Raw genomic sequence first — 72,089 nt, 5'->3', positions numbered from 1 at the left:
TTGCGAGACCTCAAGACCAAGACTAATTTTGATCATCACTACCTGGCATGATTTTGTTGGAGGCACATTCCGCCAGGGGGCCAGTGCCCATTCGGTCCCTCCCGTAAATATGCCTTTGAATATAGCTATAGCCACTTTCGACCCCTCCCCCACCAAAAAAAAACTGGATGCGCCACTGGGGGGCAAGGGGGGGGGGAGCACTTTTTTGGAGGGGTTTGAGCCCCCCCCCCCCCTTGGCACCGTACCTGAAAGATACAATAATACATTGGGAGCAATACTAATATAGCCATCGATGCATTAATTAATTCATTAAATGATATAAAATTTAAAATTTTGGTTGTCATAAGGTATATCTTATACTTTTTGTTGAACTACCTATAAATTTGTAAAAAAAAAAAAATTGTTTCGTTAAATCTATGAAGTATGGATATAAAATCTCAAACCTAAAGTATGCGAATTCCGAATATTCATTTGCATATGAATATTTTTTTTATGTCTTTATAGTGAATATTTTGTTACATAGTTCACATGAAAAAGCCATTTTATAAAATAAATAAAAGGTATATTTCTACTTTACGGGACACCCAACATTTTTTCTTACGTCAACTTATATATTTTTTAACGCTGAAAACGATAGTGCAAACGAAAATTGGCGCAAACGATTAGGTGTTTTGGAAGTAACAGCCTATTGAAGTTTGATAGTTTTGATTAAATAATCTATTTTTTCCAATTTTACTTCTGTGATGTCATGGTGCAATTGGTAACGCGAGACCACCATTAAAGTGAGGGATATGGTGAGTTCAATAATACCGTGGTGGGGGAAATATTATTTATTGCATTTTTTTCCACTTTTTTTTTGTAATCGGTATAACAATTATTTTATGAGGTTATATCAGTACCTATAGTCCGTTTCACAGCACTAGATATTCGATGCGCAAGAAAAAATACAAAAAAAGTACAAATGACGATTCAGAGTTTTACTCGCGGAGTGAGGTTTTAGGTTCACATGCAGAGCATAATCCCATTTACAACAGTATCAAGGTTTCTACAAAAACTAGGTTAGATTTAGATTAAAAGTCCTCTTTGGGCGAAGCCCCATCCCCCCCGAACAGTGCCGTGCAGTGGCACTCGAGTTTGTGAGTGGAGCCGGCAGGCGTAACGAGCGAAGTCCTAAAATTTTTAAAATTAAAGTTCCAATTTTTTGAAAAAAAAAAAATGCAAACAATATTCATGACGATAAGAGATCAAATCAAATACAAAACTATCGTTCAAAAAAAAAAGTGAAAAATTTTATTTAACCTATGCGGGGATCGAACTCGGCTATGTGGATACATCAACGATGCTGCTACCATCAAAAACCCTTCAACAAATATTGTTTATGTGTAAATTTATTGAGGACAATTTTTTGTAAATACGGGCCTGACTATATTTCATTTTGTTTAATAGTCATGGCATTTTTGTAGGTAATAACTTAAAAGTAACCTGTTTGATATCAAATTGCTTAAAATTTAAATTTACCGCTTAAAATATTAATAAATCTTTATCATTTATATCCAGGGCATACGCACAATCAGTGGTGTATTCCTGTATTTATTTGTTTATTTCTGTATAATTTGTAGATTACAATTTCTCATTTTTGATTGAAAAATTATTATGTATTAATTTCTTTTATATTTATTAATCCTATTATAAAATATTGCATATTTTGCATATTTATTTTAGTAAGTCTTTGGGAATGAAGCGTCGAAGAATGTCAACTGAGTATGAAATGGATCATTCATATGCTATGCCTAATGTTGTAAGTTATCTTCATATTCTTAAGAAAAAAAAAAAAGTGTATATTTTGATAATGTTTAGAATGACAATTCTAATGCTCTTCTGAAAAAAATCCAAAATGTGTATGTCAACAGACTATTAACTGATATTACTCTTGTGGTGGGAGGAGTGTCATATCCTGCACATCGCTTTATGTTGTGTATATCTAGCGATGTATTTGAGGTGATTTTAATAGATTTTTTTTTTTTAAATAATTTAATTTAATTAAATAATTTAATTTATTTATAGTCCATGTTGATGAATTCTAAAAGGAGTGATTCACACCAAAATGTCATTGAATTACAAGAAGTTCCACTATGTATTGAAGTATTTCCACTTTTTCTTCAATATTTTTATACAGGTGAAATAACACTTGAACATAATAATATTATGCCAATGTTGGTGTTAGCTGATAAATATAATGTCAAGGTAAATAATATTTCATAAAATGTATTAAATATAAAAACAATAATTTGTCTTATATATTTATTCTAGGATCTTACCGTACTCTGTGTTGAATACATGTGTGAGCATATAGCTGATGCTGCTAATCAGGGTCAATTAGTAACTTGGTTTCAATATGTACTGTCAATAAATCAACCGATGATGGTTAATGTAAGTATAATTTTCCTTGATTGAAATTATTATGTAAATATTAAATATAATATTATGAAGTCTTAGATTTTCCAATTTGTGGCTAAGTCACTTGGTTGAAGCTTACAGGATTTTTCTTTAAAATATAAAGAATAAAATAATATGGAAAACATAAAACATTGAGGTATTTGTCTAAGTTTGTAAAAAAAGTGTATTAAATTAAAAATAAAAAGATTTAATTAAGAAAAACCTGCATATAATTTCAAAATAAATATGAATAAAATAAATTATGATTCAAATATTGATATTAGCAAATAAGGTATCAAATAAGATTATCAGTTACCACCCAATGAATTATTTTCATCTATCATATGCTTGTTACTTATAAATAAGTCCTTGAAAAAACTATACTTAATATATAATGTACATTTTCACGTAAAAAAAAAAGAAAATAATCTCAAATCAAAATTAAAAATAAATCATAAGATAAAAGAATAAACAATATCAAAAATAAATCACAAACCAGGTTATTTGGTTATCAAATTAGAAATGTCATAGTTCAGAGTTGTTCTATCTTAATTCATGATTTCACGAATGTATATTATGAAGATAGAATTGCATAATAGGGTTCTTGCTTAGTGATAAAATAAAAATTGGTTGGTGCAAAATTTAATATTTAGCATTGTAATGGGTTCTTGTGACTACTTTTCGTATAATAATAATAGTAATACAATAATTTTGACACCTCACAATAATAAAGTTAGAATATATTAAATATTCCAATAAATTCAATTTCAATGTTAGTAGTTCAATACTTCCAAATTCCAAAAAAAAAATATATAAGAGGTTAGCATAAATTATTTTGTTGGGCATGAATCAATATAAGGTTAAATAAAATAATATGTAATATTTAATATTAAATTAAATTAAATGTATGTAATTTTGTATTAATTTATGTTTGAATACATATTTATTCACAATTTTAATGTAATGAATTAATATATTCATTGTTTTAAATTTTTTATTTTAACAGCTTTTACCAAAAAAATTTTTTAGTTTAGGTTTTTTAGTTTTTTTCCTATAAATAACGGAGACAAGCTTTGGGTTGAACTAAAAACTAAAATAATTCTAGTTCGTGAACTGGATATATTTTATATTAAGCTGTAGAAAAACTTGAACTGAAGGCTTATTTTACAGTTGTTGAAAAGAGTGTAATTTCCACTACATTTGATACAGTGTAAACTAATGTAAATAGTTTTTAGTGTTCAAGGAAGTTTGACAGTTGGTTCATTGAAGAAAATAATATTTTAGTGTATTATATTATTTTAAGTTAGCTCAAAATAAAAGCAATTTTATTTTTTGTTATAAAATTATTTAATATTTCTTTAATGATACATACTAAAACAAAACATCATTTAATTTTTTCCAATATCACGATTTATTATAATTTATATTTTCTAGCTTTGTATTAATTTAACTAAAAAAAATGGTCATAATTGTTTAATTGTTACAGGCCGCATATTTTTGTAAAATTTGGCAAGATACTGAATGTATAAAAGTCAAGCCACTATGGAATAAATTATTTAAAGTAAGAATATTATTTATTTATTTTAAGAAATATAATGGGTTACTTAAAGTCTGCTCCTACCCTTGCAATTTAAGTAGAATCTAACTGCACGTCTTTCAATATTAGGTGTAAATGGTTAGGTTAGCCAGATAGCAAAATTCTCATAGAGTCATTAGTTTAGTTAAACCATCTTTTATTTTATATTACTTATATTACACTATTCCTTACTTGGAAGTATGTTCCCTAATCTACACCTATTCCATCAATTATAGTGAATTCTCTATTAAATATAAATATTTATTGAATAACAAAAAAGGCTATTAAAAAAAAAAAAAAAGTTTAAGTTATTGAAAAATCATAACATTTTGGTCAAAATAAAATATTTTTTTTTTTTTTAATTAAATAATTTAAGAAATATTAACTATATGGTATTTACAAATTTTATGAATCTAGTTTTTTTTTAAAAAAATTTTAAATTATATTGATGCAATGTTGATAATATTTCATACTATTGAAATTTAATTCTCATAATCAAATATCTCTCATAATAAACAAATTTAATTTTGTTAATTTAATACAGAGATGTCAAGTGTTAGCAGGGCCGGTCCAAGCAAAAATAGTACACTAGGCAAAATGAAATTTTGCCATTTCTAAAAAAAAAAATTAAGCTCTTATTTTAACTTATCCTCTCCCCCTATTTTTTATGTGACATATCTACTTAACATTTTTTTAAATTTTTTATTTTATGAATAAAATTATATGTAAAAAGACTTAAAAATGATTTCTATTACTATTACTCAAAACTTTTCACTACCGCGACTATCGGATATGTGGTTATTTATATTTTTTGAATAATTGAAAACGCCCAGTGTAGGCCGTAATATAAAGTAATATAATAACATTAGACAATATTATTTTATTATATAGGTAAGTGATTTTCACGAATAAATTCATTTAAATATTTTTTTTATAAAACACCAATAGAACTAAAAAAATTGTCAAGTCAATTTTGAAAATGCCACCCCTACTAAAGTGCAGCTCTAGGCAGGTGCCTAGCTCCTAGTTCGCCTATTCCTCGAGCCGGCCCTGAGTGTTAGTAAACTTATAGGTATACTGTTGTAGCTTTTAATATTAATTATATTTATAAATCATTAATGTATACTAATTTATATAGCACTTTTAATGATTATTTTATTATTATAGGCTTGCAGAAATTTTATAAAATGGAATATTGACACATGTGTAGATTGTTTCAATACATTTCAATGTGATGTTCTTGTTGGACTATTAAAACAGTCTGATCTCGTTGTGCTTGATGAAATACAATTATTTAAGTAAATATCTTAATTAATGTTCAATATAGATTTATAAAACTTAAATAATATTTTATTTATAGATATGTAGTTTCTTGGTTAAATTACCAGACTGCAAAAAAATTGACTGAGTGTAACGATTCTGATACAGTAGAAGAGTACAGGATATCCTTAACAGAACATGTTATGTCTTATATTAGATATCCAATGATCCCTCCTCGAATAATAGCTCAATTGTTAGTAGAACCTGTTCTTAAACAGAATATGAATTTTTTTGTTGAAAAAATGGCTGCAGCAATGGAATATAATATGATAAAAAAAGGTATGGTATTTGACATTATATTATTAACTTTTATATATTGTATTATTATCTTTTAATTTCTTTCTTTCTAGAAGAAAAACAATCAAATGCTAAAAATTTATTAGAATGTACTCCAAGATTGTACACTTGTCCCCGGTGGGGAGACGAATTTAGTATATGTCAAAAATCAATTAAAGACTTTCTATCAGTTAAAAAAGAAATTACTACTAACAGCGATTTGTTTGAACGAGACCAAGAAAAACCTGATAGGACACATTGGGTAAGTAAAATTGAATACAATTTATTAATTTCAACTTAAAATCTTTTGTGTTAAATAGAATGTAGAATTGTTCTTGAAAGGATTATGGTTTGGTAAAGCATTATGGATTTCTTGGAGTGATTCTCTTGTATTACCAGAGATGATAGTCAAAATGGTGCGTGCAACAATTGAGCTGAAATTAAAAAAAGATGAAAAAATGAGAACATTTTCATATTTAGTTCGTGTTGCTATTCTAGTGTATGCTCTCCAGAATAAAATTACTCATGTTGTGTCAGTTGTACAGAAAGTTGTGTTGTTTAACAACGAACAAGTTAAAATAACCATTGATGATTTTATGGTTTATGATGCAATTAATCGACCAAAAACTAACATAAATGACACAAATGTTTCATACATTATCTATGAATCATTAAAGTTCCATGTTATAATTACTCCTATTGTACCTGGATTAACTGATACTCATATTGGTACCAGAATACAACATGTGCACTTTTAAATAGTTTAATATAAGCATTGTAATTTAAGATTTTATTTATATGTTTTGATTTTCTTTCTAAATATCTCTGTAATCACTTTCCAATATCATTAATTATGTTGATTATTATATATTGTTAATCTTATTATACGTTTGTTTGAATAATAATTAAGTGTTTTAAAGTAGAATATGATGAATGATGAATTAACCATGTACAATAGGACAAGTTTTTAAATTCATTGACATTTATCAATGTTTTATGAATTATATTATTTATATTTAATTGAATAATTTAGATCAAATAATTAATATAAATAAATCATAATGTATATATATTATAAGATAATATGGTTCCATTTTTTTGTTTAATATTATCTTAGAAAAAAATAATAATTTTATTAGTCATGTGTTCTATAATTTATTTATTACTTATTAGATCATTGATTTAAAATTAAGTAATAAAAAGTATACTTGGTAGATTTTGATTTATTCTATTGAAATATTTCATTTATTGTAGTAATTTTAATTAATATGCTTTTAAAAATGAAATAATTAAAATAATAGTAAAAAACCATAATTTTTAAAATTTGTACTTCACTTTCTCTCAGAATTTTACTTAATAACTCTATGCATTAATTAATTTTTTTTTTTTATATATCTAATTATATCTTTTAATGATAGTTTAATAAGGTAAGAACTTTAAATTCTTATTTTTCTTGGACTGAGTTATGTTTAAAATGTATAAGTTTATAAGTTCAACTGAGATTAATTATATTTAATTTTTACACTTTTGATTGGCAAATTACAAAATAGTTTAATTTAATATGAGGTATAACTAAACAAAAATAAGACAATACAGTACTACTGGACTCAATGTTTACTTTAAAGAGGTTAATTATGATTATTTTATTTAAAAAAAATTTGCTATCATTACACAAAGATGTTTAAAAGTTATACCAAGTTAGTGAGTTTACTATACCAACCAATTACTGGCTGAATCAATGTAACACAGGGGCTCCCAACCTTTTTAGTTGTGCTGACCATCAATTTTCGTAAAATACCTTCAAGTCTTTTGAAAATATAATAAAACCAATAAATATGTTGAATCAAGGAATTCTAGTTAGGTACGTATTTAGTTATTTGTGCCTATATCATAAATATGCTATATATAAAATTGTATTGAAAAATAAATGATTATGTACATGATAAGTGAAATTTGAGTGATGCACCTTTTTTTTTTTTTTTACTTATCAAAACAGCCTATTGGGGCTTTTTTTTCTAAATCACAGCCTGAGCTTTTTCGACTCAGTCCGACACTGGTGCCCATGTCACGGCTTCATTTAAATTTTAGATTACGAATTTCAAAATTTGATCTCATACATGCAAGTCAACTAATTAAATTAATTATGTATTTTATATTCAGATAAAAGATCGAGTTATATATTTTATACTATGTTAAAATCAATATAAAATATGTTCATAAGCCCCTGAAAGTTGACGAATTCCTTCAAAACCAATAATATTTCACAAATTAACTTTTAGAAGTCGCAAATCACTTCCAACTATCCAATAAACATTTTTCGACTAGGGAGATGGATGATTAAATTTATATAACTAGACACTAATGACGGACAAATTTATGAACTTGAAAATCACCAGATTATATGTCAGATAGGTGATCAAATTTTGTAAAGGAAGGGAAGACAGTCTTGGGTTTGTATTATAGTACTAACAGGCAAGGGTGCCCATAGAAAAATTCTTAAGGAGGGGAATTTTTAATTTATTAATTTATTCATAAATAGGAATGACCCATGATATAGGAAGGAGTTTACAATTTTACATTATACTATTACATTATATATATCAAATTGGAAGATTATAAATTAATAATTATTTAACCAATTTACCATAAAAGTAATTTATTCAAATTTTATTTAATTAATAATATAAATTGGACACTTAAAACATTAGTTATATTTATTAAAATATTAATTTATAAATATTATGGTGGTGTACACACACATATATACAAACCATATTTCAGGAAATACACAATATTTTAAGAATTGATAATTATCCATAGAATATAAACGAAAAAGCGTATTGTTATTTATAGTTGATAACCTGATTTTCCAAATTAAATAAATAGATTTTTCATAAATAAATTATAAATTTTCATATATTAAATTAAATTTTTAAATAAATATATTCTGAACATAGCAAACAATTTTCCAAGATTTTTAACATTTTCCAGGGGGGACATGTCCCTCCCTTGCCTCCCATATGGGCGCCCTTGCAAACAGGTAAAAAAATGTACTTGAAATTCTTCACTTTTTTTGTTCCTCTCCATGACAATGAAATATATCTTACTGTTTAACATTTTTAAAAATAAAATATATTTTGGTGATATTTTTATTACGGTTTATTGTAACAAGAAATTTTTACAGAATAAAATAATTTATCTTGATAATTATGCACTTCACATTTTTTAAAATACATTTGTCAAGACGATAATATTTACATTTAATTAAGGCAACAAATACAAATTAAAAGTATATTAAATTAATTTCATTAAAATGAAAAGATATAAAAAGTTAATTAACTAGACTAAAAAAATAAAATGTTTCATTTAATGAGAGACAAACATCAATTTTGGTCATCAACAAAAAATAAGATAAAAGTTCAGTTCAGTATACATACAAATAAGCCATTAGAAATTTTATACAGAACACAAAAAAAATGTTTTAATATGATACTTAAGTCCGTTTTAAGTTATTTAATTTAATAACGGTATATTACCTAAAACAAAACATATTTATGAGTATATTCATTTTAAAACGTACTTTATAAATATTACTATAAATTGAGTAAAATTTTTTTTGCCATATAATAATAGATCTTATATAAGAATCCATAAAATAAAAATATAATTTATTCTCAATAAAATTAAATTCAAAGGCATATGTCATTTATACATCATAATTTATTATAAATAATAGTAGGTCAAAACATTTTTTTCTTTAAAAGATTTTTTAGAGAATTAGAGATTCTGAATATTATAATTGAGTTACATAAATATTTGATGTCAAAGAGAAATTTATTATTATAAACTATTATTATGATAAAATTGCTTTTATAATGTTATAAAAAAAATAATAAAATTAAATAGTTTATTTAATAATTGTATATTGTCTCATTTCTATAGTACTAAAATTGCCAATAAGAGGATCTTTCTTTTCAACAGGCGAGTGCACTTTGATTTGTCTCATATGTGTATCTCTTCCATTTTGATGATTGGTAATAACAGCAATTTGTAGCATATAAGTTTTCAACATTGAATCGTTGATATCTTTAGTCATTATTCTTACCCAACCATACGGTTCATTGAGTTCTACTACCTCAACTTCTTGTAAGTCATTAAAATTTGTGCCAGCTCGCACTGATATGCGGCCAGGTGTATAACTTTCATCAAGTCTATAATCAATGTATATGCATATATCACGTACCACTGTCTTACGTCTAAATTGAATATTAACTAAATGTGGAAGTTGACCATCTGATTGCCAGTAAGTTTCCATACAGTCATCTCTTATCTGGTCAACACCAAAACCTAAAATAAATAATGATTGAAGTGAAGTATTGTATAAAGTCTATTAACCTAAAAAGAAAGTTTTTTCCATTTAAATATGATAAAAGATTAATTACTTAAAAATTATAATATCAGAATTAAATTAAGCATAGGTTAATTTTATAATACCCAAAACTAGAGGGTAGGAGGATGTACGGGAGACTTTAGCATCCTGAAAGTTTTAACTTTCAGCTAAGATTTTTGAATGTTTTTAAAATTTAAATGTTTTTCTACAACTAATTATGATGTTTATAGTTCAATGGCTGAGCACAAATAATAATTTTATTTACAGTTTACATGATGATTATTTAAAACCGATAATATAAAAAAAAAAAAAATTGATAAAATGGAAGGTTATAAAAAATTATAATGAATCCAATATATAAAATGGTTAGGCTTAATTTTCTTTTTTAAAATTTTGTTTTTCATGAAGATTGATATAAAATCTATTTAATAAATATATTAATTAAATAGAAAATGAAAATAAGATTGGTATAGTGTGCTATTAAGTTTAATTTTTAGGCGATTAAATTTATACATTTTGAATAAGGCTGATTGGACTATTGTTCATAAGTTGATTAGGTACCTAGATTTATAGAATGGATAAAAACAAACCTTACCTGGTTTGCACGAAGAAAGACTCCATATTGCTTGACTTCCCACTTCACGTACTATTCCAGCACGCACGTCTTTCATGGGATCGATTTTCTCTTCGTCAGATGCATTATTGTTATCGGGATTTGCCATTACTACCAATAACGTAAAAAACAATTATACGAAATACGATAATCTGAAATTATATTTTAATATCGTTTTGTATTTGAACGATGTACAACTAAGGTAGATCAAGTTTGAATCATTGTGGTGTAACAATTCGAATTACAATTGATCACGTTTATTGACGTTAATCCAACAATAAAGCGTTCAATAATTAAAAATAAGGAAACTGAAACTAAACTCGGATATAATGTGGATACTTACGTTAGTTAAATTCGATTCTTGACTTTCAATTTACATCCACAGCGTTATCTCTATAATGCGGTTACTTACGTTCGTTAATTTCGATTCTCGAATTTCAATTTTCATCCATAGTGGACGATGGTTACATTAGAAATAATCCAATAGTAATTGATAAAAGGCACGAGAGAATCCGGAGCAAAATTCATCAACCAATCAGATCGCTCATAAATCGAACATATCTTATCACTGTCTTATCTCGCGCGCTTTTAGTATAAGCCACGATTATAGATATAATTAAAATTATAATAATTATATCTTTAATCATGGTATATTCTTACTCTATGGTATAAGCACAGAATAGCATTTAATCTATTTTGTGGTATAAGATCTATGGGTTTATCAGTGTTTTATTATGTTATCAGCCTAATTTACAATTACCCAACTAGACCCTAAATCCAGAAATAGAATTTGCGGCAATGATTGTGAATTGTTTTTTTATTTGTTTTATTATTGCTCTATTATTTTTAAATGCATACAATGCACATTGTGGTCAATTTTATAGTAATTTATTAAAGCTTTTTGGAACTGTAAATTTAGTCTTTAAACAGTTAAGGATTTCCAAAATAGGGTAGCGGTTAGTAAATACATTTATTATGTAAACAATGTCATGTTCAAAGGTTAGGGAAGAAGCCTCGAATCCGAGACTCCGGGAGGGCTCGTTATCCCGGTCTATATCATACAAAATAAATTTTATAATAATTCTTGGTACTTGTGCGTTATCGTGCCTACCTTGATTTCAAACGCATTAATGTACGCAACATATTTTTAATAGGTTTATTATAATACAAAACTACCCAAAGCTAAAAGTCAATGTAGTTGATAAGTTCCACAGATCCAGGGGCGGATCTAGGGGGGGGGGTTCAGGGAGTCAGCTGACCCACAGTTAATATTTGTTGAAAAAATTGGCCTCTTGGAAATTTTTTCTCTTTTTAGATCTTGATTTGGACTCTTGGACAGTTGGCCTATCGGAGTTACTTGAAAAATGAATGTCATATATATTCAAAATTTAAAATTTTTCAATTCATAATTTATATTTTAAATTATATTGTTTTAATAGAAAGTTAAGTAAATCATATTTTATTTCGTACGTTTGTTGCTCTGATAAAATTGGATAATATTTATTAATCGTAAATAAGTCATTATCAGTGGTATCATTAATTCTAAAATATAATATAAATATAGTTATACACTTTTATGAATATATTGTGTTTGTTTTTACAAGTAATTCATTTTTAATTCAGTTTTATCCCTAATAAATGGCCTCTTGAAATGGCTTGACCCACAGTTCCCCGACTCTGGGTCCGCTCCTGCACAGATCCATTGCCAAATAATCGTAACTGTACAACAAGTTATTACTACTACAACGTGGTTGTGACTAAATGTCTACAAAAGTCCTAAAAGTTACCCAGCCAGTCTATAAAATTGCGATAAGCACGATTGTAACGACACTGGATAAAATAGAATTAGAAATAGAATCGCGTATAAAACAGCGTGCTATATCCATAATATGAGGTAGTCGCGATAATGCATATGTGTCGCGCGGTAGGCACGATAACGCACAAGTACTTAATTCTTAATTTGCTATATTAAAATGAAATAATATTGTTTACGTTATATACGTTACTATAATTATATGCGTTAAAGTTATATATAATTATATAAAAATACCAATAACTAATTGGAAAAAAGAAAATAATTTATATAAATGGTACTGTGTCTGAAAAAGTTAAGTTATGCAGATGCATATAATTATTTTAATTATTAATTATTATGCATATAATTTTATTATACGGAATATATGAAAAATTAAGGGAATTTGAAAATATATTGAATTTGATTTGATTTAATGTGAGATGGATCAAATTCGGTGACGAATTACTATGACAATGGGACTTTACGGAGACGGCTGTGGAGGTGGCTTAATTAGTAAACATAAAGATTTGGACATAACGTAGTATTTTGTAATTACCAGTTCAACATACTGTTCATCGAGAAAAATTTCGCATTTCACCAACAATTCAACAATAATATAGTGTCAAGTGTGTATGTATGTATTTGTGTGTATTGTGTAGGTACTTAAAAACTATGAGACAAGAAAAATGGTAACTAAAATGAAATAAATCTAAAAATGGCGTATTTGTATAATTGTATGTATTGATGGTACAAATTGAATACAAAATTACAAAAATAGAAATATATCTGTATCAATCTGTATTTGGGCCTAAACAATATCTATCATATTAAAAATATTATTATTATTTATTACTAATTTTTTTATTTAATTAATTATTACAAATATAATTTTTTTAAATGCATATTTTAATAGCATATTTATTAATTATTTAGGGCATTAATACATGCATATTTTAATTTTTTTTAAGGGTATGAAATCCCTAGCCCTAGTTATTATGATGTAATACCTAATGCCCAGTTGGCTCAAAATTTAAAATGTTAGTACTGCAAGAATGATCCGATTGTCTGTAATAATGTCTAATAATAATGTAATAATTATGTATTGAACTAAGTATGAGACATGTTTCATGAGTATTAACTAAAATATCTAGATAAGAACTATTTTGATGTCGATATATTTTTCGGTGGATAATTTTCAATCCACCGACATTAATGAAGTTACCAATGTATAAATCTATTTATAGTCTGAAGTTCATTTTATGTCTTATTTTGTACTTAAACCTTAGCAATTTGACACTGCTTGTGTAATTGTTTATTAAAAGAACACCACTGTAAAACAAATAAATTACTATATCTTTGTTTCTATAATATTTACTCAAATATTTTATAATATTAAGATATTACATACAGTATGTAATTGTGTATAATTAGTTGTCTGAAACAATTAAAACACTTGTTTACCTGAAAAATAAAAGAAATCATACGATAAAAAAATATACAACAAATATTTATAATTTCCATTAAGCAATATTTATTTTTTTGTTATATATAATATTTTATTATATTGATTAATACTTTTCAATTCTATATTTTTATTTATTATTCAATATTGAAGTATCCAATATTTTATATTATAGTTTATATTTAAAATCTGTGAATAATAAGAAGTTACTAGTTAAGATTATATATTATATTTAATATATTTATTTTTTAAGTAATTTAAAAAATAAATATATCTGCCCTTTCCTGAACACCTTAGTGGATACCGTTAATGTATAGAATTTACCATTTATTTTCAATAACAAATATTGTTAAAATATATTTTTAGTATTATTATGTATTAAAAAAGGACGATTTATCAATTTATTTTGTAAAACTCATAACATAAGTAATAGTTCTCTAGCATCCCAAACACATGGTGTTCAAAATGAATATTTTCAATTCTTTCGGTATAGCCCACCCCACGTAAAACGAACATGGCCAATTTAAAAGTATTATATCACTGCCGATACTAAAATAGGGCGCTCTTTTTTAAATTGACTGCCAACTCTCAACGGGAGGGATGTTATCCCAGTTAAGATTAATGAATTGTTTCGAGACCAATTTCTTGGGGATCGTTATTTTTTCAAATATTTTTTTTCTTTTTACGACGGTTGTCGCCTTATTACTCCCAATCGCCATTTTTTAAAGATACCACATAATTTGGTACCAAAGAAGTATAAAAACCACCAATAAATATTTTTTTTGTACTTCAGCGAAATCCGTCAAACATTTTTCTGATTTTATAATCAATTTAATATTATAACCAATATATTAACTCTTTAATTATAAAAATATAGTTACTGTGGTAAAATTAATTAAAATTTTATATTGTACTTAATGTACTCAAATTAAATGTGTATTATAATATTTAAGTTCAAGTAGAAAATAGTATAGTATACTAAATCATATAAATGATTTATGAGATGAAATATGGAAGGTGTAAGAGTTTCAAACCCAACGATTTTTAAAGTATTATATATTACAATTTTTAAACGGCTTAATTTGTTTTTTTTTTTTTTGGTTCTACTTTTTATACAGAACAATAATAGTAATATTCAATTTAACTCAATTTTGTTGTTTTAATTTGTTCAAATAACTATAATAATGTTTTATTATTTTTATGGAACAGTTTATATTTAAAAAATATTCATATAACATTTAATTGGAAATTGGCCTTGTTATGTATATTCAAATTAAAATTTCAAGTTTTAAAAATTTTCCTGATTTTATAAAGTATAATATAATATGTATATTATATTATATATAATCAATATGAATAAAAACATTCTTAATTGAATTCAATTATATTATAATAATATACAAACGCTGAAATGTTGAATGTTGGACATTTGTATAATTTTGAAAAATATGTATAATTGATAAGCTAAATTAATTAGGTGTAGTAGGTGTAGATTTGTATAATTATAATTTAACTTTATAATTACTAACACATTTTTTTCATTATCAAAAATATTAAATGCTATGTGTGAACTAATACCAAAGTAGTAACCAATGATTATACTTATCTGTAAAATATTACAAGGAATTAAGTGGTCCATTAATTGTTAAAAACATCAACTCATTACTGTTTTTTCTAAAATTAAAAATTAAACACTTTGTTAACTTATTCATAAAATGTATATTTGCTAAAATGTTTCTTAAATTACATGTGTGACGTGTGAAGGGATTAATTATAGTTGTAGTAACTCTCATCTTAGATTTAAACCATACGTTTAATAAAAAATGTTATAAAAATAATACAACACATAATATATAACGTAATGAAAAAACAATAAGAGTATTAATTTGTGATTATCATTTCTTTTAAATGTATTATTATAAATATCCCGCAGAGTAAAAGAACAGTTCTACATTTCTATGTTTCAGTTGTATATAAAATATACATTTTATAATATTTTTTACAATCATTATATAATGACTGTACAGGATCATTACCAAAATCAAAGTTTTTAACATTATTACAGGAATTAAACATACTATTTATACAGCCATTTAATATATAATTTCATGCATTGAAGGTCTACAGAATGGTAATATAGATTTTCGTATTTAAGGGCGGGATTCTCTACTTATTTTTTTCTTATAATTCTACGCATACAACCATTCCATTTACGAGCCTAGATTTGAATCTTACATCCGTTATTGTATACCCATTTGCTAGTGGTTGCATTCCATATACAATACCCACTATACCGAAAGAACAATTTTAAATTACTTTTTAAATAAAAACTATGGTTTTTTTCAAGTTTTATTTAACATCAAACCAGTCTTTTATAAAAAGAGAAGTGATATAAGTTAAAGTACAATAATTTACATCGTATAACTAACATTTTATTCACTTTGAACCCACCAAGACATTGAGCCAAAACATTATATAAAACAATTAAAAATTTTCCTTCGAGGGTTTATCTTTATCTATCAAAGGAATATAGGGATAAAAAATATTATCAATAATCCTGATGAACCTATATGTTTTTAACTTAAAAACTCATATTATTTCACTAAATATTTGACTTTAAACTAGTTAAATTTTAATTATTATATTTCTATATTATACTATATTATTATAGTTAATTATATATATTTATTGTAAAGTATCTATATCTAAAATGAATGCAGTTTGAAAGATTATAACTAGGGCGTGGATTTCAATGCAAAATGCATTTTTTTTTCTAAATCCTTAGTTTGGCAAAATTTGTTTAAAATGGTTAGATTCATATAAATTAATTTTTATTTTGTATTTTTTTATATTTTTTGTCGTATTTACTTCTTTAATGCATTTTTGGTACTTTCACTACTTTCAAGGACATTTTTCATATTTTTTAAAAATTTAGCATTCTTGGAAAAAATTAAAAAATTTCAAGTATTCAATATTTTTCTTTAATCGAATTATTGACAATTACACTTTATCGTCTTATGTTATCATTATGTCATTAAGTTATAGTATAATAGTCGATGATTACAATAATACGGACTACGTACCTATGTGGAAAGCATTGATCAAATAAAATAAAAGAATTTCAATGCATTTTTGGTAGTTATATTTCACATTTTTAATACATTTTTTACGTCATTAGTTAATTTTTTTAGGTCATTGCATTTTTTCTGAGGCATTTTAAGTTAATTTATAGGGCATTAAAATCCACACCCTAGTTATAACTATTAAAATATGTAAAGATTGTTTCAACACAAGTCATTTGTTTTTATTTTTTAAAATGCAACATTTATTTTCAATAAAGTATTATTAAAAGTTTTCTTTAATCAGTAAATTTTCATTAATTTTTTTGTATGATTACCTGGTCATTATTATAAGTGAAGTTCTATCTCAAATAATTCTTCTTTTGAAACTAAAATTAATCTACTGTTGAAATGCTAATGTTAAATATTATACTTTAAAAATAGTTTCATCATTAATAATATTGTGCTAAAAACTGTTGTGGTAAATAATAATTGATGATAATAAATGTTTTTATAATTTATATATATCTAGAGGTTTTTATTTAAAAACCTAGATTGATTCAAAATATCCTATGTAAACTTTTGAATATTTTTTTTGTCAAATTAAATAGGTTAAAGTCAATGTCACCCACACAACAGCACCAGGGTGTGTCTTGCATTTTGCAAGTTAGTGACGCTATGCAGTAAAAATAAAAATAAAATAAACAGAAGAAAAAGGAATAGAAGTAAAAGGAAGAAAGTAGCGGTATGAAAGAGAAATAAATATATAGATATAGAATGAAAAAGAGAGAGTAAGAGAGGATAAAGAAGTACAGAGTAGATGGAGAAGAGTGAAGTGGGTGTTTGTGTTTTGTGCGTGTGTGTGCGATGTGCGTACGTGTAAGAGTCTAAGCGGGGAAGAATGAAAGACTTAGAGGGAATATTACTATTCAGGGGGTTTTCGGGGATACTTTTGGCTGGGGTGAAATATTTTGATTAATGATCCACCGGCAAGGAACTGCCTCGTCTTAAGTCAGTCGGCGGAGACAGCTAGTGCCAGGGACAGAGCACACAACGAATATCGAAAACCCCAGGAGGTCGGTTAATACCCCCTTTTTTAATTTTTTCACCGCCATTACCAGGTTGTTTTTGTTATAAACCATGGATTTTATTATTATGTTTTTGTAAATGTAATTTTAATAATAAGGTAGCATTTGTTTTCAAATACATTATACATTTTGTACATTATGAAAACACTAGTTTAAATATGTCAATATTAATTTTTGTTTGAAAACCAAAAACTATTTTAACTATTTTAATTTTGATTGAAAACTGATTTTAAAATAACAAATGTAAAATCACTATAAATGTTTATCAATTAGAGTCTGAAGATATTAATTGAAAACACATTTGAGAATATGACTAGGAATTAAAAATACCTATAACACGAAATACACTACGAATGTTAGTTTATGATAAAAAATACTCTAGAAACCTGATAAATTATACATAATTACAAGAAATCAATTAACTGCCTATTGAAGTGAATATTATTTCTCACCAGAACACAATCAATTAATTTTTTAATAAATGTAGTTTTTTGTGGGATTTTATTTCTATATTTTAGTTGAATCCATTTTTTACTAAACAAATTAATTTTAAATAATAAATCAATCGCACTAAATTTTACTTATCAAAGAATTTTGATTAATTACTAAATAATTAAAAAATAAATTCAAATACTAACGAAAAAATGGCAGAAAGATGTGATACAAAATTAATTTATATAGATTCATAATACCTACGTTATAGAAAAAATAAATACTGAAGAAAGTATTTAGAAAATTAATTGTAATAAAATATTTATACGGCATCAGTAGTGGTTATAACTTAACCATTACTTATTCATATGATGATGCAACTTTATTAATCTTTGTGATTATCAAGTGTTGTGCCATTGGGAACTTCTCCAGAGGGTCCCAATAGAATTCTGATGCCTCTCAAATAACTCTACTGATGCCATTTTGAGAAAATATAATACATTCTCTAATATAAAAATATGTTCTTAATTAAGAATTGAAAAATCGTATTTATTGTGGAAGGGAGGGCCAAATTCTTACATGAATCACATTCGGGGAATCAAAAGCAACTATAATATTTAAATCATTGTAAACGTTTGATTCTATGGTGTAAATTTAATCAATTTTATAAAAAAGTATAACGAATTTAATGTTTGTTTTTTCTTACCTTTTGTACGAAACATTAAACAAAAATTTACAAGAGACAAAAGTATTATTATGATACTTATTCAATGTATTTTTATCCTTGTACTGTTATAAGTTATATACTGTACTTTAGAATTAGGTACTGTTTACTTACAAAGCCTTTCTAACACTAATTTTAATATTTTCTATTAATACTCATCAATTTATCATATTGTATAGTAGCGCTTTCATTGAAGAGAGAGTAAAAATACAAGTTGTTCGATTGTTTTAGATGATACCAACATGGTATAACGTATACCGAATACCTATTTGTATATTTTATAGAAAATAGTACATATATTAATAATTTTTTAAACATGATGAGGTCGTTTTTAATACCCTAATTTTTAGTAGTTCATTATTAAAATATATTACGTAGTATGTCTTGATGTGTTAAATAATTTAAGTTATTTAGTACTTGTGAATTATTAAATATTGTGTTATATTATGTTAATGATACTTAAACTAATATAAAGTTACAGTGATAACGTTATAATTTATGTTGTTATTTACATACATACAGATGCTAATGAAACGTAAATATTTATGTAATTGATTTTCTTATACAGCAGAACGTAAATAATTTATGCCAGTGTATCTATATATAGTTAATAAATATACATTGAAATTTAGAAGCCAATAAATATCGTTCACCAAATACGAATGCCTTCGTTTGAGTTATCGTCGCAGACGCGCTATCAATAGTTAATACATATAATATGTACAAGCCAACCAGAAATTGGCCTTCCGTGTATCTTTCACCTTTCCGCGATGTTGATTTCCAGTCACACTAACTGGTTTCCAAGGAGTGTTGTAGGCACCGGGCATGCCAGGAAGCAACGTGGGAGCTCGTGCGTTCCATATGCGCTGGTTACCCGAACCGTGTCCGAACAATTAATCTGACAATGCGCATAAAGACGTTTAACACTGTCAAAGAGACTGGTGGTGTTCAGTCAATGGGAAAACGTTTTGAAAAAATACATATATATATATATATTACGTATACTTATTTATTTTGATTAATGAGCGAAAACCGCTCTCCAATGTTCATTAGGTCCGAAACAGTAGCCGGTCAAGAAAACATGATACCGTGTGGGGTCGCTAAAGAAAAGAACAGCTATACGGGGAAACGGACGCGTATATATATGTGTATAGTAAAATAGTCATATCATTTTCATAACAAAACCACGTGTGTTCTTTGGTCTTTTTGATTTCACCGAATGCGTTTTCATTATGCGCGGGAGAACGACGTAATAGTCGGAGATTTTCTCTCGACGATAAACTGCTGCTATAGCTAAATATATATATATATAAATATATAACAAAAACAAAAACAATTTAAATTTCTTTTTTCAGACTTTTTGAATTTTCTTCTGGAAAATAGGTCATACGTAATTAGCTATACTTTTTTATATGGCTTGAAATCGATAACGATTTTACATAGCGACAATAATGGAAGTATTATTATTATTATTAAGTAAGTAGTATTATGTGTAGATAGTATGCATATCGACAGTAGTGATTACCTATACAAGTATGTGCGGTTGTAAAGTTGTAGTGGACGCCGGAAAAGACTGATGATACAGTAAATATGGACTCGGTTAATAAATGATTCTGATAACAATTTCTGACGTAGTACATGTTTGATTCATACAAACTTGATGAATGGGATCTAATCAATTCCATGACCTAGGTATCAATAAATATAAAAATATAAAAAAAAGGGGGTAATGATAAAGAAATAATATTCAAAAGAATGCTAGACGATTTTATAAGTCCATATTGTCTTTTTATGTATGTAAAGTACACATATAAAAAGATTAAATTCTTAATGAATTTTAATAGTCTGTTTACATTATATCTCATTTAGAGATTTTATACAGATCCTGAAAAGGTTTTGTTCTAAAATGTTTTGCATTGATTGTTTGTGTTAAATTTATAATATAGTACTTTTTTTTTTACATTGAAAACATGATACAATTCTATTAATCTGAATACTAGATTGAATTAAAACTCAAAGTTTAAAAACTCAATGTTTGGTGATTGGCCAATAATAAAAGTCGAATTAAATTCTGAATAGCTTATGATTATAAATATGAATTAATTTTAATTGTGATTCTTTAACTGGACTGATTTGTAACTGATTTTAATTAGTTCATTGTACGCTCGTATACTGATTCGTATATGTATATTACTGTTTCGAAGTCCGTTAAATGTAAATATCCAATTAAGAATGTGTAAAAATTATAAAATGATGCTATTGTGTATGCAGTCACGAAAGCTGTACATGCTTATAATACTAGCTGGGCTTTGTTTAGCAATTGACTTTCGTGGTTCAAAAAATGTGCATAGAATATTGTATTTGACATTTTTTTTTCATTATAATAAAAATCCAAGATTTGATGAAAATTTGAAAAAAATGATTTGATCAAGTATAGATATTCAAACATTGGATCAATCATTTAACGTATATGCCAATCATTTTAGGGTTTTTTTCTTTAATAGAAGTTTTCGTTCGGATTGCTTTATATTAGGCGAACGCGCTTTAAAATAAACGGTGCTAGTAGGCAGCCGCTTGCAGGTCGCCTGTCAGAAGTTTGATAGCCAGTCGACGTACCCTTTGGCACCTCTCCACTGGTTTATCCCCTAAGAATTTTCATGAATAGCGCCTTCTCCTCCTTCCTTTTAAGCGCTGACACACTGTGTGAACAGAACTAGTGCTGAACGATATCGATCCAAATTACCAGGGTTAAATTAAATGGCTGATCAATAGAAACTGTCGGTATGTCTTAGTAACTGGCAACGACTATGGCATAACTTGTATTACTTATATGTATACTATGAATAGTGAGTAGATGAGGGTTTTACTAACCCACTGGAGAATTGAGAACTAGTTGACTCCCATAAAATACACATTACAATTCATAGAAGTTATTCGTATATAAATGTATGAAAAATCATTATATATATAATATAGTACCTATGTTGTTTCGTGTATTGTAACCTATTTACAGTCGGATGACTGTGTGATAAAGTTCAATAAATTAATTAATAAATAATTTTGTACGGCGACAGTCTTATATAAAATTACCTTCCGCTGATTGTTATTATGATATATATGACATTTTTCAATGAACAGTGAGAACTCGTATCATTGGCGTATTTGGGATGATTTTTAAGGGGGGAGGAAGTCAAATCTGTAGATTTGATTTTGACATATTAACGTCATAACGTTCGCTATTCTAAAAACATAAAATATTGTGATAAATACGAAACTCAAACAATATAATTAACTATAAACTAAAATAATAATAATAATAATCTATTAGCACAGTATATTTATAATTTATTTTTCTTTATTATCTTTGAATATTCTTAGAGCGTAATTTATATTAGCATGTATTTTTTGTGTTAATAATTATACCTAATGAATTTTAATACATCGATTTATATAGACAATGGACATTTACATGTGACGTAAATGCGTAATGTTTATTTTATGTTATTTTAACGGTTGTTTTTAGTTTATTTACATTTTATAGTTATTTTAAATGTTTGTCAGTGCATGATGTATGTACTATACTTTATTTTTATTTTATTATTTTGTTTTGTTACAATTCGATTTTAAATGATTTGATGATATTTGGTCAAATATAATTCATAAGTATATGTATATTGTTTTTTCTGTTGAATTTAATAAAAAGTGTACAAAATAGTCAGAATATTTTGAGGAATTCGTTTTTTGATAAATTTTTTGTACTGAAATGTATGTTTCAAATAGAACACAATTGTTAAGCAATCATGTCAAAATTAATAAAGAAATGAAGTATGATTGTTTTTTTGATATTATCACTAAAACAATTGATTTATATTAGTCGTGGTCAATATCTGTAATAGCAAAACAATCAACGATGTATAGATCACGAATCACGACATGTTGTGTCAACTGCCGAGTGTTTTTCATTGTTAAAAAATAACAATGATCTTAAAATCATAGAGCGAGAAAAATGTCATCTATCAAATATAAAATAACTAGTATACTATAGTTACGAAGAATGTAATAATTTATGTCATAGCGTGGTAAAATGTGGTACATAGTATAGTGGCATAGTGTATCTACCGGATGATTTGATTTTCTAAATTGCCATTACTTGGGTCGCAGTTGAATAACAGTTTTGAAATTGATAATTTTTTTTATACTATTATGTTTTGACATTTTATGCGACCACAATGATTCAAAATCTGAACCGGAATCGCAACATACAAAAAAAAAAAAAAAAAAATCAGACTTCCTGTAGGGTAGAGTAAACGCAAGTTAATAATAAAAAAAAAAATTGTATAAAACCTATAGATCGACCTTACGCATTAATCTTAGGTTTTTTTCTTACAATGGCAACAACCTTTCAAAGATGTAACAATTGTAATTGTCACGATGACCTATATCAAAACGAATGTTAAAAAAATTGGCGTTGTCAACACGTAACTCATGTGATGTTTAGCTGACAACTACTAAAATGTTCATTCATTTTTATAAAATTCATATATTATGTACATCGTACGCGTATATGCAGTGAATTTTATTGATTTATACATTAAATGTACTGTGGAAGCGAATTGCATTCAACAATTATCTTAGGGATCAATTGTGTTGTTCGTTTAATTGTAACAGTAGGTACATTTGCATATTACAAGTGAATTATTTTAGTAACAATTAAAAGAAATACTTAAAATTACTGAAATGATGAATTATTTTTAGATACATTATTGTAAACTTTATATGACAAATTAATATAAATGTATACTGCCGTCGTAAGTAAAAACGTCGTAAGCCACTGTAGAACGATTTTGAAAAAACATTTTACTTTTCACTTTACACTAACTTTATAAACTTTATAAATTAAAAAAAAATATATATATATGTAGTATATTCTTAATACATAATTTGTATAATTAGCATGTTGGAATATTTTGCCAAAAAATGTTTGTGTTGGCTGGAAGAACTTGTGAAAGATTATATAATAGGCAATCAGTAATTAACATTTAATTGGAAACATTCTTAGTTGAGTTACATCTGACAGCACTGTTATATTGATTTAATCCATCAAATTATTTCCAATAAAACTTGAAAAACAAATGATATAATAATATGATAAATAAAGCAAAATCTTACCTAGGCAGTAATTACTTATTATTATTATTATTATTATTATACATACAAAAAAAAAAAAAAAAAAAATACGATACGAAATGACCGAAACCACTGTATATTCTGCTGACCTATACACGCGGTTGGCGTACGAAATATAATATGTTATTGTTATTATAAATCTCAATCGACTGCCAATCTTCAATAGGTATTTTAGTATTCGTAATTAAGGTGGTGGCCTTCGGTGTAAGCGTGTGTCTAAGAGAGAGAGAAGTAACAAGTCGTCAGTGAGAGATTTAGCGCGCGCGAGAAACAAACGATGTGTTATGCGGACTTCGTTGTTAGTGCCAAACCGTCTGTCAAAAGCTGTTCGTGTTTTCTACTGCTGCTGCAGTGGCATCGTACGTGGATCGATTGCATTATGATAAATAAATATCCCCTGCACACCTGCAGTTACCGGACAACACTTTTTTAATCCTTATTTTACATGAGAGTATTATATACGTACAAGGTGATGTATTGTACACGAATAATATAAATTAATCTCGAAAATCGTGCATGTACTTTGACCGACTGAAAACGATATGATAATAATAACATACTTTAAAAAACATCGGATTTACTTTTAGTATTAAATGGAAAGGATCTAGAATGTCAAGTATTTCTAAAGGAAAATAGTTCCAAGCCTTCATACTTATAATTACCTAAGCTAACCCTTCGTCATTCTATAAACTACTAACCTAACCTATTTCGTTTATTTCAAACATATTTTAGCTATTTAATTAATGCATTTTTTTTTATATATAAGTATGAGGATATTATTTATCTTTTACCTAAACTCATTGAATTGTTCGTAATATTTTCTTCCGTATACAAACTCATCATTTGTTGAAATATGAAATAAATATGAATACATGATTGTACAATAGTAAAAAAAAAGTCATATACTATATCGAGGAATCAATATAGTTTATTAGAGGCTAAAATCGCCCAAGTTATAGTAATGAAAATGAAATAATAATATATTGATCCATGAAATATAGGTATATTAATGATTACCTATTGCGTATATAATATGTAGAATTATGTTACATTATGTGCATCATACTCGTATTGTATGTTGCACTTGACACGTAAATACTCGTAAATATGCAGAGTGGTTGTATCTTTTCGCACGTAACGAAATATCTCTTAGTAATTAGAGTTCAATCGTGATAAGACATATAGTGACATGATGGTATTAAAAATATGAATGGTGAAAAACAAGATGGGTCTGGATAATACGGAACCTAGTTTTTGAGGGATATTTAATTCTATTTAGTTTTAAATGGTTAGTGTAAATACACAGTAGTGGGCAAGTTGAAAACTTATCTTAAACAAAATAATTCTTGAGTCCCATAATGCGATTCTGTCTTGGGCGGTATTCTCTGCAAATGTTAATATTATTCTAATTTCTAATTTTATAAAATTGTAAATTTGTAAATACACGTTTTTGAAATAAATACATGATGTTTTCCGGATTTAAAATATGTATTTCGATTTTCTATAAAAATAAACACTATTCCTTTTAGAAAAATAATTTCAGTTTTTAATAATAATAATAATAGTATATACAAGTGACGTTTTCAAAAAACGTAGTGAAACATTTTTTCGTTATGCAAGACAGGCTTTGGAGCTCGCGTTTTGCGTCGTGGCCAGTCATTCACCATCGCCGTACATGTACATATAAAGGGGTCGAAAGAAGAAAAAAAAATCGTATTCTTATGTTGTATAAAGCGACGATGTTTTCGGTGCACAAAAGGACCGAGCAAAAGGATAAGAAGTCCTCGTCGCCGCCGTCGGTCATATACAATGCGATGAACGTGAAAGAGCCATTTGTCATTGTATCGGCGGCGCGGCGAAGTCTTGTCCTGTCCGAAACGGTATCGATCCGTTGAAAGTCGGCATGTCTTTTGTACACGTCGCCGGAAGTATTCCCGCCGGGATTGCGTCCGGGACGTTTGGCCGCAATGCGAAAAAAAAAAAAGGTTCAACGCACAAATAGCAAATATATATAATACATTATGTACACACCTAATACACACATGTATCGACGATTGCGCGCGTGCGTATATTTACACTCATGTCCACGTTTAATTGGTCGCTCTCCAGAGTCTTCACCGCCTGTCAAAATCCTGATTTATACGTCTTTCTGCTCTCTCAGCGTTGAACGTAACCGAGTCCGTTTCATCCGTACACAATACGAAAACACGTACCTACCTTATTATGCACGCATCATATTATTATTGTAGTTTGCCGAAACCCTTAATCCTCGTATTATGTATCGGTATACACGTATATAATATGTGTACGCAACATGTGTGGATTTCATTGCGCGTTCCAGTGAAGTACAAATAGAGCGTGTATTCCCGAGTACGGACAAGTCATACAAATCCAACAGCGGCTAAGACATATTATGATCTGTATCGTATGTGCACACGGTTATCATAATTTATAGTGCAGATTATTGTAATAATTAGGACTCGGAAGTTGATGACCTTAAAAACATTAAATAATGTCCTTAAGAAATGACCTAAAAATATTACAAATATTTGTTTTAAATTAAAAAAATACATTTTTTTTAAATATTTTTCACTATTTTACTGTAATATTCTATATAAATTTATTAAAACTTACAAATGTCCTTAAAATATGAAATTGAAAAACGACAAATATTTATTTTATACATTTATCAGAGCTTACAAATTACTCCAAAATCAAAAAAAATTACAATGTTCAATTAGAGCGTCTTTGATGTCATCATAAGTAAATGAACGATGATTATCTGTTTATGAATATTTATGTTTGGAAATATTTCTTTCCATGTCCACTGAAGTGATTGGGAGGCACAGACGTGCACTAACCGACGTTTTAATTTTTGTCAATATTACGAAAAAAATAATATAATTTAGATATAATAGGCATCTGTTATTCACTATAAAAAGACAGCGACCCGACGATTGTAATCGACGAGATAAAATCGGATACTAATCGAATATTAGGAAATAATAATAAAATGTACTTAGGTATAATAATATTCACAACAATATGACAATCACGAATGTAATCAGCGAAATAAAATCGGACAAGTCTTAAGTTATCGGTATAATTGTCGATAAGAAACGATAAGGAGTGAAATTTTGTGAAATAGTAAAAATTACTAAAAATTAAAAAAATGACTTAAAAATTAAAAAACACCAAAAAATGCGAAAAAAAAATGCAAAATTAAAATTAATTATTCGGATTCATATGCAAATTAAACACATTTGTGGCCACGAGAGCATTGTCTAAAAAGTTTCAAAAAAAAAAAAAAAATGCAAAATACATCAACTTCCGAGCCCTAGCAATAATTAATCGCGAATACCGATAAGAGTTATAACAATTATTATTATTTCGTGATGCTTTGCATGGGAATAGTTGTATACGATTATAACGAGTATATAAGTAATAAAGCTTGTATAATATAATAAATACCATTAAAATTATAAGTATATTATGTAACTATTTATATAAATATAAGTATTATAATGATGAAGTTATTACCTTTATTTATTTTATTCATATTTTATTAGTTTTATTATGATGTTGTATCAAATAATTTTTGTTTAAATATGCAATTTAAAAATCAACACAGAACCAATATAGATATAGTATAATAACACTTTTGAAATAATTTTACTTTATCTGAGTGAAAACATTTTAGTGTAGATATAATTTATAATTTAACTATAATTTTAATTGCTGTTATTATTTATTTTATTTAATGTAAACCTCATTCAAGGTTCTAAAATTAGCTATTTTCATATTATATGTATAATAATAGTATAATATTGAGTGACATTTAAATTTAATATGTTGTATATTATTGATTGAAATTGAAAATCATAAATTTATCGTTGGTACATTTGTAATATTTTTGAGTGATTAAATTTAGTTATACGAGTATAGTTTGTATCTTCAGAATTGACAAGTGAAATAAATTGGTACATTAAATTATTATTTAAAACAACATTCTTTAGTAGTTTTCTATGGAGAATTTTTTAATTTTAGTTCTATTTTAATGTATTTCATATACACACTCATATATATTTATATTTGTGTGGCATACTAGGTAGAAATAGTATAACCATATAGAATGGCCGCAAGTGTTTAATTTTATAATTGAGTTTTGTAAAATTATATTTATAGAAATTATAAATATAATTTAATATTATTATTTCAGTGGGAAAATGATTTCTATTCGTTCATGTTATAGGTGCCAATTGGAAACAACCGACCGACACAAGAGTGAAGCACCCGAACGAGCACCTGCGCTGAACACAAAAGACTTCATATTGTTATTTCGCCATTTTGTTGCGTACCACCCGGGCCTATTATTATTTTCCCTGCACTCAGAATGAAAAATGAAATATCGATTTAAACAATGAAGTATACTGAAGAATACACAGTGCCGAATGGAAAAAGCATAGTTAAAATACGATTTGTTATTTTACCATCTGAATCGTATTTACGGTTAATATTTCTAATTTTAATACATCACCACGGGCGGTAAGCCGACTCAAACGATCCCGTCTGCATTTTTTATCCACGATAACCTTAGGGTGAAAATCTCCCCTATTACTCGTGTCGAATATATATTTATCGATAGTAGACGTTTAATTTATATGAAAAAAATTAAATGAAACCTTTATGTTGAATTAGATAAATTGTTTCGATAGATGTATCTATACTAATTTATTTTATTACTATTGTTTATATCAAAATAGAAAATAATAAACAATGGTTATTAAGTAACTTGGGTAGTACTTTATAATATAATGCTGTTTAAACAAATCATTTAGTAAAAACAAATTTTTGGAATATGATATTTTTATAATTATATTTATAATATACAAACCAAGCTTTACTACTCAAGACTCGCACTACAAATTATTTGGTATGGTTTATTTCCATAGTAAATATTGTAATCGTCTTTCTATAAATGTAAATAATAAGATTTTTTTTTAAAACTCTGATATTATTTTTAGGTTTTCTATTATAAACTAATTAGTGAATATATCTTAAGATATTAATATAAATATTTAATTTTTTTTAAACTTTTAAATGTATTGTTTTAGGAAAAATTACACACATACCTTGAGCTCTATATGTGCCGTTATCGCAACGTTTCACGTTTATACTCATTATAAAATTAGTTATTATTTATTGAAACTATTGAAAAATTATAAAAACATGTTACTTAATATCATTCATAAGATTAGGGCTTATATAAATTGATAAAAATAACGATTAGAATTGTTACACACTCATCCGAAATCATTCTTTGATCTCTTAAAAAATACCATGGTTTTAAGGGACTTGTAGGCGCCCGTTTTAGTTATTAATGCCACTAGTTTTATTGCTATTTTTAGGTGAACCATTAAGTAATTGAAATCTTGCAAACTTTATATTCTACATCCGTATATAATTGTATATTGTTTATTATTTCAAGTTGAAAAATTATGAGGAGTAAACTATTTTACGTTTTATGTATTATACATTTTTTTAAAACAATAAACGAAATGGTTTGAAGTTAATAAATACTACATGATTATATACTGCGAGGAAAAGTATTTTTCGTTTTGATTTATATATAAGAGCATTTAGTACTTACATAAAATTTTATTTTACAACAACCATATAAAAGTAGGCTCTTAAGTATAATATACAAACCCTAAATTATAAAAGAAATACTGGGGTCATAATAGATACACATTATAAATCGACCATAAAATAATCTAAATACGCAGATAAACGACACTTTAAAGTGTATAGAGCTCATAATTATATAGATAATTAAGTGTTATTGAGAGACGCCGTATTTATTTACATCCATCCAATGCATCCTATTTCCTAAACTATATGTATCATGTATATACATATCTACACATGTATTCTATAAATATTCGACAGCCTTAAATTAAATAGCCAGGAAAATAAAAATAATGTATTAAATGGGTGAATTGTGTTACTGTAAAATTATTTAATGCAAATATAAAATAAATATTATTAATTTCATAATTAATCATACTCGTATGAAAATCTAAGACTATTTTGGCAACTAAATAATTATTTAAAACAGTAAAAAGTTACTAGCGGAAAGAGAAGCACTTAAAAAGTCTGCATAGAGCAACTGCCTCACATAGGTTTTAGCTACAATCGGATTCTGCCCATTGTGTGTTCGTGCTGTTGAAACGTACGTAGGTGCATACACTGCAGCATTGGCATCGAACTCGGAATTCAAGTCTGGTCAGGGCTAAACCATATTTTTAAGGTGGTCGGTGGTGCCGCGATGGATTAGTACATGAGTAATAAGTCAATTAATCTATTAACTATAAATCCTAATACTGCTCATTTAATAATTACAATTGAAGACGTTTAAGTACCTAAATTCTATGAAAAATGCTGAAATTTGTTAAAATTTTTTGGAAGTGGGTAATATACGTGCTTGGGTGGGGTGAGTTGTAAGTTGTAAATTGTATGGTTATTGACCAGATCATTCAACATTTTATTCGGTGACGCTGCACTGAAGGGCCATAGTCAAAACACATTTTCAAAGGGTGGGAATAGTCGGTATTTTATGAGAAGCATTATACAAAGTATAAGAAACTTTTTTTATAAATTTTATATTTTGGATATAAATGTATTTTGATTATAGATAAAGTTACGACTTTTCGTAAATGTTTTCTTAAATTTATTATAGTAGGTATATTAAAATAGGTAATGACTGGTAATAATTAACAATATCACACAAGATTATTATTTAATACAGTTGTGGTTTCCAATTTGAGTTCAAATTCAATTACCATTTGACACTGAGGTTTTTTGTTTGTTTTCAACCATATGCCAATATCGTTAGGTCAGAAATCTGATCACGAGCCATTGATCGCCCGAGTGAACAATTGTCGGGTCTTGGAAGGCGAAACGCCCTAATTTAACCCCTTTCCCTCCCTTAACTACGGCCCTGTGATAAACTCCGCAACAGCGGTCGACCCGTCGTCAGCTTAGTAGATCTTCGTACGATTTAAATGTTTTTCATCCGCCAGTCGATAATACTCTACAGGTATTATAATACTACTGCGTTCCTTCCGCATCACCGTCCGCTTTCTCCGCGCCGGCGGTTGCGAAACGAAATCGTGTGTGCTGCTGCTGCTGCTGCGGCCACGGCAGTGCTCGCCGGCGCGCAGTGTTCTACGGACATTTCGTGTACTGCTATGCCGCGCGTACGTAAGTGCGTGAGATCACGCGCACGTACAATACACATTTAACCTGACGGATAAATCGCGTTTGTCTCGATTTGTATATAAAATACACCGCGCCGTGTCGCTCAGCGCGTGCGCGCGCGATAACAATATAATATTCTCCTGGTCGCCGACGCGCGCGTACGTTTTAAAACCGCCGTCGCGGTCGGTCCGCGCTCACGCGCGCCGCGCGCACGACAGGCGACCGCCGCGGCAACGCGCATACAAGCACACGTACATAATTACGATCATATACAATACGTTGTGTATAATGATTTATGTGCCGCACGCGCGCGCGCGCGCGCGCGCGTGTGTGTGTGTGTGTGTGTGTGTGTGTATGCGCGCGTATAGAAAAGTAATATTGTAACGCGCGCGACACGCGGATCGCGTCGGAAACGGGTCCGCGCGCGCGTCCGCAAAGAAGCGCACACGAAGTGTAGAATAAAAAAGAGAAACGGACTGTTGCGCAGGGGTCATAATAATAATAACCGTATACGAATACATATATACATAATAATAACGTAATGAAAGGCGGAAAAAAAAAACTGTACACATACATACGCTCGCGTTTATATTATTAAGTTTGTACGTGTATACTTTTGATAAAAAAAAAAAGATACACTGACGAGCGGCGGAGTAATGAGAAAGAGTGAAAGAGAAACAGAGAGAGAGAGAAACCACGAGATAAATGTATAACGAAAACGGGCGAAAAGCGTGCGCGTGAGCTTTGAATATATTATTATTATTATTATTGAACACACGCGCGTAGTTCCTACCTACATATATACGTGTATTAAATGTATTATACATATATTATTGTACACGAACGTACTGAGGTTATTATTATTATGTGTCCGACTTATTATATTATTCGACGGTTGGACCGCGGCGATAACAACGACTACGCGCACGGCTGCTGCAACGGAGACCACCCAACGTGCGCGCGCCCGAGCGGGGGCCTCCGCGGTACCGCTGCACACATTACGAAGACGTATATATGTATACATATTACGTACGTGTGTTGGAATATAAAAATAATAATAAAAATACACCGTCGTATTTTTTATATATATATAAATATATTTATATACATGTAAGCGCGCATAGGAGGTACGCGCGCAGAGGCTCCTATATATGTATATATATATATTTATGTGTACGTGTTGTGTATGCACACCGTCGGTGCTCTGCACAGCGGCTAACCACTCCTGCGGCGGCCACGGCCATACGGCACGCGGAGGACGCCGACGACATTTTCTTTCTTCTGCCCCGGTTCGTGTTCATAATATCATGTGTCTGCGCGCGTCCATCGCCGTTCACTGCGGTGTTTATGGAGTTTCCCGAAGAGAGAGAGAGAGAGAGAGAGAAAACTAAACGTTAGAAAAATATATGAATAGGTAACGAGGGAAAACGGTTTAAAAACTGTACAGGTAAATGTGCAATTTTCACTCGTACCCATCGCAATGAACAAGCGTTCCATTTTCGATGTTGCGCGAGTTTGGAATGCTAGTATACATCGTGGATTATACATTGGTTTATGGTTTGATTTCCAAGGTGAGTAATTTTTACAGACCGACTCGAAATCATCCTACAGGACACGGAAACCTATTAAAACGTAACGAATTAATGACATTTAGTGGTGATATAGTATGATTTTGATTCAACACTTAATAATACCAGCGTTACTGTTATGCTATACATCAGAGGTGGGCAACTGACGGTCCGCGAGTCTTTTCAAATTACATCATAAAATTTTAAAGTGTACCGTCTATATTCTTTCTTATCGATATAATAATTTTTATCTAGTATTAAACATTGTTAAGAGTCATATGTATAACTTACAAACATAGCTGTTAGTACCGAACTATTTGACTAGGTATATCAGTTTTTTCATTCATGTTGAGCTGTCGTGTGTGTTGAATTTATTATTTTGGTGTATATAAATGCTAATTTAAATTCATGTTTTGAATGACTTTTTTTTTCCCTATACTTTGGTCCGATGCATCTTAATTTTCTAAAAATTGACCCTCTAGTTACTTTGAGTTACCCATCCCTGCTATATATAGTTGACGCATTTAAGGATAATGCTAACTGTTTTTTCCATTCCTATTTCAGGTGTCATAGCAGTAGGTACCTAACCTATATATGTGTCGAAGCATGATTCAGGAATAAGATACGTCGTACCTAATGGTTCAGTTTTACATTGGCTATTTGGTCTATACAAGGGTACTAATGGTATTATTTATCGTGTACTCAATCATCAATTTGATGAAACGACAGAACACAACGAACAATGCATACATTATGGCATACATAATAATGCGTAATTTATGATGTGTATAATATCATTATTACTCATTATATAAGAGGTTTAAGATACAAATAATGTTAGGAATACATTTATTATGATATTCTTGCTTTGATTGGGCATAATGCGAACAGTATTGAAAAAATATTGAAAAATAAAAACGATAGAAATAGCTTTCAATCTTAACTCGAAATTGCTGCCAAACATATCAACTGTATAATCGATTACCGTATTGTAATCGATAAGCGCAAATTGTTTTTCACCAAATGTGATAATTTCTTTTTATTGGTATTTTTTTATTTAAAAAAAATTAATAATTCTTAATGTTCCCTAATCAAAATTCGAATACGCAAAGTATATTGAGTTGGTGTAGTCGCCAAGCGTATAGGGCTTATAGGGCGATAACACGTACCTACAATATTATTACACTTATAATATAATTATTATCTTGCAGAGGATACGTTTACTTGTTTCGTTGGTTACGTTTTCGTTAAAAGCTGTTGTATAAAATCATCCCGTCATGTGCGATTATATAGACAATAGAGAATAGTTTTTACGCGTGTGTTTGTATTGCGCCAAAACATAAGGCTACTCCAACACTCACGTAGTCACGTGGGTAGGTTGTTGGGTAGATGTACTAGTGCACACACACGTGTAGGTAGACAAAGTGCACATTGTATGAGTATTTAAATTGAAGAGTGTGGCTGCGGAGTTCGCTCGCGATAATTAATTAAAACTCGATTGAAATAATAACCAGTTTATATTACGCTCATTATGATTTTACAATGGAAAACATTGTTCGCCGTAACCTCCTATAATGTATATAATGTAGTGGGCACCTGTACCTACATGCAAGTATAATCGATGTTTGAAAAAATTAATTAAACGCACACGCACGTGTTAAATCGCAATGGTTATGCACTTGGCATTATGGAACACGTTAATTTACGTTATATTTACAGGGTGTCTCGTAGGCCTTGTATTTTTATAAATATAATTTGTCCGACCATGTGGATATATTTTTATTCACAGTATTTATTATGGTCCATCGATTATTACTAAATATCACTTATTATTTTAACATTATCCCGCGTTAGATGTTAGTAATATTTAAAATTCACTTTAGAAAACAATACATTTTAATTTAATTGAACCATTGTTATTAAACATCTTGTGAGATATTTATATTTCCACATTTATTAACAATATAAGTAATATAAATAAAATTTATCAATTTAATTAATTACATTTTAATGAAATAGACTTAAATAAGATAATTCACTATAGTCGTATAATACAATGTAGTAATTGTATTTATTTTATATTAGGCTCGCTTATTTCCGAGGTTATTTCGTCACGGTTATTGTTACACTATTTATTATAAACATCTTTTATAATAGTTAAATTATCGTTAGTTTTTTTTTTATGTGTATTCATATCTTCAGTACTGTATTAATATTCAGAACTTATTTTAAGTTTCATTTTTATGATCATTCATCCAATAATAAAAGCTCCTTACTAATTCAATACTTATAACTTTTAAAATATCATTATTATATTGATGTAGTTAGTATGAAATAAATATAAAACTAATTTATAAATAGAAATCGTTGAAATGTCATCATAATTTTATGTACCTATAATATATTATTATTATATATTTACTATGTATATACTTGGCTGAAAGGGTCTGTAGAATATGTGCAGTATAATTACGTAATTTATAGAGAGTTATTATTATTTTTATAATCAACGTCAACTGTTCAATTCGTATGGTTACGTTTAATTAGAGAGAAAAAATTTAAATTGTTTTACAACTATTTATCGATTTTTGACTTTGAGAGGGTGACGTGACAATACCTAAGTGTTCGTTTCGTAAATACCTGACTCTGTAGTTGTTAAATATAAACAACTTTTTTGCGTTTCATTTTAATATCTACATGATTTTATCTGCAATAAGTATTGTTAAAGTAGACTTAAAAAGGAAAATAAATAGTTTTGCTTAACAGATTTACTTTATAGTCGCAAGATATTTATTAGTTTGACACCTTTAAATTTTATTCTGATTTTAATAATAGTCATAAGATCGAAACTATGTATGAATATCATGATCAAAATTTTAAATAAACACATTTATTTTGATCCAGATAGAATTACAAAAATTTGACATATATAAAGCAATAGAATAATGTATAATTTCTACTAGAGGAGTTGTAATGGTCTAATAGTTTAAAAAAATATGTTTGATAAATTTGTTAAAAAATTATACTTGCAAATTAAAAACAATTAGGTTTAGGGTTGCAGAAAACGCAGATGATCGCGGATTGTTGATTAGGTAAAAGACACTAATTTCACTTAAGTGAAAATACGAACTTAATGCATTATTAATTAATATTAAATGCAAATTTGATAATAACTATCCGTCTTAATCGTATTCAAAAAAAAAATTCTGAACACGTACCGTGGATAGTGTTAACTATTGTTATAACTAATAATTTTTAAACTTTAAATTTAAGGAAAAATTCATGTAGGAAAAGTTTGTTCAGAACTTTTATGTTTTGACGTACACTTACTGCAGAACAAATTATTAAGTTTCAACTTGATTCACAGGGTTTTATTTAATAGGAAATTTGAATTTTAAAACAAAGCGAATGCATTTTTAAAAATAATATAAATCTTGATGCCTAAAAATACGTAAATGTTTTAAAAATTATACTAAATCTCTAAAATACTTATAAGATATTTTTTTAAAAATCTATAATTATTGAAAAGTTATGAAACAATAAAAACTTGAAGAACTTGAGTTACTCGTGTATTGCATCTAAGGTTATGAGTTTTCAGTAGTTTTTCATAACTTTCAGGAAGTTTAATGGAAAATTCTAAGTGATCCGTAATATATAATATATGAGGTTATAATGTACATTTGTGATCAATATCCAATAAAGAAAGTGTTTTTGAAACATGTCGAACTCTGTTAAGACAATTATTACTTTTCGCTCCTTTCATTATATGTATAATTTAAAATATTGCACTTATCATATAATTACACTGATTTAAAATTATAATTTTATAAAAATTCAAAATGAATAGGTATCTTGAATCTAGGTAATAGTTGAATTTAAATAAATACTATTAAAAATTATGCTCTTAAAATAAACGTTAAAAAGCACTTATGACTTTTAATTTTTTGTAATATTCATATTATACGGCTTTAGCACGGAACAAAAAACAGTCATAGTAGTTTAATGAATGCTAATATAGTCTTATCTACTGATAATAACAAAATTACGGTGTTAAAATAATACTAATAAATATAATTATTCTAGTTGAATTATAAGGGAATACGCATTTGTATAAAAATCTGGGATTTTACAATAATAATTGCGGAAATATACAATAATACTTAAAACAATTATATAAAAACATTTTTTCAATTAGACAAACAATTTCTAAGACATTTAAAAAAAAAAAATTGATAAAAATAAGGTATCTTAATCAAGCTATACAGATGTAATAGAATCTTTATTTATTTTAAAAACATCTGAACAAATCCTCTTTCTGCGGTTTTTTGTATTTTAATTTCGTATTAAAAAAATAAGGATATTGTATAGTTACACCTTTGAGTTGTTGCCTACCAATAGACTTTCTGATAAAAATCGTAAGAATTCGCTTTTTAGTCTATGGTTTTTTCTCGTTTGGTTACCAAACCATTTATGGAAAATATTTACGCATTGTTCGTCCACAACTATAAAGTTTTGCCGGACACAACAAGCTGACCAAATATCAGGGGGCGAGCAATAGAACTAACGTGAGGAATATCCTTGCTGTAAAAAGTTTCCTGAAAGACGAGAAGTCTTTGTATTTTAGATGTATTTTCCGGCCATACAGATCATAAAAAAATCTGAAAATATACTTTAGGACTGATATAATAGATATTCTAGCTATAAAAAGTAAATTTGACCATCTATCTTGACGTTATAAATATTCAAGCCGGCCACACCAAGCAGAGATAGGACTGCAATGAATTTTTAATTACTAAAAATATTTATAATATTATATTATATCATGTTTACTGCTGTGAACTGCTATGAAAAATTAAAATTAAGAAGTTTTACTTTAAAAATAATACGATAGGTAAATATATAACTATACGAATATAGTTTTATACTGCTCAACATCAAGCATGAAACGTTTAATAATAAATAAAGATTTTAATGCAAAAAAATATTGCTTAATATGATGATATTAGTGTACATGTAATGTAATCTAATATTTATGCACACAAATATCAAAAAATTTACTAAAAAAAGTTTTTTTATTATACAATTAAACATAAAAATGATGTAAAAAGAAAATGCAATATAATATTAATTTTGGAACAAGTATCAACAAGACATTATAAAATGTGATTTTAGATTTTCAAATTGAAAAGTTAAAAAACTTTCTACGTCACAAGACATTATAGGGCATATTTAAGACGATGATAACTATCGCACAATTATTATACAATTATTGTAGAATGTAGAATTTCTAGATTTTTCCACACATCATAAACAAATATATTGTATAAGCGATAAATAAAAATTGTATTATTAAAATAAATTAATTTATATTTATTTACTTTAATTTACTGATCAATAAACCTACTGGTATGTGCCCCAAGGGAAGACCTCGGCAACGATAGAAAGATAAAGTCAATACAGGTATAAGAATGATAAACGGAACAGCAAACATCAAGACTGCTATTGACCGTGACGTGTTGAAGGGATTAATAGAAACTGCTTAAAAGCCTTAATGGCTCATAAAGCAAAAAAATTAAAGTCTATAGGCACGATGATTAACACTATTTTGCACGTGTAAGGTTTGAAATTAGTCAAAAATTATAGCTGTGAGGTGACATGATATCAATAACTAAATACGCACATCATACACGTACATCCTATCTTAAAGATGGAATTTGTAAACGTGCAAACTAACTACGTCGAGGTACACAACTATAGTATACATATTATATTATATATATTATATATTATATAATATATTATGTATTGATAGAAACAGTTGTAGATTTCGCGTTCATACTCAAAATGTGCACTATTATACGCACAACTAAAAATGTATAATATCAATAAAATAAATATGTCGTATGTCATTGTGTAATATGTAAATTAATATATTATATGGGTATAACGAGCACATAATGGGTACATGTATAGATTCAGTCCAGTAGTATAACAGTACGCGTACGCCGTGCCGTACAGGTACTGCTATTGTACATCGGATAAATTATGTTACGTTCCAGGATTAATCCGAAAGGACGACGACGACGTCACAGGAATATCCAATTCACCGAAAACTTCGTACAATGCGAGTATGGACCGTCTGAAACGCATTTACATAACACAGGACTATAATATATGTTTATATGTATATATGCTGTACCGCAACGTGCGACGATGGAGGCTGCTGAAACATGCAATCCCTCCCCCTCATATAACCCGACGGATGCTCGTTGTACAACCTACACCGTTGAGGGGTGCGCGCGCGCGGGACATGATGGCTTCCACGCGAGTATGTACATACATGCATATGCGTATAATGCGACGGCGGCGTCGGCAACGGCGTAGGGGGGTGTGTGCACTCGGCTGTCAACGCTCCGCCGCGCGTAAAAAGGGGTCGCGCGCTCGTTTCGGCGGGGTTGATTTTTGAAAAGCGACCCCAAAAACATCACAGCAACCGACGAATGGTATTTTCTGGTTTTTATGCTTTTCTCTCTATCTCTACCTCTCTCACTCTCACTCTCTGACAATGTTTCAGCACATGACCGTATATATGTATACAGTATTATAATACGTGCATACACATATATGGCTTTTAGGTCTGGGGCTTATGCCCTACTATATAACATATTATGGAGAAGGGCCTAAAAGAGTGTGCGCAGCTAATTTTAGTTTTTTTTTTTTTTGTTGAAATTTTCGAATTCAATACTTGTGATGATGACAATGTTGTATATTGTATAGATGCACTTCTTATTGTATAAATATACACATTGCACACTTTTCTTTGAGATGGCGATTTTTTCTGAAAGCCATGCTCTACCAGAGATTTATATAGTTAATGTTATAAAAATCAATCTTACGTTGTGCAATCCAGTTTCAGTCCACAATCTTCTACCATATAATTTTAACCAGACTGTTACCCGGTTATAAAGTGTTTATAGAATATGTGTTTTCTAATTCGAGTAATAATTTTCGAATAATTTAATTATTTTACCCTGATACCAAGTCCGTCAATGTTCTAAGTGTAAGTGTCTATAATTTGATCGCATCAACTGTACAATTATTTACACGTAAATAATATTTACGTTAATAATAATTATTTACGCATACCACAATAGTAGTACGAAGCACTGACTACTTAGGAACTGGTATACTTTTAGGTATGTGGGTACAATGAATATGTATAGGTATAGTTGAATTTGAGGGACCATCAAGATACATTTTAATAAGTAAATTTAAATGTTATACGCTATTCATCGATATTGTTGTGAGTGACAAATTTATATTTAAAAAAATACACTGTCTCAACAGTCACAGATTTAAAATTTTTTTATTTTTGTCGACGATCGATCGAAACATACACATAATATACAAATAGCACTTAGTCCGTAACAGCTGTAGCGGAGAAAATCGGATTATTCAATTATCGCTGCTACCGCAGATATATATGTTTATATACATACGATGGTTGTAGCTCCCAGATCCCTCAACTATGAAAAAAAGCGGCAGCAGCCGTCTCGGTTGAGCGCCACGCGATGCACTGGCTTGTCCCCGGGAACCGGATGACGCGTGTTGATCGCATATATATATATATATATATATATATATATATATAACTATTCTACATGTACGTTGAAACAAAAATATAATAATATATCCGCGATGTACTGATTACATTAAACCGCTGTTGTTTGCACTCTATAGCAAATTAAATGCTTACACTCAATATAAATCCAATGGTCAACATAAATATATTGAAAATGAAAATCGTATTTAATATGTACAATGTACATTGTACATGTATACTCATATGATGAGGATATGGAAAGAAGCACGATCGACGCAGCGTATCATAAAGCTTAAGTCTTACCCATCAAGGAAATATAGAAGAGTCTAGTTCGGTTTAACCGTATATAACAGCTTCAAATAGATGAATGTCCGATGGTATAGAAATCAATATTTCTTTAATAGCTTTGGGCAGTTTGTGTCTGGATATTTAACTATGTTTAATGTTACTAACGAAAGTTAATGTTTTTTTAATTTGTTAACTCTATTTATATTCATTTTTAATAAAATAGTTTATACAGTGGACTGATACTGTATACTCACAAGTTCCGCTTATGTGATCACATTGGTTCAGGTCATTTTGATTATTTTAACTGGTTGATTCCATAAAACATTTTTTTTTTTTAATAATTCTATATTTTCAAGTATAAGTTTAAAACTAAAATTAAATAAAAAAATAATAAAATTTCGAAAAAAGATACCTTTAATTATTATAGTTCTAGATTCACGCCTGGTACTTAAGTAGAGTACTTGTGTTAAGAATTCGTGCCGAATGAAATTATTATATCCATTCAGTGCACGTGTTTGTATTTCGTCAATATAATACTTGCACAAATGTATGTATATGAAAAAAAGCTGTGGAATTTGTATTTGAGAGTGAGGAAATAAGAGGGGGCTGTGATGAGAAATAATACGTTTTTATTGTTATTTTAATGAATGAAAAATACCATATGTGCGCGTCAAAGTTGAATTTACCAGTATGTGGGTAACGAACATATGGTTTGAGAGAGGGATGTTTTTGAAGTTTCTATATAATTTATTAAACAAAATGGATGTTATACAACGAAACTCCTATGTAGATGAGTGGAAACCCGTTATAAATATTTCAGTTTATTGGTTAAAGTAAATACATATTATAATAATGAATGATGGAATCTGGTTGTATAAACAATTGCAGGTACCAATATTTAATTTGTATTTTAATGTATAAACTGTGATTTTATTTCAAATCAAGTATGTTATTTTACTTATAATCACATATATTATATATATTCTACTAATTCTACTAATTGAATAATCAAATACTTGTCTATAAAAAAAACATGGTCTATAAAATAATATCGTAAAAATAAAGCAATCTATATAAATGACGCACAAATATTTATTCAATAAGTACAGAAGAAGTAAATATAGGATAGAAATCGAGTTGAAAATTTAATTCTGAGTTATAGCATCTACCTACTTATTTTGGAATGATTACTGATTTTTCGAAAGAGTTTAAATTGAAAGTTGATATTAAATAATTATAACTACATTACGGTTATGTAGGTTATGACACACACACACACGCGCACAAACACACACAAAATTTAAATTATACTTAAATTTACATCCAAAATGTTAACATAACTAGTATCTATTCGTACATATTTTTAAATATACATATAAGTATTAAGATACTATTAAATTATATTAATGTGACAGGAAACATTAAAACATTAATTGGAGATTTTCTAGTTTTAAAAAGATCATTTGTTTTCGTAATTTGTTATATTTAGATAAATACGAGTATACTCGTATTTTTCATATACTATATACCTTAATCAATTCTATAGCGGAACGGCTACAACTGTAGGGGAAGGAGCATTAACAAAATTGTTGACTGTATAGTTTCCTAAAATTTGAACTTAAGGTACGCAATAATTAAGGTTTTGAATTGCGTGCAGTGTTTCAAATAACCTATCAACCCATCTTTTTTATACATGCATTTTTTTCTATTTTTTTTTTTTAACGAATTTACAAAGAGATAAATGAAAATGAGAAAAATCGTTGAAGGTGTATATATGTATACATCTGTGTGTGTGTGTGTGTGTGTGTGTGTTTATATATAAATTACGTCGTTTTAATGGCTATATCGATAATTAAGTCGTTCAAGGATTGGTACACACACACACGCATACAATAAAATACATAGGTATATAGGTGTACTAAATATATATATATATAAATATATGTAATTATGTGTGCAAAAGAACGGCTAACAGGGGAGAAACGAAGAGAAAACGGAATTCTCTTTTCGCCCTCGCGCGTATATATTGTATGGATTAAAGGCGGTGAACGGACTGAGCCGACGTAAATATATATATATATACATATAGTTTTGCGGAAAAAGAGGGGAAAAAGTGCGATGAGCGAGAGGGATCCGTCTCGGGGTGGTGGAAACGTTGATAAATGGCGAAGAGTGGCCCCGTTAACGCCGCCGCCGTTGGGCACTCATCGATTATTCAAACAACCGACATCGCATTTGTACAGCCACACTACCGCCGTCGCCGCCGCGAAGGAAAACTGACTGTTTTTGAACTTCTTTATTTTTCAATCTTTATTATAACTACTAGCATTATTATTATATTTACATAACTTAAGAATCCATTAGTTGTTTTTTGCACTGCCGGATTATCCATCTATTAATGTTTATATGCTTGCAGTTATCTACATGTACACACACACACACACACATATTTATGTGAAGTAAATTTCTTATATACGAGTACTTATTTAACTCAATTGAAATATATTATATTTATAAATTCAGTGCTTTTGCAAAAAATATTTTTATGTTTTTCGTGTTTTTGTTAAAATAAATATTGTTTTTGTGATCAAAATTATAAAAAACATCTACACTTATTTTATCAAATGTTTTAACGAATGAATACAATCGGTCAGTTGAACGGAATTTAATGTAGGTATAACGTATGAAAAATTCTTTTGTATAGTAATATTTCATACACACCTTTATATTCATGTATTAAGCATCTGACACATTTGTTATATCGTCTCGTTTTGCCCTGGATACCAACATACTCGATACTCATAAATATTAGATATTTTATACATTGAAGTTTACGATCATTGAATTATCGGGATTTATTTAATAACAAAAAATAATAACAAGTTACAGCATACAAGTTAAATTTCTACAGAAGTCTGTGGGATATATTTAAAAAAATATAAATATGTTTATATTTACATTCATCGTGTACACCTGTATATCATACCTATCACGTTTTTTTTTTGTTTTTTCATGTCAAATTGACTATGCAGTATTGTCTGTTTCCATTCACGACGTTCGTATACACCCGTTTGATAGATGGTTTTATTTTGATCTATGCGATACCATCACATCTTGCCCTAGCGTTGCTGAGTTTCACGTGAATGTTACGCAAGCCACACAAGACGATTAAAATATATAATAATATTTTCGTATACACATACCAAACAATATTGTATATACACATATCTGCGTAACAGTAGTATGTGTATCCATTTGTGGGTCGAGGTTTGCGTTTTCGTCCGAAAAAAAAAACGATCTTATTACTTTCGAGCGTTGTGCAACGACGCGACAACTTTCGATGTAATGTTAGCGAATCGACAAGACGTCGAAACTGAAATAATTATACAGCAAAGTATTTCTAAACAAAAAAAGATTATTTGAATGCAAATCAAAGGATAGGTAAAAATGTTTAAAAAAAGTATAAACTTATTAGTTATTTCATATTGCTTACATATTTAAATCAATCATAGTTACTTTTATATCTAACCCTTGGTTTGTATAAATCAATAAATTTTAACAAAATACGACACTGATAGGATATATACAATTGAAAATTTAGACATCCACTTTGAATTGATATTATTTTTATAAACAACGAAAGGAATGTAAATATTTGAAGTAAAAAAAAAACAAATAGGCATTGATACCGATTCCTATGTGTTATGTGTAAGTATTGCGATGCAATACCTTATTTATATTGGTGGTGCCGTAATAAACGACAATACACTGGTATTATAGGATGTATTCAAACTGTAAAACTATATAAGCTTTTTATTATTATGATAATTAATGTAAGTGAGAACTGAGAGCCTCATCCTGTGATTGCTGTAACGATCGTTACATCATAGTTTATACGGATAGTATATCAATTAGTAGTATAGTATTAGCTGATTAGGCCCTATGTCCCCTTTAGTCACCTGTATCGTATGGCCTATAACCAATATCGAATTTATGTAAGAAAAGGTAGTTCGGCCACGATGATCACCCATTGTAACTGAACTTCATATTGTTCTGTTATAGAAATCCATACCTACTGGTAAGTTATATTTATTTATTAAACCTTTATAATTATTTGAATCAACCTTTATTTATTTTAAATACTAAGATTTTTTTTTTCTTTAAGCTTCAAAATGACGGTAAAATATATTCGAAAGGCCCAGGAAATTTTCACCGAATATATTATATTTAACTGGTCACCCCCGAACACGTTACACTGTCTTATAAGTTACCACACAAAAATACCTCTCTCATTTTATTTTTACCCAATATAATACGATATCCAGTGCTAGAATTGGGAAAAATTAAGTAGAGGAGCTCAGTCCAACGATTTGAAACTGCGTTCTACGTGCGCAATTATTTGACACAGACCCGTGAGGGGCTTCGTCCCTCTCCTCCCTCCACCAACCTTAAATATATTTTGAATACCATTTTTCAACTAAACAAATATTTAAATTCCAAATATAATATGTTTTGATAGCAATACCAAAATCCTATATTTTACAATAGAAAATAAAAATAAAATAATAATTAACATAGGTGATTGCAGGCGATCAGGCAGTCCCATGAATCGAATGATATAATCATATATTTGGTTTTTGTTTTTATTTATTTTTACTCTTTAGTGCGGGCCACGGTCTTAGAAGAATAGTCTAGGGTCGTGGTGAAGGCATTTATTTCTTTCCGAAATGACGATATCATCGATCGCCAATATTAATAACAAACCGTACAATGTATAAAGTAACATAAATTATAATACACCAAATTCACAGACATTACTATTTATATTTTTCCAGAAATGACGACGTTGTTCCTTATCATTACCGCCATATAATTTTTAATTATAACAATAGTTTTGATATTATAAATCATAAAATTCATTTTCCAAATGACGTAAATTGAAATTCACATAAAAATTATTTTGGACATCAATTAGGATGAACGTGCTCCCGTTCCGGTGAAAAAATATAGTTGGGGTACGCAAAAAAAAAAAAAAAAAATAGTAGAGGAGATCCGTCCCCCTGCACCCCCTCCCAAATTCGAGCACTGGCGATATCGATATCGGTGCCACTATATATATATGTATACCTATACTATATATTATGCAGTATTTTCAAAAAAAAATCCATTGAGAATGGCACTCAGGCTCATTAATTTAATATTCTTAAAAGTACATTCATATCGAGCGGACGATGGACACGAATCATTGCATATATGGATTTATTGTAATATTCGTGTAGACGAATTGAAGTTAATTACTTGTAAATGCAATACGCTCGGTATTGATCGGATCCACACCCGTTGCAGTTGTACAATACGAGACGTTTTACCATGTGTACAGCGTTACGTCGCGTACAGTGCGAAGATAGACGGGTATGAAGTACATACGCGACGATCGTCAGACGGCGGCGGCTCAATGACGCAGCACGTACAAAAAATATAATACGCGCACGACATACGATAGGGTGCAACTGCAGCTGTTAAGTGCAGTGCTCATAACGCGGCAACGATCATATGATGTGCACTGCAGTACCGCTATCGTACATATCTATGCTACATCCGGGAAAAACGAATACGCGAGAAAATAATGAACAATCTGTGTACATTCTTCATTTAGTAACTCGGAATATTATACCAACACAAAACGTAACCTATTTATGGCGGATACGGAAAGGAAATATTAGAAATTATAGTCGTATGTAGTCGAGATTTTTATTTTCTATACGTTATACTTTTATCGGTATTGATACACATGTACATGGGAGGGTCAATTTTCCTCTAAAAGCGAGATACCGTTTTCCCCCACAGTCCATTTTCCTCAAATAATAATAATAATAATAATCCTTGACCATTTTCCTCCAAAAAATAAAATTATAAAATCGTCATTCGTTGTCGAATGATAAATTAGAAATAAAAGAACATTGACTACTATTTTTTTCAGTTTTATTGACAAGTAGTTAAAAAACATCACCAACATGATAATCCAGATTCTGATTTTAACTTTTACTCTAAAAAATATTTGTAACAATCACGAATTATCAAAGGTTTTCCTCGAGAACTTTCAATAAATGTCGCTTTTTCAGACATGTTAAAAATTAAAATTAGATAGATTCATCAAAACTATGAAATACAATATAGACACTACAGTAAGCTACTAAAAATGTAGTATTATTGATACGAGTTTATCGCATATTTGTGTGTCTGTCACTCAATGAGTGTAATCATAATAATCAGTGTTAAATTATGATACACAATAAAACAATATAAATATATACGTATATGGTCGTATGTTATATGAACGTATCTTTATTAATCGTAATCAAAGTTACAATATTAAGTTATATACTGTTATAAACTGTGAGTGCTGTCGAACACACTTGAACTAGCGTTTTTCCCTAGCCGATAAGAACGTGACCAGAATTTAATCAACAGATACGCGCAAAATGTGGTCCTACGACAGTGGCTAAAATATTGGAGGATAATACACATATTTTTTTATTTTTTTTTGGTGGAAAATGGAAAGTGGAGGAAAACGGTATTTCGTTTTTGAAGGAAAATGGCTATGGCCATGTACATACGTACCTTCCAAAAAGAATACGAAAAGTAGTGGTTTGTAGTTCAGGATATTTTAACTATCTAAGATGTGTCTAATTCCTCGGGTATAAGATTTGTATATTTTCTCATTTACCTTAAATAATGTGTCTGCTTGACCAATAAAAAATCAAACCGGTTCTAACGACCTAAATGATAATTTTCGGACAAACATTTCGATAATAGTTAAAAAATTATTATATCTTAAATGAGTCTGCATTTAAACATTGTATGGCTAAAATTTGGAAAAAATAGCTAATAATTAATACCATTTCCACATATCTAGGTAAACGTTAGCAATTAGTCGAGAATCATAGACGAGTAAACTTACTCGATATATTTATGTTTGTAATCGATGAATAATCACATACCTACGCGGGTATGATTAAATTGTGTTTTTGTAAACAGATTACTTATATATACACAGTCTGTGCATAGTTGCATAAACCGTTAATATTATTTATTTTTTTTTTAACACTAATTTGTTGTATTTTTATATACATTAAAAAAGTTTTAATTGGACTTATGTTCGCATATTTGAATAAATAAATAAAAATATATGACGTCTTCGTCGAGCGACGGCCGACCGGCACGAAGTTGGGCATCACTGATCAATATGCAATTATACATTTAACATTTTTATATAGTTACCAATACACTTATTGCATGTGTACACCGTTCCAACGAGCGTAATAATACGTGATAAGTCTACTTCATTGTGACGATTTCCCGTACACACGCACGCACGTTCTCGCAATGTACGTAACTACCTCCCATAGTCCCATAGTGCATGCGCGTAGGAAGTATTGGTGGCGGCAGTTCGTACGCGTAGAAAGAGTTAATTAGAGTTTGTGTACAATATATGTGCGCGCGCGGCACAAAGACAAAAGGGACGCGCGCGCGCACGTCGTATACGCACCTTGCGACGCGGACCATTGTTGTTATTATTTTTTTTTTTCGGTTTTTTCTTGTTTAACTTCACCTCGCGGCCGCGAACGTTACCATTGTTGTCGCGCACCGGAATACCGTCTGGGCCGTGCCCAAGGTCGGCGGCAACCGCTGCTGCTGCTGCTGCTCGCGCTTACGCTGCCGTCAATGCTGCTCGCGTGCGCCGCGGTAAACTTTTGTCGCCGTACACATTGTCACAATAATAGAGCAGCGTACACCGCACTTGCACGCGGTTTTAAGACAGTGCATATTGTTATTGTACGTGTGATGAGCGCGGAGAGAATAAACGAAAACGAGGAGAGACAGTGAGAGAGAAAAAAAACGTTCATTATGTTTTTCGAAACGTTTCCTCCCCCCCCCCGTCTCCTCCCATAGGTAGGGAAACTCATGCCGCTCCCACCGAGTGGTAACAACGTCGCGCTCGTGGGTTGCGCGCGAAAAGGACCGGGTATCGACCGCGGTAGTGCCAATGTTATATTGCGACCGCCGCATAATAGAATCCGTGTGACGCGCGCAGGCAGAGGTCGGAGACGTGACGGCAGCGGCGCGGTTCCCTATCGCGAGAGCCGCGCGAAATAATTTTAATAAATAATCGCGTCGGGTGTTGCCGTTCGATTGTTTCGCGTTGCACGTCTCGTACCAGGTCTCGTGCACGGGTGCAGTTCGACGCTAACATTGTTTTCCGGAACCCGTCGGCCCTTCACCCACCGGGTCGGCGAAAATACGTGAGCTGCTACCCGAAGTGCTGGCGAAAACGTCCGAAACGGTCGAAGGCAGAACACCGTCGCGCCGACAAGGAGGTTTAAATAAAATATAAGAAAAAAAAAATGTCACGTTTAATGATGATTTATATTTATTCATTTGCTTTCTCCATAATATATATATTTATAAATATATATACTTGTTTGTTTCGTTGTTCAGTTAATACGCGTACACAACAATATACGGTTTATATGTTTATATAACTACTGAAACATATAATATTACATCAGACTCAACATTATGGAAAAGGAAACACGAAAAAAAATATATAATGAAACAACAAACATTGAAAATATATAGCAACTCTTAAAGTATATAATATAATAATATATGTATGTACAAGTATGTAGGTGTACACAGCTTAAAAATATTTATTTTTTTTCTTCGAGTAAAAAAAAAAAAAAAAAAAAAAAAATGCATTCTAATACATCGACAATAAAACAAGAAATAGCTTTCCATTAGCTGTTCGAAAAAGTCACAAAAAAATTTACATTTTACAGCAATGTGAATATCATAGGTATATATTGTACAGACAAATAAATAAATGAGCTTGTGTTTTCGTGATTTCTATGTACACAAAAAAGTTTCAAAAAAAATAAAATAAAAATACGATTCTTAGTAATTCAATAATCAAAAATTTACAATGAGCTGTTTTCATTAATCCATTTAGCATAACACTTGCATAATATGTTTATAATCATACGAGTCATCTATCGTATTCTGTTTAATAAATTATACGTTATTCGTTTATATATGTATATTCTTTTTAACCGTAACGAAAATAAAACGACGAACAAAAAAAGATCTAAGTATAAGAGTACTAACATTAAATAACATTATTTTCATACATAAACATAAACTGCAGTTCTTACCGTGTGTCAAAAACGATTTTGCGCGAAGATTTAAATATACTAGTTACGATTTAATTTATGTAGGAATTATTGCCGGTTATACAGTTTTTATCTCGGCAATAACATTTTTTCTGTTTGTGGAATCGCGTACGTGTGCGGATTTCTCAACACGTCATATACCACATTGTTTATCACGTGTGTTAAAAATAATAATCGAACACATATATTATAACGTGTAGTACACAGCGTTCGACGAGTTTACGGGTACAGATCTATGTACATTTAATATACCATATAAATCGCGTAATATATAAGTATTCACTCTGGTTGAACACCCTGTATCCTCACTGCTCACGACGAAGAGATATTTGACAATGCGCACACTTATCGTGCAGCGGTAATATTGATCGTTGTTGCATTGTGGTTTTTTTTTTTTTTTAATTTTCTTTAATTTTTTTTATCGTGTTTATTTTCATTTTATATAAAGTAACTTATACCTTGGAAAACGGGCGCGCGTGCGGTCAAACGTGCCGTTACAGCTGGGTGAGGTCGTACTCACCGGGGCCCACTATGGACAGACCCTGTTGCTGTTGTAAGTGTTGCGACAGGTGAGACGACTGGTGGTTCAACATGAGTTGCATTTGCTGTTGGTGTTGTTGGTGGTGCGTCTGCTGCTGCTGCTGCTGCTGCTGCTGCTGCTGCATGGTGGATGTCGGATTGTTGTGTCCAGCGGCGGTAGTGGCGGCGACGATAGACGACGAAGAGGAAGAAGACGTCGACGACGACGGAATGGTGGCCATCAGCGACGACGACCCGGTATCGTTTTGTAACCTCAATTCGGGTTGTTGTTGCGGCGACATGTCGTGCGTATCGATTTTCAACCCGGTCGGCGAACACTGCGGCTGTTGATGGTTGTTGTTGTTGTTGCTGTTGCTGTTGTTGTTGTTGTTATTGTTCTTAGCTCGGGATTTTTTCCCCGCCGGTTGCGAGCTCCCATTTTTCCTGCGCACGTTCTTCGTGTTGGGCAAGTGGTTGTCCTTCTTGTACTTCATCCGACGGTTTTGGAACCATATCTTGATCTGCCGCTCCGACAGCACCAACGAATGAGCGATTTCGATTCTCCGTCTACGGGTCAGGTACTTGTTGAAGTGAAATTCTTTTTCCAGTTCCAACACCTGGTACCTGGTGTACGCGGTCCGTTGTCTCTTCACGTCCACCGGCTGATACGCGCCGTTCGCTGAAATCAAAAGAAAGAAAAACGTTTCATAAGCGCAAAGAAATCAATCATATATTCATAACATCATAGATTCAGCCGTGTAATATTACACATACGTGTTCACACATAGTTGGTGAGCTCTTATTATTTGCTACATCTGTTGTATACGCGACAAGGTGGAATACAAGCAAAGAAACTTCGGTGAACGTCCAACATGTTTCGGTCAACTGTTTATACAATTTTTATAATATTTTTTTTATTTTTTTTTTTTTGAAAAATATTCATTACGGAATCTTTTTATTTAGTGATTCGAAAAATATAATCTGTCTTTTCCGATACGTTTCATTAGGAATGTATTAACGCTTTTTAATGGAAAAATATGTTTAAAATATTATACGAATTTCGCGTATAGTTCTATCGCATTGTACTAAGCTATTATACACTTCTGATGGCTTGCGATAGTCGTACGCGTAGCGTGGTATTATACATATATATATTTATATAGAAATATATTTAATCCCATGCGATGATCGGTGCGCAGCATCTCCCTGCGCGCCTGAATATTTAATTTCGAAATATTTCTCCCATTATTATTATTATTATTATTACTATTATTGAAATGCCGGAGCCATGTTCAGGCGGGGGACAAGGGCGTGGTGGTATAAACGCGCCGGCAGTCCTTAAATGGGGGAACGTAGCCGAGAACCGTGAGCCGTCGCGTCTCGGGTGCGTTTTTCGACGTTGCCGGGTCACTCGACAACGTATAGCTGCCGCTGTTATTTTGTATTATTATTATTATTATTATTATTATAAGTACTACACGTATACACATACATAATATATGTATACGTGTATTACGTGTGTGTGTGTTGCTGGACCGCAACTTTTCTATTATTCAAAAAACACTACACACTCTAGTGACGACGGCGGCCTTGCAGCTCGTTAAGATCGAGTGTATGTGTGTGTGTGTGTGTGTGTGTGTGTGTGCGTGCGCGCGCGCGTGCGCTTGAGCGTGTGTGCGCGTAGCGTGAAAACACATCTTGGCGAAAAAAACAAATGTACTTACGCCTAACCGTGGGGGCCACCGCCGTCATTATAAAATTGTTGTGCAACTCTATAACATATAGATGCATGATTATTGAGCGTTGTGTAAAGCACTGAGAGGTGTACACGCTCACATGCGTACATACAGGTACAATATACCTCCCGGCGAAATTATTATTATTACATTCATTTTTTTATTACGGTTTAACATCTATCTCCTAATTAAGGTTTGCGGGTTTCTTTTAACGCCCTCGGTTCGTACTACGTAACCTTATATAGATCTCGATTCTTTATATATATATATATATATAAATATGTTATATTTACAATGCGACTGCTGCACGGGACTAAACACTTTTTAAAACAGGCTAGTAGACCCTATGGATATTATACTTTGAAAACTCAAAAATAAAGTTTTAAATATCTTACCTATTCAGTTGAAAAAATTAATGTACCGTATAAAGTATATATATATATCTTAAAATATCAAAGTTATTACGTAAATCAATTTAATGTGATGATTGTGTTTTTACATTTTAATTGCAATACAGTATAATATATATGTATTCACCGACAACAATGATTTACAATTTATAAATATATGTATGTAATAGTATGTGTCAGTATGTATTGCTGAAGACTATAGTAATAACTACACAATTAGTGTGTATGCACACTAATACGTTAATCTAAATACGTATTATGTATACTATACATTGTATAGTATAAACACGAATCTTGTAAATATAAAATATGATAAAAGTATACCGTATAAGAAGATCGAATAAGTTACTTAGTGAATTTTGGGCGTTCTTACTTTTCAGTTTAATATATTATTAAATTAATGCTCACCGATAGCGATACTAAATTCTGATGATGTTTGATTTTCATAATTTGATTACTGATTATTGATTAAACGTCAGGTCGTATACAATACTTTGTCAAAAAATGAATAAATTTTATAGAAAGCGTTCTTCGGTCGCGTTTAACTTTTTTGAGTGCTTCCCGATCAACGATGACGTCCTATATGTGTACCGGCGCACGTGTACTCGTACGCTTATACTAGTATATACATAAACAGCTACACAAAGTATTACATTTATTCAGACCAAATTTTGATAAACAATGCTCTGAATATATACTAGATTCCGAGCGCATGCCCGTAAATAACGAAGCGAAGAACCGTAATGAGAATCGAGGACTCGTTTATTTCTTAAAATTTTGTATACGGCCCATCAGTTGACGAATATATTATGTATTTATGTATACCGCGCGCATGCGTGCACCAAGTGGATTTAGGTGAGCGCGTTGTTGGGACAACGACGAAAAGGCGTATATTATTGTGTACCCAGGGGACGAACAACTTTAGTTTACCAGAGGGCCAATTTTTCGATCTATGGGGCCAGAAAACGTAAACTAAAAATTCGACCGAACCAAACGAGAACAGGTACGACTCGTCGTGCGCGAAGTAACAAAACACGTATTAACTATGGGAACGTTGTCACGTTTAAACGTTTTCGGCGATCGGAATACAAACGGACGCGTAATAATGTGTACGAAACGAGTCGCTGTATAGTCGGATGAGGTATTCGGTAAGAAATACGGTTCGCCGAGTACCGCACGGTTGGCGTCGTTGAACTCGGAAGGGGACCTATGCACCCGAATACAGTACTCTGTATAGCGAACGCGTTCGTCTCGAACAGCGGCGCGGGCGTGTTGCAGCACCGGTGGTCTGTATCGTACACAACCATATGTATATATGTAAATAACGCGGACCGCCGAGGCGGATACAAATGAGCTTACGGTGCTGCGCGCGACGACGTCGTTACGTTACGCGTCGGACTATATCTACCGCCATTATTATTATTAATACCACATCGTTTTACATTACACGTAGGTAGGCATTAGGTTAGTGTACAGGACGGGGTGTGTATCAATAGCGGTCTAAAGATGTTCAAATTAGCAATGAATAGAGCTCATCGTCCGCCGAGTGTGTAATATATTATCCTGCCCACTTACAATAACACGTAAACGCGATATACGCGCGCGCATACGTCCGCAGCTATGCGCGACTCCAACACCGTCTCGACAACAACAACAACAACAACAACAACGGCAACAGCCACACACGTATACTCGTATACGTAATGCACGTGTGACCCCTGTAATGGGTGTTTTGGACGTGAGTATTATTGTATACCACCGAGATCGTTAAACGGCACAAAGACCCCCTTGTCGAACGATATTAATCTCGCGCGCGCGAGGTCGGTTCGAAATCATAAATCGCCTGCCATCGCGTCGGTGGTCGGGCGTTACGCGCGCGCAGGAATCGCCCCGCACAAGACGATGCATCCGTCCAGCAGCCCAGTCCCGTCGTCGCGGCAATGCGCCCAAACGTCCCCGTCGCACCCTGAACGCGGCGACCAGACAACGTGCCCTGCGCACACTCGCACCCAGTGCTCGACTTGGCAAAATTAAAAAAGAGGGACTCTATTTACTTTTAAAAAAAGAGCGTCCCCAAAATTTGTTAAGCGTTATAATAACAACGTAATTATAGTAGGGAGACGTTAGTATTTCTGGAAATTAGTAGTGGGGCACTCCGTCCCTACCCTTCAAGTCAAACATTGCTCGCACCACGATCGCGTGCGTTGCTCGTTCGCCCGACACCATTTACGTCTTACGACAAACAGTGCACAATGCACGTTTATTAATAACGCGGCTCTCGCAGCGCTCGTTGACCCGTGCGTGTCGCCAACGTTTACGCCCTGCGCGCGATCGCATTCCGCGGGAGGGTGCGCGCAACGTGTACGCAGGTTAAAAATTAATATAATAAATAATATACGTGTACACCGAAACCGCGTACTCCGCTGCTCGTTCGCTCGAACGTGATCGATGTGCGCACATTACGAACACCCGTTGCCCAGGTACACGCATGTGACTCGCGGGACGCTACTACGTTTTATTATTATAATAAACTCGAGATCGTATTATTGATGTACGCGGTGCACCGGCACCGATTGCGCGCGATTTATGTACGTGCATCGTAATAAATGTGTGTGTACACGACTGCCGCATTATACCTATTGTGTACGGCACGAATAATGTACACTCTTGTAATCTATCAACGCATCTTCGTCCCGATGCCGTTACCACACTCGTCGTCCCTTCACCGTTGAAAATTTATATTTATGGACGTTTAAATGCGCAACGAAAATTTCGGATCCGTCGAACGCGTCGCGCGCGCATAGTCTTGAGGCCACTAGATCGAGTTTGACGATCGCGCACAACAGCGTGTTTATTAATTCTGTACAGTTATATTGAACGTACTACGACACGCGCGTTTATTCGTACCATTATTTTTTTACTTCGAAAGAGCGTCGAAAATGGTGTGTCGTCGAATAAAACAGTTGTGTTTAATTGCTTGCTGGCTTTCGTGCGTGATTATATTTCTCGTTTTATTTTACATATATCGGCACGTATTGTTTTTTCATTATTTCTCGATAGGAATCGTAACAAAACTCTAAAAATACTTTAGGTTAATTATTGATATTTCGTTACCGTACTTCAATGCGAAATCGAAATTTAAGGTACATAACGAAACCACCGATTCGAGGCGTTCCTTCAAGAGGGCGTAAATATAGCAAAAACGCCCCGCTCCAGGAAACGCCTCATTGTTTACGAATTAAAAAGGTTTATTAATTAAGTTCTATCAATGTGGTATTTACCGATCTAGAATATTTAAGGCCAAAACAAAGTGTGAAATGTGCGGTTCACAAACTTTGTGATTCGTAAGTCATATTTTTGTTCAACAATATATAATTAAATATTTATTATAAATTTATTTTCATTTTATTAGAATAAACGCCATGTTTAATAATATTAACCTACATGGTTTGAACCAAAAGTGAGACATTTAAAAAATTTAACTCTAAAGCTATAACACAATCAAATTATATTTAATTTATCAAGACGCAAATGGCATAGTCAATCACCCGTCTATAAGTGAAATCAATTTTTCCAAACATTTTTTTAACATAAATAGTAATTTTAATATTTAATATGCATATAATCATGATGGTTGATGTAAGATAAAATTTTTAAAATTGAAATTAAAATGGCAGCTACTTACTATACTGCAGAATATTAAAGTTGAATGTACTGACAAAAATTTAAATTTATGTAGAAAGATCATAAGAGAACGACAATAATTGGTCATAATGGTTTCACTATGTAACATATACGTTGTCAAATTCAATCATAACCATCTAATTCGGAACAATTGAGGATTACTAAATTGATTAACCGAAAACTTAAGTATTTTCGTCATGTTTAGACACCAATGCCGATATCATTTAAACACGTGCTATTGACGAGTTACCGTATTATATCCGGTTTCTTTTAGGAGTATCCATCCCGTGAATGTATTAAAAAAAGGTTACCGAAAATAGTAAAATCTTTCGACGTGTCCACGTAGTGTGAAAACCGCTCGCACATAAAAAAATGACGGAAGAAAACGCGTGGAGAATAAAGAATACAGAATCTTCATATACGCACACGGTAACCTTGTCGTTTACGTACGCGTGTGTGTGTGTGTCGTGCGTGCACTTTCGGTGTAACCTTCCCTAGGGTGAAATGTATTCGTGCGGACACAACGATGGCAGCGGCGGCGACGTGGCGCGCGAACGTTCAAAGGACATGTCACTAGCTAAATTTTCGACAATATTCCGACAGGGTTCAAAAAAGGACGCACAAAGGTTTTGGCTTTTTACTGTGCACGGCACAGTAAACGTGCACCGTTACGGGTTTTCCGCCACACTCTATACTAGTCTATACAGACACACACATGCACACGCTCTGTTTTTCTCTTTCTCTCTCTCTCTCTCTTTTATGCGTGAGTACCTTATGTATATATTTTACCCTTGCTTTCCTCGTCTAACCCCCACCCGTCCCCCCTCGTTCACTTCCCTATTCCGGATGTATAACGGCAGATGCTCCTGACCCCGTTGAACCATTAATCAAATACGTGTCGTGAATGAAAACTACACAAGGAAAAGGCCACAAAGCGCCTGTAGGTCCTGTGAGAGAAAAGCAAAAAAAAAACCTACACACACACCCATATAAAAACGTGTACATAAAAAGCATACTGCAAAAAAATAGAGAAAAAGAAAGAAAAAAAATGACATTTTTAGCCCGCGCACGACGTCATAACCGAATAGAATCTTGGTGAAGTGCGTCACGAAGAAAGGCAACGGAAAAATGTTAGTTTCGTTACATGTTTGTCATATAAATATATACATACATGAAAAGCAAATAGGTACAAACAGGTATTGGTATCAATTGATTCGCTAGAGTAGTCGTTTTAACGCACTTGTAGATCGATCGTAGATATTGGTATTACGCGCTCAGCCAATGATCCGCTACTTTGTATGTTCTTTTTGCGATATAAATTATTGAAAAATTACGGTTAAAACAAAATGGGTGTTATTCAAATGCGATTCATTGAAATTTAAGTGCATCCGAACTCGAGCATATATTATGTATCGATATGTAACTGTTCTGATATCTGATATATCTGATTTTGTGATTCTGCATTAATTGCCACCGTGACTTGAACGTTTGATTAAAATTCTTGTTGATAAATATGAGTACTGTTGCACCAATTATGAGTATCAAATCTATATATGAGCATAAATTTTGCACAATGTGCATGTTTTATGATTAATTCCTTGAAATATTATAATGACTGTTGGAAATTGTGTTGTACTAAAATTGAAGGATTTTATAGCAATCGTACGAAATGATTTATGAATAATACTGCTGCATGCAGTAATCGTGATTGCAGAAGCATCTTTCGTCCTTGTTGTCATACTTATTACCCCGCGATAAAGCCTATACCATGTATATATTTATTGTATATAATTATCATCTGTCTATTACTACATGATTAACAATGTGAAAGAATTTAAACTTTTCAGTGGCAAAAAACTAAAAAAACACACACACACACACACACACATATATTTATACATATATATATATATATGTGTGTGTGTGTGTGTGTGTATATGCAATACCTTTAGGTTTATTATTTTGGAAACCTCATATAGTACTTTTTAAATAATTATTAAAAGTTTAATTTAATTTGTAATTTTTTAGTAACAGTGATTTTTAATCTAATAAACAAGTAAAAACTTTCTACCTATCAAAATTTAAATTTATATTAATTAAGTAAATTTTACTATACATATTGTATATATTTATTATTATTTATGCGAAATAAAAAATAATGTTTAAAGATATATTTTATATGTTGAAATAAATAAATAAAGGCTTAGCTTGAAGTATTATTATATTTATAATATATGACCAGTTTCAATTTAAAAATTCATCATCAATTTATACACAAAGTCAACAAAACCGCGAATGAATATGAAAAATATAGGAAGAAATACATTATAAAAAATTAGTCGTTTAACATAGAGATATTTTAAATTGTATTTAAAAAGTTAAATATATTTTACTATTCATTCTTATATATTTATATTGTTTTTAAGTAATTGTATTTATGCTGATATTTAATATTAAAATCAAATAATTTATTAATGGTTATTAAATAAAAATATTTAAAGTTTTTATAAAAAGTTTATCTCAAACTCATTTTGGTTATAAATGTAAAATATAACAAGCTATTATTATAAATTTCTGAATAAGTGTACGATAGAATAGTTAGCTGCTTTATTTCCAAACTAGAGTCGTTTTATACATTTTGTTAATCTAATTCATATTAATCATGTTGATTAAGATAATTAATTGGATAATTTAAAAGATAATAATTGGATACAAATTCAAACAATATCTTTTTGAAATAAAAAAAAAATAATCATACATAAACAACGCTCAAGGTGACGTAATATAATAATAAATACAATATATTTAAACAATTTGTGTTGAACTTTAATAGAAAATGAATAATATTATAATAAAAAAATGTAGATAATCATCATGTAACAAAAAAGTAAATAACCATGAATACGTTATCAAAACAGATAACATTGAATTGAGTCCATGTTACTTTTAAATATTTTAATTGAGTCCACTTTATTATCTTAATGTCTTCGGATTGAGTCCTTTTAAATAAGATATCGTAAACCAGTAACGATCTTAAACCTCGCACATCATATTATTACAACGTAGAAGTTGAGTCTGTCAAATGAATTCGAATCTGATTCAGAAAACAATAGATAGCAAAAGTATTTTTCAGATTGCCATTTTTAAATGAAAATGACGTAGTTCAATGTCTCACGGAAGATTTGATGGCAATAAAACCACGTGTTGACAAAAGATTTGACAGTTTTTCAGATTACATTTTAAATAATTACGTTGACGATGATATTGAACAGTTTCCCCCAAAAAATTTAGAGTGATTTTTCATCAAACATTAATCGGACCACTAACAGATGTGAAAGTTTTCACACAAAAAAATAAATGCATTTTTTCACTTAGGACATCCAAATATTTTTATTTTTGTTGATACTTTTCTGGGTCTACAGTCAGATACATAAATACAATTACGAAGCAAAGCAACAAAATCCTCTAAAAAAACCTTGAAAAAAGAACAATGTTTACGAGAGCACATAAACAAATATACAAATAAACTATTTGATCATCACTATCAGATTTAACTTTTCAAAATCAGTATCATTTAAATTTTTAGAGACTCAACTCAAATAACTTAATAAATAGTTGTCGGACTCAACTTCGATAACCCAAAAGTATTTGTGGAAGCCAATTAAATTTTTCCGACCAAAATTATATTATAATTTATTAAGGAAAAAACAAAACATAGAATCGAGCGCAGAACCCAAATAGTTTCAAATTATATGACACTAAGATTAATTATAAGTTACAACCAGAAAAACAATTTTAGTCAACCCCGTTCTTAAAGAAAACTTAGGCGCCTTTTTAATATAAATTTGAAATATTAATATTATTAATATTAAATTAATTAAATCGGTTTTCAAACACCCGAAAACTGAAAATCCCGTTCGGTTTCAGAGCCTTTATATTTACAGGTGTTGGTCGTTTTTTAAAATTTTAATTCGTTCGCAGAACGTATACTAATTTAAGATTGTACTAAAACGGCTACGACCTGTTTAATGTTAAATAACACGTCGGAATTATACACGATACTCTCCATTTCAGCAGTTATTGCCACTGTAGCTGAATTATATTATTGTGATGGAGTGTATCATGCATAAAGTGTTTATACACATAAAAATATATTAAATTGCAATCGCGTTATTTTCTCCGGTCGACCGTAAACGTGCGGTATAACACCACGTGGTAACTTGTACCCGTGATGTATCCATAGCGCTTGTTAACCATTCGGTATTCATTGTGTACACATTGCGTACATACACATTAAATACATACTATTTTCGCCCATCAGAAAATGTGCAACATTATTATGCGAGTGCAGCACTACTAATAATATCTACGAAAACTTATTCGAATTGTCCCGCGCCAATCGCATGTTAATAGTACGTCCACAATAAACCATAATAGTCTCGGGGTAAAAATGTAAATACTGTTGGCACGCGTTTTACGATGTAAAAACCGTTTGCGTCCTTTGCCCGCGACAATCCCGAGGCGGTGGCGACGAAGGACCGAGGTTACCTTCTGCAGGTTAGGTTTGGCGAGAATGAAATGCGCAAAAAATCAGTCTTCTGAGGATCAGGCGAGGGATCGCTACGAGAGTTTAAACGGCGATTACAATGTACGAAGACGCTCCACACGAGTGATCAGGGGGCCGTTGGAAAGATTATCGTCGTCGTCTCGGCTGCAGCAAGATTTATGCGCTTTACGCGGCACATATAGGTACAGACGTTTATCAGAGTATCGAATCGAAATGTTTTGTACAACCAAAATCGTAGAGTGCATAATATTATGCTATACATGAGTATAGGTTTATAATAGTACTCGAAATGAAAGTAAAAACAAAATCGAAGGTCAATCGTCGAACATTGATGCACGCGTATACACATTTCACTAATTCACGCTCATATAGAAGTTATGCAAACGGATCGAGCGCTGTAGAATATTATAACGAACGGGAAAACATAGATTTATTATGTATATTGTACATATATAAAGCGCAACTTTAGTATTCAAAAATTTTCTTTCACGAGTGTTTGTACGTTGGAAATGGACAAGTCCGTTTGTACGCGTTCTTCATATTACCCAGACGTTCTTACACTCGGATTTAGGATCTCGGCATCCCGGATTACAACATAAAAATGTTCCATTAGCTCCATTAGCTTTTCTTAAATATTAATTTCTATTTTAGTGAAAAATAATAAATTATGCACGTATTCAACAGATTTGTAACTGACTGTTACTTCTCAGATTTGACATGTTATACATAGGATGTAGACACATTTCATAATTTACTGAAAACCTAAATAATTTAAATATTTTTACCGGAAAAATGATTCCATATGTTTATCAGTTATTAATTTAATATTTTCTACCGGAATAGTTTTAGAAATTGTTCATATTATTATAATTATAAAAAAAAAAAATCCAACAATAATTTTGATTATAATTTTGACGGGATTCAAACCCAGAGCGATATATCATATATATATATGTGATAATACCTCAATAGAGGTTTTCAAATTCGGTTATTTTTTTTGTTCAAGACTAACGGGTCTAAAATCATTTATTTTACATTGCATCATCACATTAGATATCGTTCTGGGCAAATCCCAATGGTACGCTTTGGAGATGTACTACAAATCATATTTGACAAACTTCAGTCGTATGATCAGACGTGAACGAGATCCAATCCGAAGTCTGTTAAACCGTTTTTGGATTGATGAGCGACCGCGGCCTACACGTAAATGAAACCCAAAAACGTCCACGTCTACGAAATGCCATCATCTCCAGAACCCAAAACCGTCTCCGGGTCTCACGATTCTCTAGGTTTCCGCGTTCCAATCACTGCGTACACGCATGGTGTACGTACATTTATATCCGAGCGGTTCCGACGGCTAATGTCTGCGGCCCGTTGTCACGAACACGTGGAAGACTGGACTGCGTGTCGCGAGTACCACGTAACGTTGTTCGCAATCAACGGCATGCGATGTGCGCCGACAAACGAACAGGGGGGGGGGGGAGGAAGGGTACATAGGTGAATATCGTACGCGCGAAAGACAATCGCGCGAAACGAAAACGATGACTGGGCCGTTTTGGGACGGCCGTAATAATAATACAATATTACATTATGTCGGCACACGTACACGCGCATAGGAACGGTCAAGTGCGTGTGAAAATCTCCGTCAATGTCACGTGTCTCAACGGCCGGCCGGTCACCGTTCGCGTATACGGCGGCGAATTTCGTGCGTAAACTATAGGGAGTTTCCCATACACGCACAGTGCCCGCGCTTGTATGGGGCCCCACAGGGGTATATTTATGGAGGGGCTAAGGGGTCTTCAGCCCCCCTCCCCGAAATCCAGGAATTGTTTATTAAGTCTGCTTATTATGTCCTATCAGATGTAAATCGTAAAAGTTCAATATAATTTTATAAAGAATTATTAGTAACAACGAACAAATTATTCATGTAAAGGTCTGACGATTTCGATCGTAACGATTATACCATTTAGATCGGTACATTGTGCTTAATTTTGACGTACGGTACTGCTGCATTATCGTAATTTCGATTTCTTTTACCTAGAATTGATTTACTGATACATACGCGTTGTGGCGTCTCAATCACCATACAATTTTTATACGAACCCCTATGAGCTAAAAAATTTCCGAGAAGTGACGGCGACGACCGATAACACTATCACGGTAATCGGTTTATGTCGTATAGTTAAAAAACTATACGACATAAACCGATTTTATTTGTTTTCGCGCTATTATAGGTAAATTTTGTATAATAATTTTCCAATTTTGTTTTTAATAGGCTAAATTGGGAAATTTCAGTTGGAGAAAATACCACAGTCCCCCCCCCCAAAAAAAAAAATATCTAAATACGCTCTTGGGGCCCCACGAATTAAATATTACGATTATTACATTATTTGTAAATAAAAATAATATAGTCCCAGTACGCAAATCATCACCCTCGTGGTTGTGTGGTCTTCTCAGTAAACTGGTTGTTATCGATGAAAATTAAGATGGTACCAATTACGCATAGCTTTGAAGTATTATACGCTCAATCACTTGTAAAATTGTTTATCGTCCACGGCAGTTCGAAATACAGTTATAGTATATATTTAGTTATATAATAATACGAAAAAAACACATTTATATAAACAATTAATAAATTAATATATTTGTATGGGGCCCTGCAAAATTCTGCATCGAGCCCCGAAAACCGTCGGACCAGCACTGTACACGCACGTTAGGTACATATTATTATTAGCACTCACGTGTAAATATATCAATGAAGAATATAGTATCGATTGAATATCGTAAATGCAATACTTCTAACTTTCAACGAAAACTCTAGAACGACTCTGTCACCGCAGTTTGAATCGATTAAACCATATCATACTAAGGAATGTTAAGAAATCCCACAAATTTTTAATAATAAAATACTGAACTACACTCATTTTCCACTGAGTATGAAGAATTCATAGTTTTTACAATAATTTTAAACGATGAAAAATTAGTTAAGCTTGAAAATGTTGAACTGTAAATTGAATAAATCAAATGGTATAAAAAACCCTTTAAAAAACTATAGTGATTATAAAATTTAAGTGTTTGACGAGAGTCGCCACAACGTTCACGATAACCACCAAAAATACTATAGTAGTAATCGCGGTAGAAGTAATGCGCTTAATGACAAACACCCGTTATACGTCAACATTTAATCAGACCAAAGTTTTAAAATATTTAAATACCAACTATTAGTACACTTGTTTAGTACACACACCTAAACACGACCCATAAGGGGGGATGATATTGATTAACACCTTAACCAATTACATACAGTATTATTGAGAGTTTTTATACAAATAAACTAAAAAATCGATTTTATATACCTAATACGTTTTATAAAGTTTATTCAAAAAATATTATTTACACTACGCATTAATTTTATTATTGTTTTATAATTTTTGATCAATTACAGATGTTTTCCCGAAACCTCGTTTTGCTGTGAATTAAAAATGCGATTTACTGAAATTATCTTACATATAAGGAATAAATAGTGCTGCGATTGTATGGACAACATGCAGTGTTATGTATTACTATCACAGATTGTGTCGGATTACCTAGACTCCGAAAAATAACTGAAAACGTTTTTGTATGCACACATTACATATATTATCTAAACGCTGCGTGTTTGAAGTGTATGAGGTCATGGTTTTAAAGGAAAACAACGTATTATTTTAATGACCGATACGAAGAACCATATGTGTATATGATACCGTTTGGTTGTTTCCTATTCGTATTTCTTATCGCGTTGACTTTATCTCGAGCTCAACGACATAATATTATACGTTTATTTATATATATATATATATGACGTGTATGTGTATTAAAACTTATAAGTGCCCACACTATTATTATAATATACGAATAGCTTCTCTGGACGCGATTACAAACAATAAAACGTCTAGATCATCGGTTTTATTGACCTAAGTATACAGATAATACGATGATCTAGCGACATTGACTTCGAATACGTAATTTCTATCATGACGACGTTTCATTTTTCAAATCGTTATCCTAACTCATTGTGTTTCATCGTAAATCGTTTTATAAATGCATTTGTTACTATTCAAAATTTTATTATAGCTACAATATATTTCACTATATCGCAAAAAAAAAGATATATTTTTTGTACAAATATTGTTTTTCAATAAAAAAATTTAACGAAAAGTGAAATCCAACGATTATTGTTCGACTTAAATATATTCGTAAGTATATTCATATGTAATATACTACACGCCCTACAGCCTATAGATACTATTTAAGAAACTCCAGAGGAATAACAAATAATAATATTATTTTTATTCTTGTTTTTTAGTAAAAAGCATGATATAGTTGTAGTCTTAGTATTGTAGTGTAATATGTAGAAAAAAAATACACAGGATGTAACGTTATTGGAACATAATAGAGTGAGAAGGAAAATGATTTTTTTTAAGACTGTGTTTTTATAGTTAGAGTTCTGTGGATAGTGGCCAATATCGGCTTTGAAATATTGCCAAAATATATACAACTCGTGTTTGCTGTGTTTAGGGTATTGTTCAATTTGTTACGGTGGTTTATTTTGCCATTTTTTTTTCGTTTAAATAGGCAAAATACGTAAAGGTACTTTAAAAGGTCATGTATCGAAAACGTGATCTAAGAAATACAAACGTCCCAAATCACAATTCAATTGTATAACGTGTCAACAGAGTATTACGAATACCCTTAAATACGAAATGTAGCAGGTATAATATACGAGTCAATGTGGTGCGGACGCGTCGATGATAAAAAAAACTGGCTAAAAAATTACCTACAGCGTTTATATATGAATGAACATTACTTTTATCAATGGACACGTTTATAAATTATGCCATATTACAATATTAGCCTATATATATATTATATTCATTTATATATAAATATACAGATAACTAGACATATCGTTTTGAAAGCGAAAAAAGTGACCTTTTACAGTAAATTCCTCAATACGTCGTTATTATATTATACATACGCACACATTTGGCAGGTATATAGTATGTACATACATACGTGTGTGTATACATACATATTATGTGAAATATATACACCACGTCGCGATAAAAATAGCAGTTATGTATAGAAAAGTGTATATATAAATATATACCTACGTTATATAATTGCTATAGTGATTTTTTTTACTCTACGGAAAACGACCATCACTGTCACATACGGGTGTTCTATGACAATAATAAAATATGGATAAGTTTTAAAGAAATTTGGGATAAAATATATTCTCGAACATAATCAAATTTTTTATGCACACCAATATATTATATTATATTCATTGTAAATTCAGGTTTCCAATTGTCTGCCAAACATGGTGGCAGTATAGTGTTTTTTTCCTTTTGGATACGTATATTGGTATTATAAAATTTTGTAGTTAACAGTAGTCGTTTTCGGAATCTTTCGACCGTTTGCGTTGATATACGTGTAACGTCTATACCGCACGTGTAGAATAAATGGTAAATTGTCACTGAAACAGACGCGATAAAAATACTGACGTTCTGTGAGCCTTTAAAAGAGGTACAAAACTTCCCCAAAAATGTTCACTCGCGTTTGACGATCATCGAATAATACGAATCAATCCAGAATTAACTTGTATACTACATAATATTAGCCGTAAACTTAAACGACGACAGTGTATGAGTGTGAAGGCACAAAATCATTGCTGTGAATTGGTCAGAATAGTACACTCAAGTATAATAAAAACCGGACGATAAATCGGTCTACGAAACAGTTTGTGTGCAATGTAATTCGTTCTTGTTTTTGCAACAAAATGAGCAGGTAAATATAAGTACTGTTATAATTAGTTGGGTATATGCGAATGGTGAAATGTATAATTATAAGTAACGACAAGTTTGTTTCGATACAGCCCACGAAATTTAGAACTTTAGTACGATTATTATGCTACATACTATATTATACGTGCAGTGACGCCCTTATAGGTCATGTAGTAGTGCAGTTGCACTGGAAGTCAAAAGGGATGGGTGGACAAGCGGTGGGAGTTAAGTGAAATATAAGACCTAAATACATTACGGGGAGAGGCAGGGTGAAGATATCGTCGTGATTATTACTGCATTGATTTATGGAAAACGTGTAGACATCTCCGATCGAACTATCATTAAGTACCGTTTCTCATGCGCACGTTTACACTATCGTACCGTATTGGCACTGACCATATGTACGCACACAGGTACGGGAAGAAAGTTTAAGCGATTACCTAATCTATATGTGTGCATACTCCGAACACGAATATTTAGACATAACGTAGACTTGTACGTTATACAACACGTGATCGCAATCGAAACGAACAATGCATATAATTTATAGACTTACGCATTCCAGCCACGTGGTTCTTCTTCATCCACGGATAGATGACCCGGTCTGAAGATTCGCTGTCGTCCATCATGATTGGCGACCCGTTGACCGTGGTCATCATCATCTCGTCCGTGTCGGTGTTGTCATCCATGTCGTCGGAGCATGACCCGTCCAGCGGGTTGTTCGACATGTGGTGGGACGAGGACGGGCTGGGCTGCAGGTGGCACGGCAGCGGCGACGGTGAAGAGTCGTCCTTGATGTCGTGCGGCATGACCGCGTTGATGGCTGCGGCCAAGCCACCCACGCCACCGGCCCCGGCAGGTATGCTGCCTCCCTGGCACTGTTGCGCGGCCGCGTTGTGCATGAGGGCGGCCGGCGGCTGTTGCGCCTCGAGTGGTATGTGTCCGTTGTGCTGCATCTGGTACGCGCCGTAGTTGGGGGCCGCGCTCGTGTAGTACGACGGCGTCTGTCCGGGGCTCGGGTACATGGCCTGGATTTGTTGCTGATAGTGCCCCTGGTAGTGGCCACCGCCTCCTCCGCCGAGGACCGCGCTACCGGCGCCCTGCACACCGACGACGCCGTTGGTCGCTTGTTGGTGGCCACCGACGCCGACGCCGACGCCACCACCGCCGCCGCCACCACCAGCACCACCGTCACCGTGTTGGCTTTGCTGCTGGCTGTGGTGATTGCCGCCGTGGTGAGGGTGATGGTGTTGGTGATGGTGGTGGTGCTGGTGAGGGCTGCCGAAAAAGTCTGGGGAACCCATGTAGTTCTGCATGTTGCCGTAGTCGTCTGGCGGTGAATACTTGGGCTCCGGCATCATCATCTGATGCATCTGTGTCGGTTGATGGTACGGCAGTGTGTTGTGTGTGAGAAACGAATTCATCGCTGGCGCATCCAACGCACCGTCCGCGAGCGCAACGCCGGCCGAAACGTGTTCGCGCGAACGCGGTGTTACGCAATATCGGGTGTGCGGGTCGCACCGCGGAGGCGACGACGCGTGGTGCCCAGGTATTTAGGCGTGCACGTGCGGCGTGACGAGCGAACGATGTCACGGGGACGGACGCGCGCGACGACGATCACCGGAGAAAAACTGATACGCGTAAGGCGTACTTACGTGTATGCGAAGGAACCCGGAATGACGGGCACGGAAAAGAAAAGAGAAAACGGAAAAACGAACGACACCGATTCGTTTTATCGACGAGAAAATTCGCACACTCGCGGATGGGTGGACTGTGCGTGTACGCGACGGCGATCCGGTCAACACTAAACAGACGAGGGACGACGAGACTTTTTACGCCCTGCGTACGGATAGCAATAGAACTCACAACACCGTTTTGAACGTACTGATGCGCGGTGTCCACCGGCTGCCGTACAGCCCGGCGGCGGCGGTGGCGGATGTCACGGCCGGAGCGCGTCGTCGACGGATAGTAGTGGGGAACGCAGCGCCAGAGGGCACGCCCTGCACGTGACCGACCGACGGCCAATCGCAGGCCGCGGCCATATCGCCTACCATGTTGGCTGCCGCCGCGCCGCCAACGACGTCGACGGCGGCGGCGGTGGCGCACACGTCGCACGTTAATATTTTCCTTGTGCCGTCAATAAATTTCGATGTAATTATAATATATATTGGTTCAAGAGCATGTTATGCGTATAACCTAGATGCATTATGTATTTATATGTTTCACGCGTATTTTATTATATTAATAAAAAAAATATAAATAAAAAATTTAAAAAAATGTTGTATAAACAGATTTAATTCCGCTGGGCCAGTGTTAAATTTTACGAGTTTTTCTTCGGAGATTGTTCCTATAAGATTTGCGAGTTCCAAAAACGAACGTAATATCGCGTAGAGATCTACGATGTGCACGTTGTTATACGTGTGATAATCGGCAATTCTATAAGAGACGTCAGGGGTAGGTAACTGGTGGCTCGCGAGCCGCATCAGGCCTGCGAGCCTTTTTTATCTGGTCTGTGTTATATTTTCAAATTATATCATTCAATTTTAAAGTTTATCATCTATACTCTATCTTATCGATATTATAATTGTTATCTGGTATTGAATATTGATAAATGTCTAAATGTCATATGTATGTATATTAGGGTTGCCATATCTATGTCCTGGAAAACCGGGATTGTCACCGGTTTTGGACTTCGTGTCCCGGTGTCCCGAAAAATATTTTCGGGGCGTCCATATGTCCCGGCTTAGACGTTTAGAGGAAATGTAGTATTATTTTATTTTATATTATGACCATTTTATCTCAAATTACATTTTTAGTTTGACAATATACATATAATAAAAACATAATTTGTAATTTACACGTATAAATATGTAATATATTTTATTTTACAATAATATTTTTAAATATTATATTGCCGGCTATTAATGGTCCTCTCCGGTGGTGTACCTATACATAACTTTTGTATGGGGGAGGGATCATATTCAAACAAATCATTATTTTTTTTTACGTTTCTAACGCCCTCACACTAAGAACATTATTTTGTAACATTTAAAAAAAGCCTAGGCGGAATCTGACCGCCACATATCCCCCTTGTATACGCCACTGGTCCTCTCAATATATTAAAAGTTATAAAAAAAATATATTACTTACCCAGTGTGCACTGAATGTTTCAACACATCCCAGAAACAAACATATTACGTAGTACAATCAACGTAACTTTTTAATATGTATACAATGTATCTATTCTGTCTAAATAAAACAAACATTTAACACTCATCCCGGCGATATAACTAGGCATTATATGATAATACAGACCTACAATATTATAAATTATATGTCACAGGGTTGTTACATTATTGTGATTTGTAATAGGTACGTACCAGCAAAATAATATCGATGTTTCAGTTTTTCACAAAAAAAAAAAAAAATATACTATTTTAAAATAAATATTTTTGCACTCTAAGTTGTATTAATTATTTATGTAGTTGTGTTGTGTAATAATACATAACTAATTTTAAAGCATGCATTTGTATTTGTTTCATTACTTTAATAAAAATATGTAATATACTTGTTATATTTTATAACTGTTTAGTTGTAAAATTATTAATTATTGTATTGTAAATTAATCAAATAAAAAACAAACTTTATTATTTAAAATATTTACGTTTTTATATACTTACCTATCTACTTACCTATATATTTAAATATACAAGGGGTATCAAATCAATTATTTATAAGAGTAATGTCCGTATGCATACTATTTGATGTGTCACGTCATAAGACAGTTTTAGACTACATGTCTTATGTTGATTAAAAAATAAAAGTAACTAAACTTAGTTAAAAATCAGTTACTTATTTTGTCATACATAATGTGCTCGTATGGTAGTAAAGACAGAAAACCATCGATTTCCATTCACTTTAAATATCGTCCATTATAAACCTAATGTCAATATGATTAGGATAGCCGATAGGTAGTAACGCGTAGGATTTAAAGACCCGTCTAGGTAGATATGTCGATGTTCGGAGTTCGATACCCGCATACGAGTTGTGGTATTTTATTATAATTGTTTTCTAATTATTAGTAGGTTTCATTGTTTGAATATGACGTTCTAACTATGTTTACAATGTAACCCAAATATAACTTTTTGTTATAAACATTATATTGCAGTTGCAGGTATGTTAGAAATTAACAGATTTAAAACGTTGATGATTAGGTTGCAAACATCGGACATTAGCAGTATCAGGGACATCACATTAACGCAAATTCAACATTCAATTAATGTTGCATATTATATGAAAACATACCTTGTATGTTTATAGTACACATTATTGCACAGGGGGCAGTAATGTGATTGCTTTGTCCCGGTTTCACCTTATAAATTTATAGCAACCCTAATGTACATATACGTAGGTATACGTATAACTTTCAACCATAGCTGTTTATACCGGTGTCCCGACAATTGAGCGCGCGACAATTGAGCGCAGACAATTGAGCGAAGACAATTGAGCGCGGCGAAAATTGGGCGCTGCGAAAATTAAGCACCGAGACAGTTGAGCGCTTTAACATAATATTATACTATACTGAGTAAAAGCTTAGTGCAGAACTGCTGTACATGAAATTACGAAATTAGAAATGAATTTGTTCGCAGTATCTGCGAATACCTATATAACCCGTCAGATAAATCCTTATGTTTGATGATAATCAGATAATGTTATCGATACGGTGTTATTGAAAGAATAAAATTCCAACGACGGTAATGCAGCAGTAAATGTAGACTCTTATCGCTGGATAACTACACATGTGAACTTTGCAAGGTATTTATTGATGTTATATTTTCACACGTGCATACTGAACACTATTCATTTAATTGTATAAAACATTTTAATTTTTTTAAATTATAATTTTGATAATAAAATGGAAATTATTAAAAGTCAAAAAGGTCGAGACCTTCTGTGCTATAACGGATATTTATATAGATTTGACAAAAACAATAGTTGGCGATGTATCGAATGCAATACGAAAAAATGTCGTGGTCGTATT

The 72,089-nt window shown here is 31.4% G+C and overlaps 3 protein-coding genes across 8 annotated transcripts; 1 reads left to right on the top strand and 2 right to left on the bottom strand.

Moving 5' to 3' along the window:
• The first annotated feature begins 1,444 nt into the window (after nt 1–1,444).
• LOC112693445 (BTB/POZ domain-containing protein 17-like) lies at nt 1,445–6,403 on the top strand. Of its 5 annotated transcripts, none has more exons than XM_025568528.1 (10): nt 1,445–1,463; nt 1,723–1,798; nt 1,858–1,998; nt 2,065–2,244; nt 2,311–2,430; nt 3,923–3,997; nt 5,180–5,310; nt 5,373–5,611; nt 5,683–5,870; nt 5,929–6,403. In XM_025568528.1, exons 2-10 carry the CDS (start codon nt 1,736–1,738, stop codon nt 6,364–6,366), a joined length of 1,575 nt encoding a protein of 524 aa, XP_025424313.1. In that variant the 5' UTR covers nt 1,445–1,463; nt 1,723–1,735; the 3' UTR covers nt 6,367–6,403. The 5 variants fall into 5 exon arrangements, with proteins under 5 accessions (XP_025424313.1, XP_025424316.1, XP_025424314.1 ...); XM_025568531.1 differs by having other exon boundaries at nt 1,446–1,463; nt 1,911–1,998; XM_025568529.1 differs by lacking the exon at nt 1,445–1,463 and having other exon boundaries at nt 1,650–1,798; nt 5,686–5,870.
• Nucleotides 6,404–9,482: 3,079 nt separating this feature from the next.
• On the bottom strand, nt 9,483–11,150 carry LOC112693457 (anaphase-promoting complex subunit 10). 2 transcript variants are annotated; one of them, XM_025568549.1, is made up of 3 exons: nt 10,955–11,150; nt 10,594–10,763; nt 9,483–9,955 (listed from the first exon to the last, which is right to left on the bottom strand). In XM_025568549.1, the coding sequence occupies exons 2-3, from the start codon at nt 10,718–10,720 to the stop codon at nt 9,516–9,518; spliced, it is 567 nt and encodes a 188-aa protein (XP_025424334.1). In that variant the 5' UTR covers nt 10,721–10,763; nt 10,955–11,150; the 3' UTR covers nt 9,483–9,515. The 2 variants fall into 2 exon arrangements, with proteins under 2 accessions (XP_025424334.1, XP_025424333.1); XM_025568548.1 differs by having other exon boundaries at nt 9,484–9,955; nt 10,594–10,722; nt 10,955–11,148.
• A 39,490-nt stretch (nt 11,151–50,640) lies between these two features.
• LOC112693448 (homeobox protein Hox-A4-like) lies at nt 50,641–68,472 on the bottom strand. The gene is made up of 2 exons (XM_025568536.1): nt 67,605–68,472; nt 50,641–51,505 (listed from the first exon to the last, which is right to left on the bottom strand). Exons 1-2 carry the CDS (start codon nt 68,470–68,472, stop codon nt 50,802–50,804), a joined length of 1,572 nt encoding a protein of 523 aa, XP_025424321.1. The 3' UTR covers nt 50,641–50,801.
• Nucleotides 68,473–72,089: the final 3,617 nt, after the last annotated feature.

This window comes from Sipha flava, unplaced genomic scaffold, assembly GCF_003268045.1.
Source record: "Sipha flava isolate LNK unplaced genomic scaffold, YSA_version1 87_pilon_pilon, whole genome shotgun sequence".
In the NCBI taxonomy this organism is placed as follows: Eukaryota; Metazoa; Arthropoda; class Insecta; order Hemiptera; family Aphididae; genus Sipha; species Sipha flava.
Note: the sequence above shows the minus strand (reverse complement) of the source record. Positions and strands in the feature narration are given on the sequence as shown.

Coding starts and splice junctions, on each gene's coding strand:
- LOC112693445 (XM_025568528.1), top strand. CDS start 1,736: ATGAAGCGTCGAAGAATGTCAACTGAGTATGAAATGGATCATTCATAT. Junction 2,431..3,922: donor ATCAACCGATGATGGTTAAT/GTAAGTATAATT, acceptor TAATTGTTACAG/GCCGCATATTTTTGTAAAAT. Junction 3,998..5,179: donor TATGGAATAAATTATTTAAA/GTAAGAATATTA, acceptor TTATTATTATAG/GCTTGCAGAAATTTTATAAA.
- LOC112693457 (XM_025568549.1), bottom strand. CDS start 10,720: ATGGCAAATCCCGATAACAATAATGCATCTGACGAAGAGAAAATCGAT. Junction 9,956..10,593: donor TCTTTCTTCGTGCAAACCAG/GTAAGGTTTGTT, acceptor TATTTATTTTAG/GTTTTGGTGTTGACCAGATA.
- LOC112693448 (XM_025568536.1), bottom strand. CDS start 68,472: ATGAATTCGTTTCTCACACACAACACACTGCCGTACCATCAACCGACA. Junction 51,506..67,604: donor GAACCACGTGGCTGGAATGC/GTAAGTCTATAA, acceptor TTTTGATTTCAG/CGAACGGCGCGTATCAGCCG.